The 72,089-nt window shown below is 40.9% G+C and overlaps 2 protein-coding genes across 2 annotated transcripts; one reads left to right on the top strand and one right to left on the bottom strand.

The window, feature by feature from the left end:
* Nucleotides 1-1,174: 1,174 nt before the first annotated feature.
* Nucleotides 1,175-53,343, bottom strand: LOC126418550 (probable 18S rRNA (guanine-N(7))-methyltransferase). Its single transcript, XM_050085365.1, has 6 exons — nt 53,183-53,343; nt 46,837-46,874; nt 46,553-46,731; nt 30,691-30,884; nt 7,944-8,176; nt 1,175-1,408 (listed from the first exon to the last, which is right to left on the bottom strand). Exons 1-6 carry the CDS (start codon nt 53,216-53,218, stop codon nt 1,264-1,266), a joined length of 825 nt encoding a protein of 274 aa, XP_049941322.1. The 5' UTR covers nt 53,219-53,343; the 3' UTR covers nt 1,175-1,263.
* Nucleotides 53,344-53,569: 226 nt separating this feature from the next.
* On the top strand, nt 53,570-54,938 carry LOC126418552 (dnaJ homolog subfamily C member 30, mitochondrial). Its single transcript, XM_050085367.1, has one exon. It carries the CDS (start codon nt 53,703-53,705, stop codon nt 54,366-54,368), a length of 666 nt encoding a protein of 221 aa, XP_049941324.1. The 5' UTR covers nt 53,570-53,702; the 3' UTR covers nt 54,369-54,938.
* The last annotated feature ends 17,151 nt before the right edge of the window (nt 54,939-72,089 follow it).

Below are 72,089 nucleotides of genomic sequence, written 5' to 3' on the forward strand. Positions count from 1 at the left end.
GGAGCACAGGAGGAATGAGGAAGGAAGTCAGTCCGGCATTCCCTTTCAAAGCAACCATCCCAGCATTTCTTGGAGTGATAGAGGAAATTATAAAAAACCTAAGTCTGGGTGGGCAGAAAGGGATTTGAACCATCATCTAGAGAGCTAAGCAGTGCACCTCAGTCAATGAATAAGATCCTGGGGAATTTGTATCAAAGTGGTTTATATACAAATACTGGTTTCACAACAGTGTAACTGTTGTAAAAGCACATCATTATGATCAACTACGTCAAAGTACTACACACTCATTTCCTGAGGATCGGCTATATTGCCACACTCATACTCACACACATGCTGAAATTACTCAGTTTTGACGTCAACAAGAAATACTGATTCGGGTAAACTAAGCTAACTTTGCTAGCAAGTGTAGTGTAATACTGATCTTTCCCATCACACAATTGAAATTTCAATCATTTAATACTGGTACACTGCTACAGCCTTCAACAGGTTTCAATTAATTCCAGGTGAAGCAATTTCCATGAGCACTTTTTGCATACCTTATTTTTTTGTGTCTTTATTCCACCATTATATTTATATCTGACTATTGACGAGACAGTGTAAGAAGATCCCCGACAGCTCACAGCAGCATTGTTGCCAGGTTTCAACTGTGAAGTGCTAGTGGCTGCATGCTGAAAAAAGTAGCCACCTATAGAGCTGTGACAACACTGAGGCATTACCATAGCGATATTTACAGAATAGTATTACGTCATTGGTTGATAGAGGCATGCGACCCTGCAGACCCAACCCTCTGTAACTGTCAGCGATTAACTTACACCGACTTAACTATAGTGTGTAACCATCCAGCATCATTTCAACAACACTTTGAGACTGGAAACTGTACAGCCTCATCTATTACTTTATGAGATAAGTTTGTTTATCTCTGAGTGAGCAGAGTGATCTTTTTCATCTAGACAGTTACCTGGTCCATGATTCATCAATAACTCAACAAACATAACTAATACAATGATCCAGCAAATTAATATTACTTTAAATTCACTTAGAACAACATCAAAACCATCTGTCTGATATGTATGTTTATCTTATGATTATAAATAACTTAATGTACAGCAATTCAACCATATGACAAGTGGTTTACTTCTTGCATTATAAGTATTGAAGATTGAGTGACTATAAATATTTAAGAAAATGCTTTTATGTACGAAAACATACTGGTTTAATATCAATACAAGTTCAGATACTGTACATGGTTTTGGCATTCGTTTTTTAAAACCTTCCAGATCTCTTACGACCAGTGTATTTTGTGTCTATCCTTGTTTCTCTGCCCTGTCTTCTCCTCCGTTCTTTCTTTTCTAAAATCCAGTCTCTACTTTTTTTGAGAGATTTTCCACGGATTTTCTTCATTTGTTCCCTGAACACACACAAAAACACCATACATTTACAATCCTTCTGCCCGACAACAGATTTATAAAATAGTTCAAATCTTAACATTAAGAAGGAAACTACTGTTATTTGAAATTACAGTGAAACCTCTTCATAACGTTCCTCCATATAATGTTTTCCTCTATGTTACATCCGTTTTTTTTGGTCCCGACTAAAAGCCCATATAAACAATGTTAAATTTTCCTCTTTACTGTGTTTCCTCTATCTTACAGTTTCCTCCATGTAACGCTCATATTTTTGGAACCCTGGTCAATTGTTTACCTCTTTATAACATTTAAGTGACTGGATGTAGGCGCATCATTTTCTGCTCTGTGATTTCACAGTTTGCACCGGCTCGGAAAGCCCGCGGTCAGCGTATTTCATATGTCAGCCGCAAAACCCGGTCACGTGACATGTGACGCACATTCTGCTTGCGATCTTTTTGGCACCATTTCAGTCGATGCTTTGTGTTAGCACTTAGTAGCGTGTTGTGTGAGCTGAGCAGCAAACAGTGTGCCTAGTAAGTGTGTGTCTTCGATATAACGTTTTTTTTAAAGCTTTCATCAGTGGACATGAGTGAAAAGCGGAAGAATATTTCTCTGGAAGAGAAGGTTTCTATTATTAAAAAAATTAGAGTCACCTCCTGGCGTGAGTCGCGTGGAGCTAGCGAAGCAATTGGGACTGGCCCTTCAACACTCAACACTATTATGAAAAACAGATTGTCGATAATGGAAGGGTTTGAGAATTGTGGAAATTCAAAACGTATGCGTTTGAAACAATCGACTTACGACGAAATGGAGAAAGTTTTATTAACTTGGTTTCAGCAAGCACGTGCTGCAAACATTCCAATAAACGGAACTATTTTGAAGGAGAAGGCGCTTCAAATATCACTGCAGTTAGAAATGGACAATTTTAAGGCGTCCAATGGATGGATTGATAAATTTCGACAGCGTCATGGTGTTGTGTACAAATCGGAATGTGGAGAAAGTAAAAGTGTGGACGAACCAACTGTAGCTCAGTGGATGCAGACTCTCCCTAATCTGATACAGGGCTACAAACTGCGTGACATTTATAACACTGACGAAACGGGCATGTTTTTCAATTTAATGCCAGATAAGACATTTACTTTTTGTGGGGAAAATTGCCATGGCAGTAAGAAGAGCAAGGAACATCTTACCGTTTTGTTGTGTACAAACGCTGATGGCAGTGAAAAACTGAAACCTTTGGTTATCGGGAAGCCAAAAAATCCGAGGTGCTTCAAAAAAATTTCCACGTTTCCATGCAAATATACACACTATGCCAAGGCATGGATGACGAGTGAAATATTTTTACGTTTTCTCAGAGAATTTGACGCCAAAATGGGGAGTGCTGCAAGAAAAGTACTGCTGTTTGTAGATAGATGTGCGGCACATCCACCAGATGTACCCTTTCTGAGAAATGTTAAAGTAATTTTCCTGCCACCCAACTGCACCAGCTGTCCGCAACCTTTGGACTTGGGCATAATACACGCCCTTAAGGTTAAATATAGGACAGCCCTTGTAAAAAAGGCCTTGAATTTGATGGACCAAAGAAAACTGGGAAGCCAGCAAAGCTCACAACTGAAACTGAATATTTTACAGGCAATAAAATTTAATTATGTACTCGTGGAGGGAAGTAAGTGCTGAAACTATTAAAAACTGTTTCACAAAAGCGGGACTCTGTGAGAATGAGATGGCAGCTCCTGTGGAAGATGTTGCAAGTGATTTGCAACAGTTTCACCAATTCATAGGCAGTGATTCTGTCACTTTTGAGGACTTCGTAGCTGTGGATGACAACGTGGCAACCACAGGAGTACAAAGTATTGAGGAGCTGACAGCAGAGAGAAGCTTGGAGAGTAGTAGTGGTAGTGAAAGTGACAGTGACAAGGAAGATGACCCTGTGCCCTCATATATTAAGGCAGCTGAAGCCTTTGAAACATTCAGGAGATACAAGATGGCCCATAGACTTGAGGACAGAACAGTAGTTCAACTTGCTCATTTGGAGCAAGAAATGATTGTCATAGAGTCTAGGAGAAATAGAAAACAAGCAAGCCTGCTTGAATATTTTAAAAAATCATAGGTATGTTATTTTCAGATTGCTTAGGTTCCTAGAGTTTTGTGCAAATTTAAGTTCCATTTGATAATTTACTTTTACCCCCTATGAACCATGGACCTTGCCATTGGTGGGGAGGCTTGCGTGCCTCAACGGTACAGATAGCCGTACCGGAAGTGCAACCACAACAGAGGGGTATCTGTTGAGAGGCCAGACAAATGCGTGGTTCCTGAAGAGGGGCAGCAGCCTTTTCAGTAGTTGCAGGGGCAACAGTCTGGATGATTGACTGATCTGGCCTTGTAACACTAACCAAAACGGCCTTGCTGTGCTGGTACTGCGAACGGCTGAAAGCAAGGGGAAACTACAGACGTAATTTTTCCCGAGGGCATGCAGCTTTACTGTATGGTTTATGATGACGGCGTCCTCTTGGGTGAAATATTCCGGGGGTAAAATAGTCCCCCATTCGGATCTCCGGGCGGGGCCTACTAAAGAGGATGTCGTTATCAGGAGAAAGAAAACTGGCATTCTACGGATCAGAGCGTGGAATGTCAGATCCCTTAATCGGGCAGGTAGGTTAGAAAATTTAAAAAGGGAAATGGATAGGTTAAAGTTAGATATAGTGGGAATTAGTGAAGTTCGGTGGCAGGAGGAACAAGACTTTTGGTCAGGCAAATACGGAATTCTAAATACAAAGTCAAATATGGGTAATGCAGGAGTAGGTTTAATAATGAATAAAAAAACAGGAATGCAGTTAAGCTACTACAAACAGCATAGTGAACACATTTTTGTGGCTAAGATAGACACGAAGGTAAAATAGTCCCCCATTCGGATCTCCGGGCGGGGCCTACTCAAGAGGATGTCGTTATCAGGAGAAAGAAAACTGGCATTCTAAGGATCGGAGCGTGGAATGTACTTTACTACAGTAGTACAAGTTTATATGCCAACTAGCTCTGCAGATGACGAAGAAATTGAAGAAATGTATGATGAAATAAAAGAAATTATTCAGATAGTGAAGGGAGACGATAATTTAATAGTCATGGGTGACTGGAATTCAGTAGTAGGAAGAAGGAGAGAAGGAAACGTAGTAGGTGAATATGGATTGGGGCTAAGAAATGAAAGAAGACACCGCCTGGTAGAATTTTGCACAGAGCACAACTTAATCATAGCTAACACTTTGTTCAAGAATCATAAAAGAAGGTTGTGCACATGGAAGAAGCCTGGAGATACTGACAGATTTCAGATAGATTATATAATGGCACGACAGAGATATAGGAACCAGGTTTTAAATTGTAAGACATTTCCAGGGGCAGATGTGGACTCTGTCCACAATCTATTGATTATGAACTGTAGATTGAAACTGAGGAAACTGCAAAAAGGTGGGAATTGAAGGAGATGGGACCTGGACAAACTGAAAGAACCAGAGGTTGTACAGAGTTTCAGGGATAGCGTAACAGAACAAATGGCAGGAATGAGGGAAAAAATACAGTAGAAGAAGAATGGGTAGCTTTGAGGGATGAAGTAGTGAAGGCGGCAGAGGATCAAGTAGGTAAAAAGACGAGGGCTAGTAGAAATCCTTGGGTAACAGAAGAAATATTGAATTTAATTGATGAAAGGAGAAAAAATAAAAATGCAGTAAATGAAGCAGGCAAAAAGGAATACAAACGTCTCAAAAATGAGATCGACAGGAAGTGCAAAATGGCTAAGCAGGGATGGCTAGAGGACAAATGTAAAGATGTAGAGGCTTATCTCATGAGGGGTAAGATAGATACTGCCTACAGGAAAATTAAAGAAACCTTTGGAAAAAAGAGAACCACTTGTATGAATATGAAGAGCTCAGATGGAAACCCAGTTCTAAGCAAAGAAAGGAAAGCAGAAAGGTGGAAGGAGTATACAGAGGGTCTATACAAGGGCGATGTACTTGTGGACAATATTATGGAAATGGAAGAGGATGTAGATGAAGATGAAATGGGAGATTTGATACTGCGTGAAGAGTTTGACAGAGCACTGAAAGACCTGAGTCGAAACAAGGCCCCGGGAGTAGACAACATTCCATTAGAACTACTGACAGCCTTGGGAGAGCCAGTCCTGACAAAACTCTACCATCTGGTGAGCAAGATGTATGAGACAGGCGAAATACCCTCAGACTTCAAGAAGAATATAATAATCCCAATCCCAAAGAAAGCAGGTGTTGACAGACGTGAAAAATTACCGAACTATCAGTTTAATAAGTCACGGCTGCAAAATACTAACGCAAATTCTTTACAGACGAATGGAAAAACTAGTAGAAGCCAACCTTGGGGAAGATCAGTTTGGATTCCGTAGAAATATTGGAACACGTGAAGCAATACTGACCTTACAACTTATCTTAGAAGCTAGATTAAGGAAAGGCAAACATACATTTCTAGCATTTGTAGACTTAGAGAAAGCTTTTGACAATGTTAACTGGAATACTCTCTTTCAAATTCTGAAGGTGGCAGGGGTAAAATATAGGGAGTGAAAGGCTATTTGCAATTTGTATAGAAACCAAATAGCAGTTATAAGAGTTGAGGGACATGAAAGGGAAGCAGTGGTTGGGAAGAGAGTGAGACAGGGTTGTAGCCTCTCCCCGATGTTATTCAATCTGTATATTGAGCAAGCAGTAAAGAAAACAAAAGAAAAATTCAGAGTAGGTATTAAAATCCATGGAGAAGAAATAAAAACTTTGAGGTTCGCCGATGACATTGTAATTCTGTCAGAGACAGCAAAGGACTTGGAAGAGCAGTTGAACGGAATGGATAGTGTCTTGAAGGGAGGATATGAGATGAACATCAACAAAAGCAAAACGAGGATAATGGGATGTAGTCAAATTAAGTCGGGTGATGCTGAGGGAATTAGATTTGGAAATGAGACACTTAAAGTAGTAAAGGAGTTTTGCTATTTGGGGAGCAAAATAACTGATGATGGTCGAAGTAGAGAGGATATAAAATGTAGACTGGCAATGGGAAGGAAAGCATTTCTGAAGAAGAGAAATTTGTTAACTTCGAGTATTGATTTAAGTGTTAGGAAGTCATTTCTGAAAGTATTTGTGTGGAGTGTAGCCATGTATGGAAGTGAAACATGGACGATAAATAGTTTGGACAAGAAGAGAATAGAAGCTTTCGAAATGTGGTGCTACAGAAGAATGCTGAAGATTAGATGGGTAGATCACATAACTAATGAGGAGGTGTTGAATAGGATTGGGGAGAAGAGGAGTTTGTGGCACAACTTGATTAGAAGAAGGGATCGGTTGGTGGGACATGTTCTGAGGCATCAAGGTATCACCAATTTAGTATTGGAGGGCAGCGTGGAGGGTAAAAATTGTAGAGGGAGACCAAGAGATGAATACACCAAGCAGACTCAAAAGGATGTAGGTTGCAGTAGGTACTGGGAGATGATGAAGCTTGCACAGGATAGAGTAGGATGGAGAGCTGCATCAAACCAGTCTCAGGACTGAAGACCACAACAACACTGATAATTAAATTATTGAAGTAATTTTTTTGTAACTAATTCTTTTCCAATCTGTGCCATTTACCGTGTTTTTATGTAATATGTTCAGTATATCATAGACAAAATTTGGCTAATATTCTATAATTGGGTCAACTGAAGAATGAGATACCACCTGTCAGCTTTGGAGAATGATGTCAATCTTAAGAATCTGTTGTAACTTTTTACTGTACAAACTGATCCATTTACTTTCACCCATCCACCTACCCAGCCCCATGTTTTAATTAAAAAAACTAATCACTTGATACATTGATCATTTGCAATGAATATCATATGCTGTGCAAATTTAAAATGTCATCTATGGCACCATTTGTCAAAGCTGATTAGTGGTATCCTGATCTTCAGTAATGCCCTATAATTATTATTTGGAAGCCTTCCTCTTTATAGTGTTTTCCTCTATACAGTGTTCAGAATTTGTGGTCCCTTGAAAAACGTTATGTAGAGGTTTCACTGTAAACAATCATCACTCATGATTAATGTGGCTTGCAAAAAATAGATACATACATACAAACAAATCAGTATGTGATTGATGAAGGAGTGTGAAGTCTGATTTCCGCAGTTTTGACTTAAGTCCACATTTTTAATACCTACACAACACTTCACTTGTGGATGAAGGGTAGCAATCCGGCTCCTGCTCATTGCAGACATGTGCCATTTTAACACCATCTAAATTGGCAATTGGTAGGAGCAGGATTGCTGCCCTTCTTCCACAATTGAATCCGTGTATACGTAAAAAAAGATAATTTTAAGTAAAAAATGTGGAAATTGGACTTGCACCCCTTTACCTCAAGTACAATTATGAACTTTCATACCGCAAAGAGCAGAAGTTACAACCCTTTCAAGAACTACTGCAATATGATACCCAACTATAATGTTAAATAATATCTATTCCATCCAACAATGTAGATCAACAAGAAAGGGGAGAGTAAAACCTTTTACTGGTGTATGACACTCCGTTGGCATCCTCATCAGAACCAAGGGCTTTCGGTAACGGTACTGCTGCTCCTGTCATCAAAACTAGGAAGAATTTTTTTGCCTTTGTGCTGTTTGGGTAGTCCACAACAAGTCCTCCAAAGAATCCTGCCTTCATGGCTTGTGTTGTAACTAGCTCAATTTGATCACTGTTCTCAGGGTAAAACTGAAGAACAGCCCTTGCTGTTCGGTTCTGAAAACAAATAGAATAATGATAGTTATGTCAGCCAAAAGGAAATTTTTTACTTAAAATGTACAGACACTTTAATCGAAAGAATTATAACTTTCTTAACTCAGTATGTTTCTCGGTTACAGTATAGTACTCTTTCACTAGAGATCTCGTTACAAACGGACTTTTAGACTAGGTTTGACACAGATAGATTATAAGAATATGACCACTTCTCCTGAAAGAACCATTTGGTTTTGCAAAGTCTTGGTAACTCCAATGCGAAATGAATGTAATGAATTTGTAAATGGTTCATCACAATTATTAGTCTAATAATGTGCACTACTACTTCACTACACTTGTCAAATTCAAAGAATACACAAAGGTACTCACTGTTATTTCTTCTACATGGTTTAAAAAATCAAAGGCCCCAATAAAAAATTGCACGTTGTTGTGTTTTAGTAAGTCATATGTTGTTTTACTTTAAATGGCTCTCAACGATATAGATACTTACACTCTAGCTTTTGCAAACTGATTAAATCGGATGATTACCTGCACACATGCTGTATATTTATTCTCTCATTCTTTCTCTTCACATGCCTCACATGTTTTCCCTCTTTTCTGTGCTCACTCCCCTTCCTTGTGCATACTCTTTTAGCATTATTTACTTTTGTTTTTCTTCTCTTAGCATCAATTACTTTTATTCTTCTCCACACTCATTTACTGTGTTTTCTCAGCAGGCCTACCATATCTAGAAGTTTACCATTACTGTCAACCCTTATTCTTTCCTTGCAAAGCCCTAAACAGAGGGCATAGGTACTATAATGTCAAGAATAAATCAATTTTTAATCTTCTGTATTCTTTTCCCACAGCTGACAATCTTAAAAATCTGTACCTATCTGATTAATATTTTCCAGATGAATCTTGTACAAATTCAATAGTATGGGGTTTGATGCCCGGTCAGCCCTAGGATTCTTATCTGTAATGATCACTTCTCTCAATTCCGCACGTTGAACTGTAGGTCCTCTTATTACTGGCTGAGTAAGCCAATTCAAAGTTCAGAGTAATGCAATGGCATATCACTTTCACAATGCCCTAGAAAATACTAAGTCAGGCAAGGGTCCTGGATTTGATGGAATCCACCCTGGATTCCTAAAAAATGGCAGAAAATACATAATAACATCGATAAGCAACTTTTTCTTCAACATACTTAAAGGATATATCTCTCAGAAACTCGAGAAATTGGAAGTCAACATAGTACTAAAACCAAAAAAACCAAAGAACATATCCATAAGTTACTGCCCAATAGCCCTACTGAATTCATGTAACAAACTCCTAGACAAAAAGATTCTAACGTGTAGAGGCCTACTGATACTAGAAGACATTCCGGTTGAACAGTCTGGATTCAGACCTCATCGCAGTTCTGTTGACCAGGTACTCAGCCTGACAACACACACTGAGGCTAGGTTTCAGAAACGGCTGAAAATTGCAGTGGTGTATATCGACTTGACTTGAGTGCACCATACGACACAGTTTGGAGAGATGGTCTTATTTATAAACTTCTCAATGTGATATCATGCAGCTGAGTAACATTCTTACTAAATGAATAACATCCCTATTAAGCAATATGCCCTGTGGTAGGCCTCAAAATATGACCTCAACAAAATTTGTATATGCTGGTGATGTTGCCTTCGCTGCCCACAATAATTTCATAGAGGACGGCAGCAAGATCTTATCGGAAGACCTTACTGTGACTGGACTAGAATAATGGCCTCAATTTCAAAATATAAATTTTTATATACACTGTTGGTATATTCTGTTTTATCCTTGTGACTCCATTGTGAAGTTTTATAACTTTGTTTTATACATATTATTTTTATTTTTGCACCAAATCCATGCTAAAGAAATAAAAATAAGTGCCTGGTAATGCACTGTGATATTCAACCCAACCACCGAGGTGACCAGATTTTTATCTTTTATCTAAATTTAAATTGTTCTGTGACTGTCCTGTGTATTTGATACCTGAAACCAGTAAAGCAAAACATTCATTCTAAACATGTCAAATTACCAACAGGTGACAGCATTCTATAACAAATTATGATACCATAAGAACTGTATGTTTAGAAGAATTTTAATATGTTGAAAAATAAACAATATATTAAAACTGTTTTAAATATCAATATAGCTGCTGAATTTACTCGGAACAAATATGTCAGTTACTATAGTGAGAAGTATATGTATTTCACATACGCATGTGTACTATGCATCCCAAAAAGTATGCTTTAAAAGCAGCAACTGATAAACTTTTATTGTTAGGAGACATAGTTCACGCAACTAAGTCCTAAGAATATGGGTTACAGAAAAGAGTCACATAATTAAATCCATGCTGTGGACTTTGCTGACACCTACAAATATCAGGTATAAATTCTGCAGAAAAAAAAGCAACTTTGGGTTTGGTCATTGAAGCTCAAACATTATGACCAGTTTTTCTCGTAGAATTGAAAGGAAATAGTTTCACCCTGAGAAAATACTGACACCAATTATAAATAACTTTCCAGAACCACAACTCCTAAATGCAGTGTATTTACAGGGGTTAACAACAGTATGTCACGATTTCTACCAGTTCTGACTGTACAATCTTATCATTGCATTTCTTCATATGTGATTCTTATACTTTACTTATCTAATGTTTTACACAATTTACAGGAATTGACTAATGACAGAGAAAACTCCATTTACACTTTGTTGAACACTAGAACGTTCGGAAAGGGCAGCAGGAGGTTTTTTAGCTAAGGTGGGATTCATGGTGAAGTACAAGCCCATAAAACTTGAGAAAGAAAGAAATTAGAGGACTCACTTTACTAAAGAGTCATTTGTGTAAACTCTGAGTGCATCTTATATTACTGCTTTATTAGGTTGCTAAAACCAACATATAACTTGCTAAAAATTATCTATGGTGATGTGTTTATCACATAGCCTACCATATGAACTTATTGCAGGCCTTCTGCGCAACTTTATGTTACAACTTAAACTATTTATTGTGACTTATCATTGTTTTTACTGTTTTCTGAACTTGGAACTCTGTCCTTAAGCTATGAGAAGTTTCAATAAAATAAAACAGCTCACTGGCAGTGGACAAGTAATTTACTACAGACACATTCTTCTGGAAGGAACAAATATAAACACGTGTGGCCTCTTATAGGTCCAACAACTTTGAAGTTGGTCACCACTAACTAAATATATTTGGTACATACACAAATTTACATAATAAGTCTTGTTTTTTTTTGTGTACACCCCATGTGATATTGTTCAGTGGGGAGCAAGAACACCTCCCCAGTAAACTGTTCTCGCAGTACCACTTTTGATGAGACTATAAACAACATAAAGACACAATTCAGGGTTGTGCATGAATACGCCAAGACAAACAGCGCCCTGGTAATGGGAATAATCCTGTAGTGTTGACGTCAGACTTAAAACTGTACACCGGGCTGATATTCAAACCCAAATAATTGCCTTTTGCAGGCAGTATTCTACCAATTGGGCCACACAAGTAAATCTTGCAAGGTGCCTAAAGCATGATTTAAAAACTTGATGATTTTGAGCATGAGCACTTGGAGTGCTCTGGCTCTTAATGGTGAGCAGAAAAGTTGTGGCATGGTGGAGAGTGAGGGAAATGCGTGTGCATCATGTGGTTGCAACAACATGTGAAATGCAGAATTGTGAAATAGGGGCTGGTCAGTTCTGACATTGGTGCTAGCTAATAGCAGCAATAGTGAGTCAGCATTGTGGAACCAATGATGTTTTTGTACGTCAATCCACAATATGAAGAATTTCATATTTTTACACAAAAAGATGCACTTGCAAAATAATTAGTATATCAGGACACACTGAATACATAAAAGAATACTTGGTAGTTGTAGCAGAATAGTTTCACAAGCTGCCATCATTACACATGACAATCATATGTCCTACACAGGTTATGACAGATGACATTCAAAGCCAGCTTGCAAAATTTTTTACAAAGAGTTTATTGCAATTACGGAAATTAATAATTTGTGTATCAACAAATGTAGAGCCTGTCATGCTGGAAAAAAATCTCTATTCATAGCACAACTCAATGGGAAAAAGAAAAAGTTTCCAGTGTACCAAATTTGTACTGATCTGTGGCTTGAAGTAACTGATCTGCAGTGCAACAGGGATATGAAGACATTCTAAATTTCTTCAAGTATTTCCCTCAGGATTGGGATACCAATGGAGGGGGTACAGTACTTGCAGGTATGCGCCCACCATCTGCTTGTGGAGCATGTTTGCTGTGAAGCCTTGGCCCAAAGATTATACTTGTCAATGGGTTCTCCATTTCTCCTAAATCCACAGAGGCCCTAGATTGTGGTGAGGAATTAATATCCACCAGAGAATGAACAAACTAGATAGTTAGATGGAACAACAACAGATGGTGTATAATTACTCAGACAATCGAAAAAGCGATTAGAATAACTTGCAACTTTTGGCAGTTTGGCCTGGTGGTGGGGATATGATGTCACTGCCCAGTTAACATGAAGAACGAGTCTCTTACACACCCGTGCCACTAATATGTTGCCAGTTAGTGAACCCTGTTGCCATCCTGTCAGTGAACAGAAGCACAGGCTGGCGAGCAACCGTTGCTTCTGCGTTCTTTTGCTCTCACTATGAAGTGCAGTTTGCATGTATGTGTTGGTGCACTCTTTGTTCACCAGTTGTTGTGAACTGGTATTATTGTACTGCCATTGTTTTACTTGCAGTGCCATATGTCTCACAATCTGCCATTAAAGAGATCATCCAAAAACAAATTCACTGGCTTCAAAAGTATCCAGAACAGCCACTGCTATTTTCATAGGTCTTCAGTACTGTGAATTAGAAAGGATAAAGAAAAGAGGAATGATTAAGCATCACCAGGTCATTCTTTCTGGGAAACACCAGCCACAAAAAGAAGTTGCGAGAGACGAATAATCAAGATGGACTCATTCCGGCAGGGTGCAATACAAAGTCATGTATGGAGATTATCAGCATAAAGAGTACCCTATCTTATGGATATAGGGTACTTATAAATGGTGAAACATCAAAATTTTTTATGACTTTATCAAATTCTATAGTCTTTCCTGATTACACTGATATGTACAGTATGGGGTTTCAAATGAAAAATGACCTATATACACCAAATTTTAAAGTTACAGTCATGTATGCTGCCACACCCCCTTTATTTCTGTTACAGAAACCAGTACTATTTTGAAAAGAATTGTGAACTTTCTGTTTACAGCGATTATACATATGATACATTGTATATGTTGGTAACAGTGCAGGTTTCTAGTGTCTGTAAATGATTATCTTTGCTAGTATTTACTTTTGTTTTGCTGAAGCAGTTTGTTCACATGTTACTGAATGTATGTTGCCCAAGTGCCGCATATATTTGTGGAAATACGTATCCTTTAGTGCGCAATAAATACGAACTATGCCACGCATCACGGAATTCAATAAAGGGAAATTCCGTGGTAGCCAGTTCACAAACAAAGCAAGCCACACTGTTGAAAGTAACCTATGTATAAGTTCTTCAGGGAAGGAACTGCCACATAGCACGCCTCCTGGTGATTCAAATTTTTGTGTTAGCAATGGCACTGCTTGTAGTGGATTTGTTGTTGTTCGTGTGGGCATCTTACCTTCTTTGATAAAAGAAGTGGCAAAATGTAAACAATGTGATGGTGTAGGCTGTCTGGAAATAACTAAACAACAAAGTAGCAGGAAGGGTTTAGTGTCTAAATTTGTTGTTCTGTGTAGATCCTGCAATAAATCTACCCCGAAAATTACTTCAAGCATTGTGCATATTTCGTATGATGTAAATTTGAAGCTAGTGCATGCAATGTGTGCAACAGGAAAAGGAAAAAAAGGCTGTGCAAACATTCTGTGGTTTGATGGACCTTCCTCCTCCTCCTCCCAGAGGTTCAGCAGGTACATAAAAATACTTTTAGGTGCCTTGACAGTTGTGTCTAAAGCATCTATGAAACATGCAGTAGAAGAAACTGTAAGTATTAGTGGAACCAGGGACATTGCGGTTGCACTTGATGGGACATGGCAACATCGAGGACATCGTTCCTTGAATGGTGTTGTAAGTGCTACTTCTCTGGAGAATGGAAAAGTTGTCGATGTGGAGCGCTTACCTAAGTACTGCCACACCTACCATGGTAACACTGAAGGACATACTGAACATAATTGTTCTAAGACTTATGATCGTTACAGAGGATGGAGTGTGATGGAGCTCTACAAATATCTCAGAGGTCGGTGCCCATTTATAACGTTAGATATACGAAGTACTTACATGATGGGGACTCTAAAGCTTTCAATAAAATTAATGAGTTCAATGTTTATGGTGATACTTTGGTAACAAAACTGGAGTGTTTTGGACATATGCAAAAAAGGGGATGGGTGCTAGGTTGAGGAAGATACGAGGAGAAATGAAAGGAAAGTTGCTATCTGATGGAAAATCTCTGTCTGGCCACGGCAGATTGACAGAAACTGAAATAGACCTTCTTCAGAGTTGTTATGGGCTGGACATTAGACGAACTGCACCTTTGAACGATGTTACAGCAATGAGAAAAGCTGTATGGGCCACCTACTTTCATAAGTTGTCCACAGATGACCACCCTGTTCAAGGACTTTTTCCCTAAAGGAGCAAAAGAAGTGGTCAAACATACCATCATAAACATTCTCTTCCTGAGCCTGTTATGAATGAAATAAAACCAATTTTTAGAGACCTGAGTGACCGTGGTTTACTTAGTAAATGTCTTCATGGGGGCACTCAGAATACAAATAAAAGTTTCAACAATTCCATATGGGAAAGATTACCCAAGAATGGTTTTGTACAATTAAATACATTAAAAGTTGGTGTACTAGATGCAGTTACATGTTTCAATGATGGAGTGATAGGAAGGTTGGAAGTCCTGAGAAATTTAGGAATAAAATGTGGCTCTAATATGGAAGATCAATTGCTTGCATGTGACAGATGAGTGCACAAAGCTGAAAGATTCACTCTTCAAGTTACCAAAGAAGCAAGAAGTGCTAAAAGGAAAGCCAAGAGGAAACTTGAAGATGATGAAATGCTGCAGGATGAAGACTATGCTTCAGGAATGTTTTGATGCACAGTTTAATTGGACTCATATCTTCATTCACAATTTCCCTGAAGTTGAATTTTTCAGAATTCAGGTACAAATATTTCATAAAGTTTATAAAGCATTGCTCTAATTTTTTTCTGTATCTTGCAATAGTCCATAATTATGTAGAAGACCTAAGTTTTATTGCAGAATCAACTAAATTATAGAAAAATAACATTTTTATTAGGAAACAAATCATAAAAATTAAAATGTAAGATGTGATATTTTTTATCCTTGTAATATACATAATAGGTGGAATTAAACAGGTCTAGTACCTCAGCCATCATGTCATGCATATCTGATAAAAATTTGGTCTTCTTCAAATGTATAACATTGGATTAAATGATACCTCAATTTGAGGAAGCATTTTGGGGAAAAAAATTGGATCAATTTCTTTATAATTTTTTTTCAATAACCCTAAGAAGGTTCAAAAATATTCAAAATACTTCTAATTTGATTAGAAAGTGTGCTGCATTACCCGATATCAACAAAAAATCTGTAAAACATATATATTATAAACACTGACTGAAAGAACTAGGTGTTGATTTTTACACAATACTGAGCTGGAAAAGTATCCTGTATCCTTAAACAAGATTCTTTTTACCCTCAACGGAACGGGGTATTTAATGAGAGTAGGTAAACTTCGAAATTGTCTGCACAAGCTTAGTTTCCAGCAAAAAAACAGTTTTTGTCTCTGAAATCCTTCATCAAGGGAAGTGATGTAGTAGCCTGGAGATGTCAGTGTCAACATGCCACATGAGAAGCTTTTTTTTTTTTTTTTTTTTTTATATATATATGAGATTGTGTGGCTTGACGAAATGTGGTTTAATGCTGCCACATCTGGACAAAAGGCTGAATGGAGCAAACAGCCAACAAAAGCACCAATAAGAAAGAAAATAATGGCAAAATTAACATCTTCCACACTGACTCTGCTCGTGGTTGCATCCCAAATTGTTTATTACGGTTTCATTCCAAGCAGCAATGTGACTATCATGGGGTAATGAACACCTCAGTTTTCAGAGAATGGTTTTCCAATTTGCTCCTATAATTACTTGAATTCAATGGGGGTAGTGGACAATGGTAAAAGGATACACATAACCAGGGTTCTTCCACACACACACTCATTGCACTCCCACTGAACGTATATGGGAAATTAGTTATATGGCAAGAAACAATGAAAAGTGGAATCTCAGTGAGATAAAAATGCTGTCAGTAGCAGCTGTCACAAATATTACCCCAAAGGGTTGGCCTTAAGTTGTTGGCCATACTAAGGTGGTAGTCAAAGGAACATGGATCTGTGGAGGATTGGTTGGAGGAACAAATCTAAGAGATTTCTGTCAGCTCCAGCACTAATTCTGCACTGAAGGGAAATGTCAGTAATGATAATTCACTTCGAGTCGCACTGCTCATACCATAATCTCAAGTACTTATACAGGGTGTTACAAAAAGGTACGGCCAAACTTTCAGGAAACATTCCTCACACACAAAGAAAGAAAATATGTTACGTGGACATGTGTCCGGAAATGCTTACTTTCCATGTTAGAGCTTATTTTATTACTTCTCTTAAAATCACATTAATCATGGAATGGAAACACACAGCAACAGAATGTACCAGCGTGACTTGAAACACTTTGTTGCAGGGAATGTTCAAAATGTCCTCCGTTAGCGAGGATACATGCATCCACCCTCCATCGCATGGAATCCCTGATGTGCTGATGCAGCCCTGGAGAATGGCGTATTGTATCACAGCCGTCCACAATACGAGCACGAAGAGTCTCTACATTTGGTACCGGGGTAGTGTAGACAAGAGCTTTCAAATGCCCCCATACATGAAAGTCAAGAGGGTTGAGGTCAGGAGAGCGTGGAAGCCATGGAATTGGTCCGCCTCTACCAATCCATCGGTCACTGAATCTGTTGTTGAGAAGCGTACCAACACTTCGACAGAAATGTGCAGGAGCTCCATCGTGCATGAACCACATGTTGTGTCGTACTTGTAAAGGCACGTTCTAGCAGAAAAGGTAGAGTATCCCGTATGAAATCACGATAACGTGCTCCATTGAGCATAGGTGGAAGAGAACATGGGGCCCAATCAAGACATCACCAACAATGCCTGCCCAAATGTTCACAGAAAATCTGTGTTGATGATATGATTGCACAATTGCGTGCGGATTCTCGTCAATTGGGCCAACTGGCGGTGAATCGAGGAAGTACAGTACATACTGTGTTGTTGTTGTTGTTGTTGTTGTTGTTGTGGTGGTGGTCTTCAGTCCTGAGACTGGTTTGATGCAGCTCTCCATGCTACTCTATCCTGTGCAAGCTTCTTCATCCCTCAGTACTTACTGCAGCCTACATCCTTCTGAATCTGCTTAGTGTATTCATCTCTTGGTCTCCCTCTACGATTTTTACCCTCCACACTGCCCTCCAATACTAAATTGGTGATCTCTTGATGCCTCAAAACATGTCCAGCCAAACGATCCCTTCTTCTAGTCAAATTGTGCCACAAGCTCCTCTTCTCCCCAATTCTATTCTATAACTCCTCATTAGTTATGCGATCTACCCATCAAATCTTCACCATTCTTCTGTAGCACCACATTTCGAAAGCTTCTAATCTCTTCTTGTCTAAACTATTTATTATCCACGTTTCACTTCCATACATGGCTACACTCCATACAAATACTTTCAGAAATGACTTCCTGACACTTAAATCTATACTCGACGTCGACAAATTTTTCTTCTTCAGAAACGCTTTCCTTGCCATTGCCAGTCTACATTTTATATCCTCTCTTCTCCGACCATCATCAGTTATTTTGCTCCCCAAATAGCAAAACTCCTTTACTACTTTAAGTGTCTCATTTCCTAATCTAATACCCTCAGCATCACCCGACTTAATTCGACTACATTCCATTATCCTCGTTTTGCTTTTGTTGATGTTCATCTTATATCCTCCTTTCAAGACATTGTCCATTCCGTTCAACTGCTCTTCCAAGTCCTTTGCTGTCTCTGACAGTATTACAATGTCATCGGCAAACCTCAAAGTTTTTATTTCTTCTCCATGGATTTTAATACCTACTCCGAACTTTTCTTTTGTTTCCTTTATTGCTTGCTCAATATACACATTGAATAACATCGGGGATAGGCTACAACCCTGTCTCACTCCCTTCCCAACCACTGCTTCCCTTTCATGTCCCTCGACTCTCATAACTGCCATCTGCTTTCTGTACAAATTGTAAATAGCCTTTCGCTCCCTGTATTTTACCCCTGCCACCTTCAGAATTTGAAAGACAGTATTCCAATCAACACTGTCAAAAGCTTTCTCTAAGTCTACAAATGCTAGAAACATAGGTTTGCCTATCCTTAATCTTTCTTCTAAGATAAGTCGTAGGGTCAGTATTGCCTCACGTGTTCCAACATTTCTATGGAATCCAAACTGATCTTCCCTGAGGTCGGCTTCTATCAGTTTTTCCATTCATCTGTAAAGAATTTGCGTTAGTATTTTGCAGCTGTGACTTATTAAACTGATAGTTCGGTAATTTTAAATGATTAATGGAAAATCTCATATAAAGATGTGAAACAAATACTAACAAAGAGATAGAGGGGCTGGCCAGTACTTACCTCAGCTCAGTACAGCCGATAGATACACAAAAAACAGAACTGAAAATTTACGTTCCTAGCTTTCGGAACAAATGTTCCTTCATCAGGGAGGAGAGAGGGGAAAGAAAGGGAAGAAGGGAAAGTGGATTCAGTTACTCATAACCCAGGTCATGTTGCTTCATGACCTGGGTTATGAGTAACTGAATCCACTTTCCCTTCTTCCCTTTCTTTCCCCTCTCTCCTCCCTGATGAACGAACATTTGTTCCGAAAGCTAGTAACGTAAATTTTCGGTTCTGTTTTTTGTGTATCTATCGGCTGTACTGAGCTGAGGTAAGTACTGGCCAGCCCCTCTATCTCTTTGTTAGTATTTAGTTCGGTAATTTTCACATCTGTCAACACCTGTTTTCTTTGGGATTGGAATTATTATATTCTTCTTGAAGTCTGAGGGTATTTCGCCTGTCTCATACATCTTGCTCACCAGATGGTAGAGTTTTGTCAGGACTGGCTCTCCCGAGGCTGTCAGTAGTTCCAATGGAATGTACATACTAATGGAAGTACATACTGACGAAACTAAAATGAGCTCTAACATGGAAATTAAGCATTTCCGGACACATGTCCACATAACATCTTTTCTTTATTTGTGTATGAGGAATGTTTCCTGAAAGTTTGGCCGTACCTTTTTGTAACACCCTGTAAAATAATCACTGACTTACGTGCCCCATTCAGTCTTGCCATTGTGTATTATTAAATAATGCTTCACTGACTGATTGTTATCAACCACATGCTGGAAGTAAGTGTGCCACAGTCACTTCTTACTGACAGCAGACTCCCCTCCAGTTGCTCTATGCAGGACTATCAAAACTTACCAGTAACTTACACTCTACTGTCAGGGTAAAGGAATTCCATTTCAGTTTCTTCAACATGGTGGTTGAGAAAGACTCCAGTAGGTATTCAGAATTGGAGGTTCCTTCAAGTGAGGAAGGAAAGAGAAGAGTTGGATGAAACAGGATTAAATCAGGAATTAATTAGTAAATTTACACAGAGTGTTGGTTCAAAGAATGAAAGGAAAACAAACAACAAAAAGTCAGGAAAGTGTTCATATGATTTCAGTTGTTGCAATCCAAGTGATATGAAAAGCAAGTAACAAGAAATGAGACCCAATAAAATAACCTAAGACAGAAGAGGATGATAAAATTTCTTAGCTGTCTCCCTCAAGGTTAAAACGGAGTAAGATGTGATGTAATTATTTATTTTGAACTTTTCTTCTCATATCAGGTGCAAAAGTACTGATGACTAAATCTGTACTAAAAATAAATCTGTAGAACTGTCCTGCCTGCTGTGATAAACCTTTTGCATTTCCTTTATGTTTTTGTCTTCCTTAAAGGCAAAGAGACAAGATGAAGCGGTAGCCCATCATAGAGCCTATGCCTACCGTCATGTATTTTTTGACTTTCAGTTGTTAATAAACAGAGGATTTTTTCTGGTACCGGTAGGAGGAAGGAGGGATTCGCGCTCAGCTAGTGAAAGAGTGAGAAGCACGTCAATTTTTTAGCGAGTAATTGTAGACCGCCATTTTGGGGTCGCTATGAATAAGTGAGGAGTGTGGATTTCATATGTGCACCGTTTAGAAAAATACAGTATTGTTTTATTAACAGAAAGGTCGTGTGAGTTGTTATTTCAAATAGTACAATAATTACAATAACTGAAGCCCACCTGTGTACTTTGGAAAATTACGAAGATCCGATAAGCTTAATAGGAACACGGTCAAGACTTCAAAGGTGAACGCGGCGACCAAACGTAGTATTATAAAGAATGGTAAGCACAAATCTACAGCGGAGAAAGAAACTACTCCGCCCTGCAAAATAATATGAACTAATACGGACTTATTTCCAGGCATAGCTCAGCTTATTGTGCTTGTCATTCCCGCCGAAAAATTAATCTCATTAATTCAATACATTTTAAAAAGCCACGCATTTTATTATCATCTATTCCATTATTTTATTATACTATACTGCCATTCTTTTTGAACATGCTTCTGCAAAACTGTTAGATGAATCTCCATAAGGTTTTCACAAGCAATTTGTGCATTGCTTGGGTCACCACATAGGCTTTATTTTCATCAAAATCATGTGACAAAAAATGATATTGTGATTTAAACTTTTATCTAAAACTGTCATATATATCTGTCTGAACATTTTAATCTCTTTCATGGGGATTTCAGGGTAACTTGAGCACTGTATCTGCTTTAGCTCCTCAGAATCTGATCACGGAAAAAAAGGTAATGTAATTTATAGTTTTATCCATACTAATATTATAAATGTGAAAGTAAATCTGTCCGATATGTTTTCATGACTAGCTTGCAATTACGCAAATTAGGGAATAATATTTACTTTTTGTAAAAGCTATTTAGTCTCTTGACTTTTCATCTTTGTCATATTTGTGAAAATAGTTTTATTGGTTAATATATGTTTCGTGATACAATTCAAAGTAATGACTCCAAAGCTTATACAATTTTCAATGTGTAACTCATATTTTCACACTATGTGTTGCATAATTTCAGAACTTTTCCTGCTCGGCCTTCACGGATTTCAATGAAATTTTACGTGAACATTCCCACAAGTCCCTGATGAGCACTGGTATGGTTTAACGTTAAAATGTGATTATTTTCGAACTGATTTTGAAAAAAAAAAAAAAAAAAAAAAAAAACTATGTTCCATAAAATTTTCCACACTGGGCTGATTAGAAAGGTCAGGGTTTTAACCACAAAAAAGTGTATTTCGTTTTCCAATGCAGGCTAACAATGCCAGATAATCTAAATCAAACCAGGGTATGAAAAATGTAAAATTGGATTCTTATATCTCAAAGTACGTGCATGCTGAACATGAAACTTAATATTCAATAGCTTGATAGCACAAGGATATGGAATAAAAAATTTCAATCACCTACTGTTTTCCAATAATCTACAAATTTGGCGATAAGAAGACAGCTTCTGTGAAAAGGTGAAAATAGGTGGTACATTCAACAATCCCCCCCTGGACAATGGGTTCAATTTTCAACATGAGCCAACAATGCTACATAAATTAGAACAAAACAACCAAAAACACTACATTGCAAATGAAGATTTAACTTTGGTTTCTTATATCTCGTTAATTGAAGGCGCGGCACATTTGAAACTTTGGACAACAACAACTCAGCAACATAAGGTTTTGCAATGTAAAATACCAGTCACATACTGATTTCCAAATTTCTGCAAAATCAATTCATAATTGTTTCTTGTAAAAATTATAAAAGCAGATCACACTTAGTTTACTTCTAGAAAATCTGTTTTGCATAATTGATTTCAATCCATCACAGTTGGAAAGCACATTTTTTTTTCCCCCAAGCAACCAGAAAATAATGTTCGATATTTCAACATGTGCTAACAATACTTGAAAATTCTGGATGAATTTCAAGGAATTTTTTGTTTTTTTGTTTTTTGTTTTAGGGCGCAAAACTGCTATGATCATTAGCGCCCGGTCCGTGACTTAGGAAACAGTAAAAAACCGAAATTGAAAACCAGCAGCAATGGGAACGAAAGTCATAAAATTGGAGAAACTAAAAGCAGAAGGAAGGCTTAAAAATCCACTACAGAAAGGGGTTGGTTGTCCCCAAAAAAAGCTTCAAATGACTGACGTCATTTCATTGGCACTAATAAACTGGAGAACGCGCTCAGCCGACCGCGTTCTCATCTGCTAAAATCGACGATATATCAGGCGATAGCTGTAGACGGGAGCGTAACGGATTAAAATAGGGGCACTCAATTAAAAGGTGTCTTACCGTCCACAGCTGAGAGCAGTGGGGACAAAGTGAGGGAGGATCGCCGCTTAAAAGATGTCGATGGCTAAAAAGACAGTGCCCTATCCGGAGTGTAGTTAAAATTGCCTCCTCCCGACAACGCGTTCGGGAGGAAGAGGTCCAAGCACAAGGAAGAGCTTTCACGTCCCGCAATTTAGTATGGGGAAGTATCGACCAATGTGCGTACCATAAAAGAACAACTCGACGACATAAAACGCTCCGTACATCGGTGAAGGGAATCGATTGAATAGCTGGCCGAAGAAGAGAGACTGCAGCCTTGGCCTCTATATCGGCCGCATCATTTCCACAGATACCAACGTGTCCTGGTAGCCAGAGGAACGCCACTGAGACGCCCCCCAGGTGGAGCAAGCGCAGACAGTTCTGAATCCTGTGGACCAGAGGGTGGACAGGGTAAAGAGCTTGGAGACTGAGGAGAGAGCTGAGAGAATCTGAGCAAATAACATACTGTATCCGCTGATGGCGGCGGATGTAGTGGACAGCCTGGAGAACAGCGTAAAGCTCCGCAGTATAAACCGAACACTGGTCGGGAAGCCGAAAGTGATTTCGGGTGTCGCCAACAATATAGGCACTCCCTACACTTAATGATGTTTTCGAGCCGTCGGTGTAAATAAATGTGGCGTCCGGCATTTGTGCACATAGAGCAGCAAATGCCCGACGATAAACAAGTGAAGGGGTACTATCCTTGGGAAATCGACAAAGGTCACGGAGCAGGCAGATCCGGGGACGGAGCCAAGGCGGTGCTGTACCCCAAGTTGTCAAGAAGGTTTTAGGAAAGCGGAAGGAAAGAGAATGGAGCAGTTGACAGAAGCGGACTGCCGGTGGTAGTAGGGAGGAGGGGCGGCCTGCATACCTTACATCAAAGGAGGCGTCGAAAAAAAGGTCATGGGCTGGATTAGCAGGCATGGAAGACAGATGGCTAGCATAACGACTCAGAAGGACTGCTCGCCGATTGGACAGCGGAGGTTCAGCAGTCTCAGCATAAAGGCTTTCCACAGGGCTGGTGTAAAAAGCTCCAGACACTAAACGTAATCCACGGTGGTGGATAGAGTCGAGACGCCGAAGAATAGACGGCCGAGCAGAGGAGTAGACTATGCTTCCATAGTCCAATTTCGAGCGCACTAAGGCGCGACAGAGGCGGAGAAGGACCACTCGGTCCGCTCCCCAGGAGGAACCATTAAGGACACGGAGGGTGTTAAGTGACCGCAGACAGCGAGCCGAAAGATAGGAAACGTGGGAGGACCAGCACAGTCTTCTGTCAAACATAAGACCCAAGAATTTAGCGACGTTTGAAAATGGAAGGTTGACAGGACCTAGATGTAAGGAGGGCGGAAGAAACTCCTTACGTCGCCAAAAATTAACACAAACGGTCTTACTGGGAGAAAAACGGAAGCCGGTTTCGATGCTCCAAAAGAGTGGAGGCGATCGAGACATCCTTGAAGACGTCGTTCAAGAAGGCTGGTCCGTTGAGAGCTGTAGTAGATCGCAAAATCGTCCACAAAGAGGGAGCCCAAGAAATCAGGAAGGAGATAATCCATAATTGGATTGATGGCAAAGGCAAACAGTACAACACTCAGCACGGAGCCCTGGGGTACCCCGTTTTCTTGGGAGAGAGTAGTGTTCACCCGCATCCTAAATGTGCGCTCTGCCATAAATTCGCTAAGAAAAAGAGGCAGCCGACCTCGAAAGCCCCAAGAGAACAGTGTGCGGAGGATGCCTGTCCTCCAACAGGTATCGTATGCTCTCTCCAGATCAAAAAATATTGCTACTGTTTGGCGTTTCCGGAGAAAATTGTTCATGATATAAGTGGAGAGAGCAATAAGATGGTCAACTGCAGAACGATGCTTTCGGAATCCGCATTGGGCAGGTGTTAAAAGACTGCGGGATTCCAGCCACCACGCTAAACGGTAATTCACCATACGCTCCAAAACCTTACAGACTTTACTCGTGAGAGAAATGGGGCGATAGCTAGAGGGGAGATGTTTGTCCTTTCCAGGTTTCAGAACAGGAATGACGATAGCTTCCTGCCATCGTCTGGGAAAAGTACTGTCGGTCCAAATTCGATTATAAAGGCAAAGGAGGTAACGCAGACTATGGGTTGATAAATGCAGCAACATTTGGATGTGGATACCATCCGGTCCTGGGGCGGAGGAGCGAGAAGAAGAGAGTGCATGTTGGAGGTCCCGCATGGAGAAAACAGTATTGTAGCTTTCGCGATTTTGAGAGGAGAAAGCAAGAGGTCGCACTTCCGCTGCACGTTTCTTCGGGAGAAACGCTGGCGGGTAATTTGAAGAGCTCAAAATCTCAGCAAAGTGCTGACCCAATGAGTTAGAAATTGCGACGGGGTCCACTAATGTGTCATGCGCGACAGTGAGCCCAGAGACCGGGGAGAAACTAGGCGCGCCTGAGAACCATCGAAGCCGACTCCAAACTTCCGAGGAGGGAGTGAAGGTGTTAAATGAGCTAATAAAGAATTTCCAGTTTGCCTTCTTGCTATCGTGGATGACACGACGGCATCGCGCTCGGAACTGCTTATAGCGGATACAGTTGGCCAAAGTAGGATGGTGGCGGAAAACGCGGAGAGCACGTCGCCGCTCACGTGCATGACTCGTTCCACCAAGGAACTGGGGGGTGCCGGGGCAATTCGGAGGTGCGTGGTATTGAATGTTCCGCAGCTGTAAAAATAACATCGGTAATATGTGTGACCTCATCGTCGACGCTGGGAAAGCGACGGTCATCGAATGTCGCTAGAGACGAAAAAAGTGTCCAGTCAGCTTGGGCAAACTTCCAGCGTCGCGGGCGCATGTATGGCAGTTGAGGCTGCAGTCTAAGGACACATGGAAAGTGGTCACTCGAGTGTGTATCATCAAGGGCGAACCATTTGAAGTGCCGAGCTAGCGGAACAGTACCGACCGCAAGGTCCAAATGAGATAAATTTGTCATGGAGGCAGACAAAAATGTAGGAACCCCAGTGTTGAGGCAAACTAGATCCGCTTGGTGGAAGACGTCTAGCAATAGTGAGCCACGTGGACAGGGATGTGGAGATCCCCAAAGCGGGTGGTGGGCATTGAAGTCCCCAACCATCAAATAGGGGGGTGGAAGCTGACCAAGAAGATAAAGGAGATTAGGTCGTGCCATTGGTGTGGACGATGGAATGTATACAGTGCAAAGACAGAACGTGTATCCGGAAAGGGAAAGACGGACGGTGACAGCTTGGAAGGAAGTGTTTAAATGGATTGGGTGATAATGGAGAGTTTCATGGAGAAGAATCATGAGTCCTCCATGTGCTGGAGTGCCTTCAACAGAGGGGAGATCATATCGGACGGACTGAAAATGAGGGAGAACAAAGCGGTCATGGGGACGCAGCTTTGTTTCCTGAAGACAGAAGATAACCGGCGAGTAGGATCGTAAGAGGATCGACAATTCATCCCGATTGGCTCGAATACCGCGGATATTCCAGTGGATAATGGACATAGGGTGAACAGAAAATGGAGGAATGTGACCAAGGTCGCTGTCAACTCAACGACTGCTCAGAGCTTGCGACCGACAGCATGGAATGGCATTCAGCCGAAGGCAGAAGATCCTGATCCATAGGTTGGTCAGGAGCAGCTCCTGCCACCAGCGATCGGCCGGTTGATCGGCCACCAGCAGTGCGCCTCGGCGACACAGAAGACGGCCGAGGGCGATTTCCGCCAGGTGGTGCTGTAGATGGGACACGCCTTGGTGGAGAAGGAGAGGAACTGGGTTTCTTTGTAGCCTTCTTGGAAGTATGATGTTTAGATGAAGGAGGAACCGATGGTTGGGAAGTTGCGGTACGTAAAAACTCTTCACGAGTATGCTCTTTTTTCAAAGTCTTGGTGTCTGACTTTTGGGCTCGAGATTTAGAAGAACCCAACGAAGGGTGAGCCAGAGAGTGGGCAGGCGAAAGTGGTGAGGTTGAACGGGCGATCTTTGCGCTGGCCGATCTGACGACCGTGGCACTAAAGGTGAAGTCGCAAGTCTGCGTGGCCGCCTCCTTTGTTGGCCGAGGAGAAGCAAGGACAGTGCTGTATTTTCCTGTCTGAGGCACGGTGGGCTGTCGACTGGCGAATAATTTTCGAGCAGCAAAGGTCGACACCTTTTCCTTCACCCTAATTTCCTGGATGAGCTTTTCGTCCATAAAAACGGGGCAATCTCGAGAGGAAGCAGCGTGGTCACCCATACAGTTGATGCAACGAGGGGATGGAGGTGGACAAGCACCCTCATGGGCATCCTTGCCACATGTAACACATTTGGCCGGATTCGAACAGGACTGGTTGGTGTGATTGAACCACTGACACCGATAGCAACGCGTAGGGTTTGGGACGTAAGGGCGAACGGAAATTATCTCATAGCCTGCTTTGATTTTCGATGGGAGTTGAACTTTGTCAAGTGTCAAAAAGACAGTGCGGGTTGGAATGATGTTCGTGTCAACCCTTTTCATAACTCTATGAACAGCCGTTATGCCCTGGTCAGACAGGTAGTGCTGAATTTCTTCGTCAGACAATCCATCGAGGGAGCGTGTATAAACGACTCCACGCGAGGAATTTAAAGTGCGGTGCGCTTCAACCCGGACAGGGAAGGTGTATAATAGTGAGGTACGCAGCAATTTTTGTGCCTGGAGGGCACTGACTGTTTCTAACAACAAGGTGCCATTCCGTAATCTGGAACAAGACTTTACAGGACCTGCAACTGCGTCGACACCTTTCTGAATAATGAAAGGGTTGACCGTGGAGAAGTCGTGACCTTCATCAGACCGATAAACAACAAGGAACTGTGGCAACGATGGAAGAACTGTCTGTGGCTGAGACTCAGTGAACTTACGCTTGTGAGCAGACATAGTGGAAGGTGAGGAAACCATTGCGGAAGAATCCCCCATGATTACCGGTGTCTCAGATGGCGCGCTCCTCCCTTGTGGGGGCCCTCTCTGAGGACACTCCCGCCTTAGGTGATTGTTCACACCTCAGGTCACACCTCCCAACAAACGGACGGAGGGACCAACCGGCACTTTCGGAAGGTATCAGCTCGGGTAATCACCCCTCCCTGGGCCTGGCCGTTACCAGGGGGTACGTACATGTCCTACCTGTCTACCCGGGGCGGGGAATTACGCGTTACCCCATCACCGGCTACGCATGGAAGTGTGTGGGTCGGCCTTCAGACACGCACAGGGAGGAAAAAAGAGAAAGGGAAAGGAAAGAAGAGGGGTCTCAAACGCCGAAGCGGAGAAAAGGGCAAAGAGAAGAGGGAAGGAAAAGAGAAGGACAGAGGGAGGACGAAGACTGGCAACTATAGAAAGCAAGGAATTTGTAACAGTTTCGAGTGTCCATCTCCGGACGTAAGCACAAACCATACTCCCAGAGGGGGAGAAAGGGAAGGAAAGAGCCAAAGTGGGGGGGGGGGGGGGGGGGGGGGGGAGTGGGGGGGGGGGGGGGGGGGGGGGGGGGGGGGGGGGGGGGGGGGGTGGGGGGGGGGGGGGGGGGGGAGGATGCGGAAAGGGAGGGTATGCAGCCCGGAAAGGCAGGAGGGCCACATTAGCTCGGGGTCCCGTGCTCACTACGCACGTATCCACAAAAGAGTTGTGGACCCCCTGGGGGGGAATTTCAAGGAACGTACCATGGTAACGGGCCACATTTCAACAACCAGTTGATCATGTTTTGTTGCATGTATTTTTTATTTATATATTTACAAGTAATATCTCACTACATTGCATTGGTCCACACGGACATGTTTACTTACAGCCTATGCTATAATCTCATCTCACACGCCTCCTACTGCAGAAACGGCTGAAGTAAAAAATTAAGTCTTCCTTCAATATCATCATCTGGCTGACAGTATAAACTTCCAAAAACGAACTACACAAAGTGGCTGAAAAATTTTGAAATACGTAAGCTGCAATTTTGAGAAGTTTAAAATCAAAACTGATACTAGTTTTTGCTTGTCATCTGTGTGAGATACTCCTACAGACTTGAGAACCAGAGATAAGGTACTTAGCAGATGAGTTTGCAAGCAGACAGGTAGCACACCACCATGCGGCTTTGTAACCTAAATTAAGAAATCAAATTACAGGCTTGGAAACACAGATGAAGAAACCTATCCTTGGCTAGTATTGCACAGCTTTCGGACATTATCCTTATAGTGTGACAACTGCCGCTTCACGTTTTTGTCATCTTCGACCAACACAAAATAGTAAGATATTTCTTGTAAATCTAAAAATATAAACCGCACGCAATGAAACATGGTCAACAGGTTGTTGAAATGTAGTCCATTGCCACGATACATTCCCTCAAATTTGTTCTTAATTTTCAGGTATTTTTAGTGCACACTGGAAAATCAAACATGATTTTCTGGATGCTTGAAAAAATGTTCTTTCCAACTGTGAGTAGTCTAAAATCAATTTGCAAAACAGATTTTCTAAAAGCAAACTGAATGTTATCTATTTTTATAATTTTTACAAAAAATAAGTTTGAACCAATTTTGTAGAAATTTGGAAAGCAGTATGTGACTGATGTTTTATACTGCAAAAGCCTTAGGTTGCTAAGTTGTTGTGACCCAAGTTTCATATTTATCGTGAATTTAGTCGATGAGATAAGAAGCCAAAGTTAAAATTTTATTCGCAGTTTGATTTTTCTGAGTATTTTGACCCACATTGGAAATTAAACCCACTGTTTTTGGGGAGGGCAGGCGATGGGGCTTAAAACACATTCTTTCGAAGCTTTAACAGAAAACCATATTTGTAAAAGAAGTGTCAAATATATCCTGTTTTACCTTTTCACAAAAATCATCAACTTATCAACGAATCTGTACACTGTTGGAAAATAGAAGTGAATGAAATTTTGTAGTCCACATCTTTGTGCTATTAAGCGACTGCACATTAAGTTTCATGTTCAGTACGCGTGTACTCTATGAGATAAAAGTATCCAAATTTTACATTTATCTCATGCAGTAATTTTCACCGACAACTTTGAGTCAAAGCATCTGGCATTTTTAGCCTCCGACGGATAATCGAATACACTTTTTCTGTGGTTAATACCATGGTCTTTCTAATGAGCCCAGTGTGGAAAATTTTTTACAAAATCAGGTCAAAAATACAGCAATTTTTACCTTCTTACACAATCTTCAACTGTGCACTTAACGTATTCAGCATTTGAAAATGGTATGTAAATGAAAAATTATATTTGAGAATCTTGTGTTTTTAGGGTACCACAAGCCACGTTTAATGTTCATCACATCTTTAGTCCCCGAGATATAAGAAGTCAAATATTGAGAATTTTTGGGCAATTTTGCCTAAAATTTTATGGCTGCATATCACTCATAAAATTCTTTTCATTAGTATTCTTAAGAGAATGCGTAAAGTTGTACAATATGGCAAAATTTCATTTCTTTCAACAAAATAATGCCTTAGATATAACAGCTCAAAATTGCCAGAAATTCATGTTTGTTCTGTGCAAAGTTGTGCATGGAGTCAAACAAGTGACTACCTCTGCCAGTATTGCATCTACTAATATCCACTGGGGACACGTGTGAGTGTACACATAAAATATCAATGAAATCCACAATGGTCAAACAGGGAGGCATAGGTGAGGTGATGTGAAATGACGCAGCTACTTCAATAGCACGATGCATTAATGCACACTCCTGCCCATGCCCCTCTGTATGCACTGCTCAGCAGCAATGCTGTACATGCCAATGCATCATGTTTTGTGATAGCTTGGGAGGGGGGAGAACGGTGTGCATATCATGAGCTATGCCTACCCAAACAGGCAGACAAGTGAGAGCAGTCGATTTAATTTCATGTACAATAGCTTGCTTGCTCAGCATCACTCTTCATACAACAATACTGATATGTGAGCACAGCCGTGGGTAACAGCTAGTATAAAATAATATGAAGAACCACGACTCACCAGACATGCGTATAATGTACTGAAAAACTTGTACAGTCGTTTAACAGGATTGTGACTTCTTTTATCAGCATTGCATAACCACTGTAGGGCACTAATACTGACAGCCCCATCAAACGAGCCAGCTCGGAATGGTACTCCATGGCCAAGGTCACCAAGAATCAAATCACCTTCCACCTCCCTCTCTAGTGCAATTTCTATAAAAAGCAATATGAAAATCATGGAAATTATCTTTTTGCCACACACACACACACACACACACACACACACACACACACACACACACACACACACACACAAAATAATATTAATCTATAACTACGGAAATAAATACATTTGTTCACGCAAGCAGCCTTTAAAAAGCTGTCTCGATGTCTGTGTTCTGAAACACAAAGCACAGAAATGATATACTGAACATCAACTTCACCATAATATGAAAGGTCAAGCTTGCTTTCTACAACATTTCAGAAGAAAACTTTGAGCAGAAGGAAACTTAACTCTAAATGTGCTGCAAAACAGAAATTTCATCCACATCCATTTATAATTACTAAAACGGAACTTTAACTGTGATTTAAGTGCTGCAAAGCTTTAAGAATTTCAGAATTTTGTTTCAGATGTAATTTTTGAGAGAGACTACAAGTAACTAACAATTTAAGAGACTATAATCCAATCTAATCTTTAAGATTAGCAGTGCTTTTCACATATTAAATGCAAAAATCAGTTCATGAGAATTAAGTGACGAACACACATGCAGACTGAACTGTCACCTAAAACTAATACAAGCAACCAGAGGCACGTCTGTCAACTTGTATCAAGTGTACATAGCAGACAACAGCACATTCACATTTAAGAACAGTACTTGCTCCCATAGTTTGGTAGGTGGGAGAGTTATATTTGTGTCTTTGTTGTTCACAGACTGTGGTAAAATTTATATAACTTCAAGTTCAGAATCCAGAAGGCTCAGGCGGAGATAGTGAATGACTATGACATCCACCAATGACAAACACACACTGATAAGTGAGATCATTATCACCAACAACCTACTATTGTTATAAACCCGTCTAGGCAATAGCAGCGTCACCTGGTGAGGAATAACTGATAGTCAGACACGCACACGGTGCATGTAGTATCAGTGAGCAGGTTGTCTGTGTGTAGAATGAGGAAGGCTTACAATCAATCTGAGTTTGACCAAGGGCAGACTGTGATGGCCTGGAGGATCTGGTCAAGTATTTGAAAATTGAATGATTTGCTGGTTGTTCAAGGAGTGCTGTGCTGAGTGTCTTCAACACATGGCAAAACCAAGTTGAAACCATCTCCAGATGTCATGGGGCTGAACAACCACAGCTCAATATAGATGTGGGATGTTGTAGGCAGGGAAGACTGGTAAAGCAGGACAGGTGGCAAACTATGGCAGAACTAACATCAGATTTTAATGCTGGGCAGAGACAAGTGTGCCTGACCACACAGTGCACTGAACACTTCTAATAGTGGGCCTCCACAGCTGACGACCCATGCGTGTGCCAATGTTAACATCACAACATCGGCAACTTCGACTGAAATGGACATGTGACCATCGGCACTGGATGTTGGTGCAGTGTTAGAGGATTGCACGGTCTGATGAATCCCGATACTTTCTTCAGCATGCTGATTGGAGGGCTTGAATCTATCATCTTCCTGAGGAATAGCTCCTTAACAGCTGTACTGCAGGATGGAAACAAGCTGGCAGCGACTCCATTACGCTCTGGAGGACATTCATGTGAGCATCCGTGGATCCAGTGGAACTTGTGCAAGGCACCATGATGGCCAGTAGTACCTGGTTGCAGACCATGTACACCACTTCAGCATGATCAGGTTTCCCGACAGAAATGCCATTTTTCAACAAGATAAATGTGTCATGTCACAAGGCCAGAAGTGTGATGGAGTGGTTCGAGGAACACAGTGGCGAGTTCCAACTGATGTGCAGTCTCCACAACTCACCAGATCTGAACCCAATTGACCACATCTGGAATGTGACTGAACATGGCATCACAGATCATCAGCCCCTCCCCAGAATTTACAGGAATGAGGTGATCGTGTGTGTGTGTGTGTGTGTGTGTGTGTGTGTGTGTGAGAGAGAGAGAGAGAGAGAGAGAGAGAGAGAGAGGGGAGGGGGGGGGGGGGGGCGTGCAGCACACATGTGCACGTCTGCGGTGCCAATTCCATCGAATGACTAATCAAGGCCTCATTCCTTCCATGCCACTACATTTCGCCGCCGTTATCTGTGCAAAAAGTGAATGTACCTCCTATAAGATATGTGACCATTATGTTAGGGATGATCAGTGTATGACAAATATTAACTGTCACATATTCAAAAGAATAGAACCCCTGACCCCCTTCAACTACTGCCTACCACTAATGCTGCCACTTGAACTGTGATATTATCAAGTACTGTACATAGAAGGCTTGTGAACTGTGGGGCATTTGTCACTGGATGGTGCATTCGCAGCAAGTGCATGAATACATATCTGTGTGTGTGTGTGTGTGTGTGTGTGTGTGTGTGTGTGTGTGTGTGTGTGTGTGTGTGTGTGTGTCTAACAGTTCTTTCCAGTGATGACTCCAATTTAAGTTGCAGTGTGATATAAGACTTGGAATGCCATCAGAAAATTCTGTGTCGGCGTGTGAGAGAGATGATGTACGGATAAATACTGACACACATCACTTGTTTCCACTGGAAATGACAAGTCTATAAGGTCTACAGCCGTAACATCTTTGATGCTTATGTATGTCTTCACTGGAGCAATGAGTGACGGTATCATCCTTCAAAATGCCAATGCATGAACATACAGTGCTCACTGTGTGATCGAACATCCTTAACAGAAAACAATTTAAAGCACGAAAAGACCAGCTTGATCTATCAACGTGAATTTCACAGAGGATGCAATAGAATGTTTGTACAAGAAAACAGAAACATTTGGTATATAAACAATATGAGTGTGATTGAGTGGTTGGTTTGGGGTATAAAGGGACCAAACTAAAGGGTCATCAGTCCCTTTTTCCTGACGCAAGCAAGTCTCGAGGTACAAAAACAGCCAACACCACACCTAAGAAGAACACAAATGGAATGAACAAAAAATGGGGCAAACATACACCACAAGGAAAAGTAGAAGATTTTGAAACCATAGAGCAGATGGTTTGGGCTGGCTGATCACAATAATAAAAAGAGGATGAGACAGCCACTCTGCAACACACTAAAATGTCCACCCCAAAAAGACAAGGCGAGATGAACACATGTAGCGAGAAAGACGAGCACCAAGAAAACAAATGCAAAGACAGTGCAACAGAGTTAAAATGGAGGGAAGGTGGTGACCTCAGAGAGAACGCTAAATGCCCACTATTATATGGTACGATAAAAACCCCCACTTCACGAATAAAATGTAAAACTAAATATGCTACTGAGGCATTGTAGTCCAACACCGAGGGTAGAGTGGTGGGAAAGTTAAAAGTCTGCCGCAGAGCGGCTAAAAGTGGGCAGTCCAGCAAGATGTGGATGGCAATCATATGTGAGCCACAGTGACACCGAGGTGGGTCCACGCAACAGAGGAGATAGCCATGTGTTAGCCACTTATGGCCAATGCAGAGCCGGCAGAGAACCAAAGAGTCCCTGCCTGGAGGTCTTTCACACATTTGTAGTCTCCTTAAGGGTGGGCAATTTGTTGTGCATACCGAGATTATGCCATTCAGTCTCCCGAAGCTGAAAAACCTTGCGGCGCAATAATGATCTCAGGTCAGTTATGCTGATCTCCAGAAGAGGTTTCCGTGTAGCCTGTTTGGCCAGCCTGTCGACAAGGTCATTTCCTGAGGTCCACACAAACACCACGGAACGACTAAACCATTCCAGGGCATAGATGGACTCCTGGATGGTCGCTACCAAAGGATAGTGGGGTAGCACTGGTCAATAGCTTGTAGACTGCTGCTCAAGGAGTCAGTACAGAGGAGAAACGACTCACCAGGGCACGAGCGGATGCGCTCAAGAGCAAGAGAAATGGCCACCAGCTCTGCAGTGAAAACACTGCAGCCATCTGGCAAGGAGTGCTGTTCAATATCTCCCCCATGAACATATGCGAAGCCAACGTGACCATCAGGCATTGAGCCATCAATGTAAACTTCATGGTCCTGGTACAAGTCAAGAATCAAGAGGAAGTGACAGTAGAGAGCTGCGGTGTTAACTGAGTCCTTAGGAACATTAGAAAAGTCCAGGAGAAGCTTCGGCCTAAGTGTAAACCATGGAGATGTACGTGAATGGACCTCAGGTGTAGGTAGTAAAGGCAAGGAATCCACTTCAGACAGAAGAGATCTGACACGAACCATAATCGTAAGCCCTGACCTTGGCCTCCGAAGCAGAAGATGAATCGCCGTGGATGGGAAAAGGAGATGGTAATTTGGAAGCTCAGGAGAACTACGAATGTGTGCACTGTAACTGGTGAGCAGTTGTGCAAGCCTAACCTTCAATGAAGGGACTCCAGCCTCCACCAGGACGCTGGTCATCGGACTCGTCCTAAAATCTCCTGTTGCCAGTCTAATGCCACAGGGGATGAATTGGGTTGAGTAAACGCAATGTTGCGGGCACCGCTGAACCATGAACCAGACCCCCATAGTCAACGCAGGATTGAACAAGGGCCCTGTAGAGTTGCAGCAGCGTACAGCAATCTGCACCCCAGTTGGTGCTGCTCAGGCAGCAGAGGGCATTGAGATGCTGCCAGCACTTCCGCTTCAGCTGACGAAGATGAGGAAGGCATGTCAATCGGGCATTGATAACCAGTCTTAAGAATCGATATGTCTCCACTACCATGAGTGGATTGTCATTAAGGTAAAGTTCTAGTTCCAAATGAATGGTACGAAGCTGATAGAGGTGCATGACACACGATATCACAGCTGAAAACTGGAAAACTTGGGATAGAGCCCATGACTGCACCTTGTGGACGGCTCCCTGTAGGCACTGCTCAGCAACACCAGTACTGGAGGAGCAGTACGAAATGCAGAAGTCGTTTGCATACAGAGAAGGTGAGACCAACAGCCTGACAACTACTGCTATACCGTTAATACAGCAAAGAACTTGGAAGAGCAGTTGAACATAATGGACAATGTCTTGAAGAGATGCTATACGATGAAGATCAACAAAAGCAAAATGAGAGTAACAGAATGTAATCAAATTAAATCCAGCGATGCTGAGGGAATTAGATTAGGAAATTAGAGCCTTGAAGTAGCAGACAAGTTTTGCTATTTGAACAACAAACTAAATGATGACGCTCAAAGTAGAGAGGATATAAAATGTAACTGCCAATGGCAAAAAAGTGCTTCTGAAGAAGATAAATTTGTTAACACTGAGTATAGATTTAATTGTCAGAAAGGCCTTTCTGAAAGTGTTTGTATCGAGTGCAGCCAGGTTTGAAAGTTAAACATGGGTGATAAACAGTTTAGACAAGAAGAGAAGAGAAGCTTTTGAAATGTGGTGTTACAGAAAAATTCTGAAGATGGGTAGGTCATGTAACTAATGAGGAGATACTGAATACAATTGAAGAGAAGAAAAATTTGTGGCACAACCTAACTAGGTGAAGGGGCCTGGTTGGTAGAACACATACCGAGACATCAAGGGATCAACCAATTTAATACTGCTGGGAAACAGGGAGGGTAAAAATCACAGAGGGAGACCAAGAGACGAATACAGCAAGCAGGTTCAGAAGGATGTAGGCTGCAGTAGTAACTTGGAGGTGAAGAGGCTTGCACAGGATAGGGTAGCATGAAGAGCTGCATCAAACCAGCCTTCGAACTGAAGACAAAGACAACAACAACAACAACAACATGCAGCAATTACTGTACAACACTCTATGTGGGCCTGACAGTTAACCAGCATGAACAACTGCTGCAAAACTGTGCCAAACTGCAAACTTGATCTTGCAGTACCCACTGCAACACAAATGACTTCAACAGAAATTGCTTCACTGCATTAACCATTTGGATACTCCATTCTTGCATTAGTATCTCTGAACTAGGCAGGTGTGAATAGTCTCTTCAGCATACCATGCACTCTTGCAATGCCAACCTCCACTAACTGTTTCCCACTGCCCCACCTTTCCTTTTTCCTCCTCTTCTGTCTACATCACTTCTTCCCTATCTAGATCTTGTACCACCTTCTCTCACCATTCTTCCTCTCCTTCCCAAGAAGTCTCTCTCTCTCTCTCATCTTCAATTTCCTCTTCTTTCCTCACTTCCCTTCCCCTCCTCTCCCAACCTTTTATCTTTTATATAATCTACCCTCCGAGCACCCTCCATCTTGTTGTGCAGCCAGCGAGTCATCTATGGAGACACCTGTCTCACACTACTCCCCTAAATCCTCACCTTGTGTGTCAATCCCTAGCCCCTCCATACTCCGATCTGTCCAGGGGACTGCTTTCGACAATCAACAGTCAGTCTCGTCATGGCTACGGGTGAGTGTGTTTGGAAGTCTCTGTGGTTGTGCACATGAATGGGTGTGCTTCTACTAGAGAAAGGACAAATGCTCGAACACTAGTTTAAAATAGTTTTCTGTGCATATATCCATTTGCTACATGTCACTCAGTTATGGGTGAGTGGTTGTTTCTCCTTTATTTTACATATTAATCTTCAGTATTCTAGTATAGCACCACATTTCAAAAACTTCTATTCTCTTCTTGTCTGAAATGCTTAACATCCACACTTCACATCCATGTAAGGGTACACTCCAGGCAAATACCTTCAGAAAAGACTTTCTAAAACTTGAATCTATATTAGAGATTAACAAATTTCTTTTCTTCAGAAACAGTTTTCTTGCCATTACCAATCTACATTTCAGTTGCTCTCAGCTTTGCCCCTCAGAAGTTGTTTTACTGACCAGGTAGCAAAACACATCATCTACTTTCAGCATTTTATTTTGTAATATAATTCCCAACATTGCACAGTTTAATTCAACTACATTCCACCACTCTTGTTTTGTTTCTGTTGTTATTCATCTTACAACTTCTTTTCAAGACACTGACCACTCCATTCAACTGCTCTTTCAAATCCTTTGTTCCCTCTGCTGGAATTACAATGTCACTGGGAAACCTCAAAGTCTTTATTTCTTCTCACCATACTTTAATTCATTCTCCAAATTTTTATTTGGTTCCTTTACAGTTTATTCAACGCACAGACTGAATATCATTGGGGGTAGGCTACAACCCTGTCTTACACCCTTCCCAACTATGGCTTCTCTTTAATGTCTGTCAATTCTTACAACTGCAGCCTGGTTTGTGAACAAGCTGTGAATCCCTTTTGCTCCCTGTATTTTATCCCCACTACCTTCAGAATTTCCAATACTGTATTCAAGTCAACATTGTCAAACACTTTCTTTGACTACACAAAAGCTACACACTGCTTTGTTCCCCTTTACATGTGTGAGTTCAGATTTGACTTCTTATCTTGTAGTTGTCAATGTCTGCACCTGAAATTGGTTTAGGTACGACAGTGATAGTGCAGGATGATCGGACTTCACACTAGGTGTTGCAATCTTGTGTAATGCTGGAACTGAAATGCTTGAGCATGTATAATATTTTCATTGGTAACACAATAAGGTTGTTCTCTCACTACCTCCACATACTGGCACAAAGAAATAAAACTACTCTTTCTATTTGAAACTTAAGGAACATGCACAGAAGTTGAGTTCTCAAGCTATGACACAAAAATGAAACATGGAAGCAACTCGCATATCATCTTCTATTTCTGCACGGATGTCACTCGGTATTGTTATACTGTGTGCACTCATTCACAGATTGCTGTATTACTCTTTCCTGGCAAGATAATGTATGGCATTAACACAAAAGCCCATGCAGATACTTCATCTCTTGCAGATACTATGATCACCACTGTACCTTGAAGACATATTGCGGCCCTATGTACACTCGTTACAAGCAAAAACAGGTAATGCAATCTCCATAAAGTTTCCTAGTCTTTATTAATAGATCACGATATCATTTACAGATTGCAACCATCATTCGTAGACTAGATGGACGTAGGCTTACACATTACTCTACCAGAGTGATATGTAACACCACAATATGTAAATTTTTCTTTCTTTAACTCTTCTCCTAAGTCATATGATCAGTACTGTCTCGCACATTCCTACAGTTTTCTGCAACCCAAAATGATCTCCCCTGAGGTTGGTTTTTACCAGTTTTTCCATTCTTCTGCAAATAATTCATGTCAGCATTTTGAAACCATGACTTACTAAAGTGGTAGTTCAGTAATACTCACTCCTGTCAGCACCTTCTTTCTTTGAAATATGAATTATTACATTCTTCTTCAAGTCTGAGGGCATTTCCCCTGTCTTGTGTATCTTGTACACCAGCTGGAACAGTCTATTCATGGCTAGTTCTCCCGATGATATCAGCTGTTCTGAGAGAAAGTTGTCTACTCCAGGGGCTTTGTTTTGGCTTACATCTTTCCATTCTCAGTCAAATTCTTTTTGCAGCATCATATTCCCCATCTCATCTTCATCTACTTCCTCCTCCCTTTCTATAACATTGCATTCCAGTTTATTTTCCTTGTGGAGCCCATCAATACAGTTCTTCCACCTTTCTACATTTCCTTCTTTGCTCAGCAGTGCCTTTCCACCTGACCTCTTTATATTCATACCATTGCTTTTCTTTTCTCAAAAAGTTTATTTAACCTTCCTATGGGTGGTATTCACTTTTCCCCTAGTTGTACATGCTCCTACAGCCTTGCCATTCTTGCTTAGTTATTCTGCACTTTCTGCCAATCTCATTTCTTAAACATCCGTATTCCCGTTCTTCTGCTTCATTTGCTGCATTTTTATATTTTCGTCTTTTGTCAATTCAGTTCAATATTTCCTGTGTTATTAAAGGCTATCTAGTATGCCTTCTCATCTTACCTATTTGATCCTCTGCTGCCTTCACTATTTCACCTCCCAAACCTCATCTTTCACCTATTACAGTATTCGTGTCCAAACAATGGAGCATCCAGGATGGAATAACAACAATATATTGAAAAGGATGTACTGCTACTTACCATATGGAGGAGACGTCAAGTTGCAGACAGGCATAACAAAAAGACTGCTACACATTTCATTTTTTGGCCAAAAAGACTTCTTCTAATGTAGAAGACGCACACACACACACACACACACACACACACACACACACACACACACACAGTGGTTGCTGAGGTCTGAATGTGTACACCAGCTGCGCCTGATAGAAAGCGATCTGTGCATGGTGGGGTGAAGAGGAGACTGAGGTAGGGAGGTGGGGGAGGTTTAGTACTACTTGCAGGTGTGTGCAGGGATGTGGTGGGGACAGGGTAGGATGCTAGTTGCAGTCTCAAGGAATTGGGAAAGGGGGAGGGGGTAGTGGTAAACAAGATAAGTATAGGTGGGAAAAAGACTAGTGGGTGTGTTGATGGAATAGAAAGCTGTGCAGTGCTGGAGTGGGAGCAGGAAAGGGAATAAGTAATGTGAAGGTCAGGGACCAGCAAACGTTAAAGCCACGTCAATTACAGGAATGTGGAACATAGTGCAGGAAGACTCCCACCTGAGCAATTCAGAGCACCTGATGTTGGTAGGAAGGATACAAATGGTGAAAGGTTATGAAGCAGTCACAGAAGTGAAGCACACTGTGTTGAGCAGCACTTTCAGCAACTGGATGGTCCAGCTGACCCTTGGTTACAGTTTGTCAGTTGCCATTCATGCAGACAGACAGCTTGTTGCTTGTCATGCCCACTAGTCTTTTCCCTCTCCTCTGCTTCTCTCCTTTTATGCTCTCCTCTCCCTCCTACCTCAAACTTCCCGACTGCACCTAGCACAGATACCCTGCCCCCCACCACCTTCCTGCAAGCTCCCACAAGAAGCACTACAACTTCCACCACACCTACCGTGCTACCCCTCTCCCGGCTGAGTCTCTTCCTTAGCCCCATCACCCACAGACTGCTTCCCCATCATGCACAGTATCTTTATGCAGTCCAGCCCAGTGGATAGAAAAAGTGATTATGTGTTTTTGAGTTGTGTTTGTGTGTTTGGTTTCCATTTTACAAGAAGAACTTTTTACCAAAAGATCAAATATATAGAAGTCTTTTTGTTGTGCCTATCTGCAGGTCAACTTCTCAACATGTCAAGTAGCAATCTATTCTTTTCTTAATATTGTCGTCATTGTATTCCTGTCCCCAGTTTAGTTAAACGTGTGTTGCGTAATACCACCTCTGAAACAATAATTTCTCGTTCTTTCAACTTGCCCAGGTCCCATCTCCTTACTTTCTTTTTGTACTTCCCTTCAGTGTTAATCTGTGATTGATTAATGTATGAGTATACATTGCCCCCCTGTACTATTCTTTCAGTTTAAAACCCGATTTTGAAACATCTGCCTTCCCATTATACAATCAATCTGAAATCATCCAGTGTCTCCAGGTCTCTTCCACATATAGAGCCTTCTTAGACGACTCTTAAACCAAGTGTTAGCAATAATTAAATTATGTTCTATGCAAAATTTTACCAGACAGGTTCCTCTTTCATTCCTTTCCTCCAGTCCATATGCTCCTACTATTTTTCCTCCTCTTCTGTTTCCTGCTGTTGCATTTCAGTCCCCCATTACATATTTTTCCTCTACCTTAACAACCCGAATAATTTTTCCACCTCTTCTGTTTCCTGCTGTAGCATTTCAGTCCCCCATTACAAATTTTTCCTCTACATTAACAACCCGAATAATTTATTTTATCTCATCATGCCTTCTTCAAATTTCTTCATCATCTGTGTTGGCATATAAACTTATGCTACTGTGGTGGAAGTTGGCTTTGTGTCCAACTTGCTACTGAAAGTAAATTAGAATCAAATAAGACAAAAAATCTGACAAATACTATTCAAGTTTGCACGGAATATGCTTAAGAATTATTCCCTTTTACAAACCATATTTGTCAGCCTCTCATGCAGCAAGTGGTTGTTTGTCTGTGGAAGATTAAAGGTTAAGCAACATACTGGTATTCATAACTTGTAGGGTGAAATCTGTAACATTATCTGCTGCAGAATACTAGAGCACATTGTAAACTTTAACACTACAACATTCCTGGTTAAAAAGAAGCCTCTCTCAAAGAACCAGCATGGGTAAAGCTAAAACTACTAATAGGAAACATAGCTTGTGCTTTTCACACACACGTATCTTCCACATATTAGATGCAGGTGAATAGGTAAAATATTGTGCAGAAATTGCAGTGGAACTAGTATGTAGATTATGTTTTTCTAGATTTCTGAACAAAATTTGACAGCGTACCACATTTTTGTCCGATTTGATGATACAGAATATCTTCACAGTTATGCTACTGGCCCACAGTGGCTTTATTTTTATTTTATTTTTTGTCTGTTGGCAGATCTCCCTCCCCCCCCCCCCCCCCCCACACACCGGCAGGCAGGTGAAGGGGATGTGTTATGTGAAGTGGGTGAGATGAGAAATGAGGGAGGCGGAGGGGGAAAGATAGCTATCATCTCGGAGGAAGGTAGCATGTGTACAAGATAGGAATATAGTACAGAGAGGCAGATGGTACACAGGATACAGGAATGCAACAGAAAATCACTGGAATTGGCGAGTTTTTGCAGCACATGACCATGAAGAAGATGACGATGACGACGTGGGGTAGTGGATTGGGAGGGGGTAACGGAACACGGGAAAAGGGAGACTTTGAAGAAGAGGAGGTGGGTTGCAGAAGGTTAGAGGAGATTGAGGACAGGAGCATTATGGTGGACAAAGGATGTGTTACGAGGATAACTTTCATCTACATAGTTCAGTAAAGCTGGTGCTACAGGAAAGGATCCAGATGGCACAGGCTGAGAAGTAGAAATTCAAATTCAGCAATGTTATGGTCAGCAGCATGTTCTGCCCCACTGGGTGACAATTCTGCTCTTGATAACACTTTGGGAATGGGCACTCATTTGGGTGGGCAGTTGACTGGTTGTCACCTCCACGTAAAATATTGTGCAGAAATTGCAGTGGAACTAGTATATGACTTGGAAGCTTTCACATGTGGCCCTGCTTCTCCTAAGCCATTTTTGTAATTCCTTAAAAACGTCCTGGGATAATACTTTCCTCTAAGAAACAACTTCATCAGAGGCAAATCAGAATACTGCTAACTAGCTCGTAAATCATTTGCATGTATAGGAAACATTAACAATCCTGTTATACATCCTCAGGACACATACTCCATTTCTGTTGAAAATTCACCATCCACTCTAACATGCTGAAATAAAGCTGTATGGTGTGAATGGCTAGGAGACCCCAAAAGGCAGGTTCAGTCACTGAAGTGGAATGGTTTTCCCTATCCTTTGCACCCTCACACACTTCTCTTCACAAAGTTGAGAGCTGTGTGTGTAAGTATCTATTAATTGTAGATGACTGTAATGGATAGTGTAGTGTCATATTTGTGCTGGAGATGATGAGAGAAGGGAGAATATGAAAGCTGAGGTTGGTACATAATCTGCTTGTCCCTATGAGCACCTAGGGGACTGCCAAGCTTAGTACACCCATCCGACAGATGGATCACTATCAACAGTATCGCATGCCCTGATTTCACAAGACGCTCAGAGGTTTGGAACATAATCCAGGACAGTGGTGCAAAGACTGGCGATCATGGACTTTAAGCTCTCGCCACTTTTGTCCCTTCTGCTGTAAAGCCAAAGGGAAAACTGTTAACAGCATGCGGAATAAGTGGACAGTCACCCATCTAAGTACTACCCATAGCCAACGGTGCTTAACAGTGAAAATTTGATGGTAACCGGCATATCCACCTTAGTATGAACAATGATGGTATAACGCTTAGTTCTACAAGTGAAAATTTCTTTGATCTGGTTGTTCATTAGTGGACATTTTCAGTATGGTCTAATCTTGATAATCAATTCAACATTGAGGTAGTGCTGAATGACTCTTGAAAATCTGGAAAGGTGGAATCTACTAGGACACACACACACACACACACACACACACACACACACACACACACACAAAACTGGCACAAGGAAAACAAAAACAGCAACAGATTTAAAAAAAATCCTATGAAATACAAATTTATGTCCTCAATCATGAAATCTGATATAGTGAATAGGTGGCAGAAATGCAAACAGAATTATGGGTTTGTAGCAGCATTCTAAAATTGAGGAAACAGATAAATGTAGCTGCAACTGAATGTGAGCCACAGAACTTATACTTTTTTGATCAGACAGCATGGGAACAGAGCTGAGATGAGGTACGAGGCATGTTTTTTAAGTAAGTACCGTTTTGAAATTTAAATGTTTTTTAAGATATCCCAATAATTTTATTTTTACACAAAAGCCTGTACCTTAATTTACGCACTGACACCATTAGAGTCTGATGCTTCCCTGTTTACGTTGTGTACTGAGTGTTTAAGATGCTTCCGATAATCGTGAGTCCCACCGACTGTGAAGTACGGGCTGTTATAAGATTTCTTAGTGTTAAAGGCCTAAAAGCGATTGATATTCATCGTGAGATCTGTGCAGTTTACAGAGAAAACATTATGAGTGATGGAATGGTAAGAAACTGGGTGAGAGCATTTAAAGATGGCCGCACAAATGTGCATGATGAACAATGGAATGGGCGTCCTTTGGTCGTTAATGAAAGTTTGGTGCAGGAAGTGGACAATAAGGTGAGAGAAAGCAGACGCTTTACGATTTTCTCCTAGCGGGATGACTTTCCTAATGTTTCTCGTAGTGGTTTGTATGGCATTGTGTTCAAGCACTTGAATTACCGAAAATTGTGCACACATTGGGTACTGAGAATGTTGACGGATGTGCACAAAACCAAACGTTTAGACAGCGCATTGACTTTTCTTGAGCAGTACCACAACGACGGTGGTTATTTCTTAAGCCAAATTGTTACGAGCGATGAAACATGGGTGGCCTACGTCACACCAGAATCCAAGCAACAGTACATGGAAGTTGAACAAGGGCATCGTTTTGCTGCAAGACAATGCCCGTTTGCATTTGGCGAATCAGATCAAAGATCTCATCACATGTTTTCGATGGAAAACTCGAAATTATCCTCCGTACAGCCCCGATCCTGCACCCAGTGACTACCATCTGTTCCTGCACTTGAAGAAACACCTGAGCAGTCAGTGTCTTCAAGACGATGATGAAGTCAAAACAGTGGTGATGCAGTGGTTAACAAGTCAGGTGGCAGCCTTCTATGAGGGAGGGTATTCACAGCCTTCTATGAGGAGGGTATTCAATAACTGGTACAACGTTTTGACAAGTGCCTCAATATTGACGGAAATTATATATAAAAGTAGATTAAAGTACAGGCTTTCATGTAAAAATAAAATTATTGAAATATCTTAGCACGTCTTTTTTAAATTTCAAAATGGTACTTACTTAAAAAACACGGCTCGTACATGCAGTGGAGTCAACATATATTAAAACTACACAGTTAGCAACACTTCGAATTCCTGTTATGAGTGTTTCCAAACGTGAAACTACAATATAGTTTGAAAAACTAGCAGACAATAATCCTCCTACTGTAGGTACCAAGTTTTTGTCAGCAGTTTTAATGATATCAAAACAAGGTTTTCCACTTTATGAACAGATGTACCTATTCAGATTATGAAAACAATTCAAAGGATAATGTATTCTTGAGCTACAATGGCTGACTGTTGTAAAACCCAAATAATAAATTTTGTTGCATAGGAAAGAACTTTTTAGATGTATCTCAAAGAATACACTGTTTCTTTTGCAATGTACAACACAGAACTTGTGTTAAATTGTTGTACCTTCCTTACAATGGACATTATACTGTAGTGTTATGTACAAAGTGTACAAATCTGGAACACAGACAACATTTTAGATAAAGAGGAATACTCCATACTAGGTTGTCAGTTCTGACCAGTAACACAGGAAATGTGACAAATGTTGTAAGCAACATGGCGACTATAACGTGTTATCAGTGGCAATTTTTTCCTAACGGTCTAAGCTACATATCAGCCTGTCACCACAACCAAGTTTTTTGTTTTCATGTTCATTGACTTTGGCATCTCACCACCAAACTCCAACCTACAAGCCTAACTCAGACCTCAGACTAAGGTAAAGGTCAGTCTGTCACCATAATCATGTTCTTATTTTTTGTGCCACTAAGCAATGACCAAATTGTGAAAATATGCACCAAAAGGTTATGTTGCACCAGCCATTAACATTACAGCACTTATCAAAGCAATGATTGGTGTCTAATATCCTTCGTGACTCCAAATTTTCTACATGTACAGAATAATATATCATATATATCACCACTCCTATCATGCACTGGTGCTGTTGCTCACAGTGTGGTTCCAGTTGCTTGAGACTGCAATTGTGTGTGCGAGTTGCATTTGTGTGTGTGTGTGTGTGTGTGTAGTTGACAAAGGACTCCAAATTTTCTACATGTACAGAATAATATATCATATATATCACCACTCCTATCATGCACTGGTGCTGTTGCTCACAGTGTGGTTCCAGTTGCTTGAGACTGCAATTGTGTGTGCGAGTTGCATTTGTGTGTGTGTGTGTAGTTGACAAAGGCCTTAATGGCCGAAAGCTATAATTGTGAGAGACTTTTATTATGCCATCTGTGACTCAGCACCTCCACTATATGGTGAGTAGCAACTTTCCTTCTCTAATATTGCTACATTCCATCCTGGATTTTCCATTGTTTGAACAATATATCTAAAAATCTATGCTGCCCGTCATATGAAAAATAATGAAGTTGCGCACACACACACACACACACACACACACACACACACAAGAATACATTTCCACCCTCAAAGAGCCATTTAATTTGTATTTCACGAGTTGGAATACCTAACATGGCCTGGGCTATATCAACACCAATCCATATGTGCCCTGCATCTTCAAGCACACTACCACTTAATCCCGATCCACAGCCCAGGTCCAGAAGCAAGCATGGATTGTCATCTGGTAGTGCTAAAAGCTCTATTGCACGTTCGGACATCTGCACTTGAATATCAATCATTCTGGAGCTGAAAGTGAAATAAAAATTGTTGGTAACAATTGTTGGTAATTTTACAATCTGATTGTCAAACTATGCATTTCAAAGAGGTTCGGAATAACCTGTATTAACTTACTTTTGGGTGTATTTCTTTGCCTCCTGCTCATTGTAAAACTGAAAAATAAAACAAATGAGTCAAAAGATGTGCTTCACATTATTTTTGAATATTCATGCACTGTATTCTTTCAAACTGCTTGTGTTTCAAACGTTCTAAAAATTCTGCTACTGAATGGAAGCAATGAATTAATAAGAAAAGTGAGAATGATGATATAATTTTTACCTTATGCGGAAGACTGTTTTAAAATTGTATAGCACTATTCGTAGTGAAAGCTTCATAAACTGATACAGGGAAGCCATATGCCTTTTGAAGAAAGGGCCTGCAAGAATGATTGTTGAGCATGTTGCATTGCTCTTACAGCTCTTTTCAGAGTTAAGAAAGTGACTGAACTAGATGGTGCACTGTGTCAGAATATAATTCCGTACAAATGGATGCAGTCAACATGGGCAAAGTAATTCAGTCAACATGGGCAAAGTAGGCAATTCGAATAATGTAAAAACTCGTTTTAACAGGGTTGCATAAACCATAACATATTTTGAAGTGCTCATTTACTTTTTTGGTATCCCTATGCTGTTTGAAGTCATTCTGAAGCCATATGCCTAAAAAACTTTTTTTCCAAAGTAGATTTAATTTTTTGGAGTCTACCGTCACACTCTAACACAGAAGTTTGTTTTCTTTTCTCTCTCTCTCTCTCTCTCTCTCTCTCTCTTTTTTAATTAGGAGTTTATACCCCCACTCTGCAACTATATATATTTAGTTGGGCTGTAGATTTTTTCTTTTTTCAGCTGCTTATATATGTGGGCAGTATATCGTGGCAGTCAGCCATGACCATAAATAAACGACGACAGACTGGCCAAGGCGTCTCGTCTCTCCTTCAAAGGGCTGCCATACTACATCCATGTTCTGTGCTTCTGCGAAAGCAGATCTGACATAATGGTCAGAGGGATAGCTGATTCCTTTTGTTGTGGTGAGAGTAGCATCTGAATCACCTTACGCACCACCATTAGTCTCTTCACTCATTTTTTAAAAGTAATCCATGACATAAAGCAAAAAAGGGTTTACAAAGCACTTGGTAGTGGACAAAGCTGATGTAACTTACCAAATGAAAGCATTGGTACGTTGATAGAGACAATAACAATAACAAACACAAACATACACACACACAAAATCAAGCTTTCGCAACCCATGGTTGCTTCATCAGGAAAGAGGGAAGGAGAGGGAAAGACATAAGGATGTGGGTTTTAAGGGAGAGGGTAAGGAGTCATTCAAATCCCGGGAGTGGAAAGACTTACCTTAGGAGGGAAAAAGGTACAGGTATACACTCGCGCGCACACACACACACATATCGATCCGCACATATACAGATATACAGACACAAGCAGACATATGTTAAGGCAAAGAGTTTGGGCAGAGATGTCAGTTGAGGCGGAAGTACAGGGGCAAAGATGTTGTTGAGTGACAAGTGATGTACGAGGGGTGGCAACTTGAAATTAGCGGAGGTTGAGGCCAGGTGGGTAACGGGAAGAGAGGATATATTGAAGGGCAAGTTCCCATCTCCGCAGTTCTGATAGGTTTGTGTTAGTGGGAAGTATCCACATAACCTGGACGGTGTAACAATGTGCCAAGATGTGCTGGCCGTGCACCAAGGCATGTTTAGCCACAGGGTGATCCTCATTACCAACAAACACTGTCTGCCTGTGTCCATTCATGTGAATGGACAGTTTGTTGCTGGTCATTCCCACATAGAAAGCTTCACAGTGCAGGCAGGTCAGTTGGTAAATCACGTGGTTGCTTTCACACGTGGCTCTGCCTTTGATCGTGTACACCTTCTGGGTTACAGGACTGGAGTAGGTGGTGGTGGGAGGGTGCATGGGACAGGTTTTACACCAGGGGCCATTACAAGGGTAGGAGCCAGAGGGTAGGGAAGGTGGTTTGGGGATTTCATAGGGATGAACCAAGAGGTTACGAAGGTTAGGTGGACGGTGGAAAGACACTCTAGGTGGAGTGGGGAGGATTTCATGAAGGATGGATCTCATTTCAGGGCAGGATTTGAGGAAGTCGTATCCCTGCTGGAGAGCTATATTCAGAGTCTGATCCAGTCCTGGAAAGTATCCTGTCACAAGTTGGGCACTTTTGGGGTTCTTCTGTGGGAGGTTTTGGGTTTGAGGGGATGAGGAAGTGGCTCTGGTTATTTGTTTCTGTACCAGGTCGGGAGGGTAGATGCGGAATGCGAAAGCTGTTTTCAGGTTGTTGGTGTAATGGTTCAGGGATTCAGGATTGGAGCAGATTCATTTGCCACGAAGACCTAAGCCGTAGGGAAAGGACCGTTTGATATGGAATGGGTGGCAGCTGTCATAATGGAGGTACTGTTGCTTGTTGGTGGGTTTGATGCGAATGGATGAGTGAAGCTGGCCATTGGACAGATGGAGGTCAATGTTGAGGAACGTGGCATGGGATTTGTAGTAGGACCAGGTGAATCTGATGGAACCAAAGGAGTTGAGACTGGACAGGAAATTCTGGAGTTGTTCTTCACTGTGAGTCCAGATCATGAACATGTCATCAATAAATCTGTACCAAACTTTGGGTTGGCAGGCCTGGGTAACCAAGAAGGCTTCCTCTAAGCGACCCATAAATAGGTTCGCGTACGACGGGGTCATCCTGGTACCCATGGCTGTTTCCTTTAATTGTTGGTATGTCTGACCTTCAAAAGTGAAGTAGTTGTGAGTTAGGATGAAGCTGACTAAGGTAATGAGGAAAGAGGTTTTAGGTAGGGTGGCAGGTGATCGGCGAGAAAGGAAGTGCTCCATCGCAGCTTGCATTCGGGAGGACGACGGTTCAATCCCGCGTCCGGCCATCCTGATTTAGGTTTTCCGTGATTTCCCTTGATCACTTCAGTCAAATGCCGGGATGGTTCCTTCAAAAGGGCACGGCCGATTTCCTTCCCCATCCTTCCCTTATTCGAGCTTGTGCTCCGTCTCTACTGACCTCATTGTCGACGGGACGTTAAACGCTAGTCTCTTCCTCCTCCATCGCAGCGAGGCCCTGGACGTGCGGGATATTTGTGTATAAGGAAGTGGCAACAATGGTTACAAGGATGGTTTCCAGGCGTAACAGATTGGGTAAGGATTCCAGGCGTTCGCGAAAGTGGTTGGTGTCTTTGATGAAGAATGGGAGACTGCATGTAATGGGGTTGAAGGTGTTGAGCTACGTAGGCAGAGATACATTCTGTGGGGGCTTGGTAACCAGCTACAATGGGGAGGCCGGGATGTTTGGGTTTGTGAATTTTAGGAAGCAGGTAGAAGGTAAGGGTGCGGGGTGTCGATGGGGTCAGGAGATTGATGGAGTCAGGTGAAAGGTTTTGTAGGGGGCCTAAGGTTCTGAGGATTCCTTGAAGCTCCGCCTGGACATCAGGAATGGGATTACCTTGCCAAACTTTGTATGTAGTGTTGTCTGAAAGCTGACACAGTCCCTCAGCCACATACTTCCGACGATCAAGTACCGTGGCCGTGGAACCCTTGTCAGCTGCAAGAATGACAATGGATCGGTCAGCCTTCAGATCACAGGTAGCCTGGGCTTCAGCAGTGGTGATGTTGGGAGTAGGATTAAGGTTTTTCAAGAAAGGTTGAGAGGCAAGGCTGGAAGTGAGAAATTCCTGGAAGGTTTGGAGAGGATGATTTTGAGGAAGAGGAGGTGGGTACTGCTGTGATGGAGGATGGAATTGTTCTGGGCAGGGTTCAATTTGGATAGTGTCTTGAGGAGATGGATCATTGGGAGTAGGATTAGGATTATTTTTCTTCGTGGCAAAGTGACATTTCCAGCAGAGACTATGAGTGTAGGACAGTAAATCTTTGACGAGGGCAGTTTGGTTGAATCTGGGAGTGGGGCTGTAGGTGAGGCCTTTCGATAGGACAGAGGTTTCGGATTGGGAGAGAGGTTTGGAGGAAAGGTTAACTACTGAATTGGGGTATTGTGGTTCCAGATTGTGTTGACTGGAATTTAGAGTGCTTATTCATGACTTAATGTCTAACCCTAAATCATTTATGTACAAGAAGGGAGGACTGACCCCAAAAATGAATCCTTGAGGAAATACTTTTAGAATTTTTGCATCTCAGAAACACGTCTTAATATTTTCCTTCTGTGCACATAAATTTATTTTTTCTTGTTAAGTACAATGTGAACACTTTTACTCATTGCCTCTAATTCCATATACTTGGAGCTTTGTTTTTCCATGAATCCATGCTGAGTATCAGTGAGAATTTTGTTTTTGTCTACAAATTTCAATAACCTATTATAGGACTACATTACTTAGCAAGGTCTTCAGCTGTGTAGAGTGATTCTCTTCTCAATGAATTAGTTTAAAGTTGGTAACATATCTGAATTATTTTTTAATAATCATAAGCAAATTGTCTGTATTGAAAAGTAGAGATCAAAGATAGCTGAAATTAAGTGTAGTGTGCCCCAAGCCTCAGTTTTGGGACCTGTTTTATTTATTACAATTACAAATGATTTGCTATATTATTCCAAATCTATTGTGCATTCCAATGGACTTGGGAAATTCCAGCAGTACAAGGCAACAACCCACATGCCCAGAATTGTTACAGAGTGGCTCCTTGAACACTCTTCTGAGTTTAAATACTTCTGCTGGTCATCAAACTTCCCCGACATAAACATTACTGAGCATATCTGGGATGCCTTCCAACATGCTGTTCAGAAGAGATCTCCACCCCCTCGTACTCTTGCGGATTTATGGATGGCGTTGCAGGATTCATGGTGTCAATTCTCTCCAGCACTATTTCAGACATTAGTAAAGTTCATGCCAGATCATATTGTGGCACTTCTGCATGTTCGCAGTGGCCGTACACGGTATTAGGCAAGTGTACCAGTTTCTTTGGCTATTCAGTGTGTGTGTGTGTGTGTGTGTGTGTGTGTGTGTGTGTGTGTGTGTGTGTGTGCGCACTCCATTCTCTATTCCAACAATACAACTTTTTTCAGTGTCAGTTCAGACTCCAATATGCTTCAAACTACAACTAAAGACACCATATTGCAGGTGTTAATCGGGTGTTTTTGAGCTAATGGATATGTGCTAAATGAGAGTAAGACCCAACCATCTGTATTCTGTTTAAGAGATTTGCCAGTAGAAGACTGATTAGGTAGTTTTCAGTTTTTGGGTATTGTTAATGTTAGTAAACTGTGTTGCAATCAACACAAAAAATATGTTAGTGCAAGGTTGTCTAGATTGTTGTACAAGGGAAGAAATTTTTTAAAAAATTTATCTAACTTTGGCTTATGTAAGTGCAGCCCCCCCCCCCCTCCATGTACTTTATACTACGGGCTTTCTTTGGGGCAATAGCACCCATGTTCAGGACATTTTAGTAGTTCATAAGGAAGTTTTTAGGCTTATTACAACCTCATAAAAACTTGCTCACCAAATACCTTAACTGTACTAGAGCTGTTCCTTTATTTGATTTCTTGTTTGCAAAGACTCATCACAATCTCAGCTTTGATAGGATTTACACTCCCATGGTACAAAGAATAATAGGCATACTGACATACCTCACTGTACACTATCTATGTCATCGAGCACCTATGAACTGGTGGGTACGAAAATGTTCAGTAAATTGCCTCTACAATGGGAAGAGGCTGCTTTAGACTTATTTAAGCACATATTGTGCAGCTGGTTATCCATTAACACTTTTAAATCAGTTAATGAATTTTATGACTGTGAGAATGACAATAGTGGTAATTGTTTGGAGAACGTACCGGAATTTCTTTAATGTTGTTAACATAATGTGACATGCTTCGCTCAAATTTTTGTAACTTTAATATCATACTTTATTGCAAAATTATTGTAACTTAATGCTGTTTTAGCTTTTATGAACTAATCTGTTTTTCTTAATACACACTGCATATTTACATACATTTGTAATTTGACGTTGTCATTTGCTGAAACTGTTGAACAGCAATAAAATTTTATTTGCGTTTTTTGGATTTTACTAAAACATGGCGTTTGGGTTATAGCTTCTACATTTGATCTGTCTTTCTTATGAATAGGGTCACTTACGAAATTTCAAGGTACTCCGCAAATGCGCCAGTCAGAAAATATGAATTGATTGTACGTGCACGAGGCAGTGAAACGTTTGTAATACATTGCTTCACGATGTAATCTGGAATACCATCAATTCCTGATGACATTTTCGTAAAAGTTGACAAGGTATTAATATGTGTGTGGGAGGTGGGCTTACCAAGAGACACGTATCAGTGAATGTAGACGTTCGATGACTTATCGTTTAAGCAAATTAAACGAGCAAGGCGTTGAAATTGAAAATCACTACACTTCTATTGTGGCTGGTGGTATTAAACTTACCACCTCAGGAGGCGCTTGGTGTTCTGGTCTTGACATTCTTGAACTACAATAAAATGCTTCGAACAAATGAGCAAATCACTATTCTACCGCTTTTCCATATTCCTTCGAGTACCTAACAAAAACAAACCCATGCTTTATTTGCTTTACTTAACACAACCAAACGTACTACGTAAAGACATTCCACTTCTACAGTAGGTCTGTCATTATATTACAACTACCTGTTAATTCATATTTTAATGTAAAACTGTCACAAATTAACTTTTCCAATATCATATATAATTTACGAACTGTAAGCAATAAGAATTTATATTTTTCTGAACTTTAGAATACATATCCCTGCCAGAAGTGGGAAATCAGAGTGTATGATTAAGCCTTCAGCAGTCATACAAATAAATATCTTTAAGCTGTGCAGTTGATGTTTTGAAATGTCGGAAGATGTGGGTACAGTGTTTGTGAAAGTTACATGTCGGGGTGCTGTGTAATTTTGAAAATGTCAACAGAATAAGAAGACATCCTCACAATGTACCTGTTGCGGGCGACAAAGTTCGGAGGTCATCTTCATCCGAAAAGGTTTTTTACTTTGAGTCCACAACGTATGAAATCTCACTACGATGCTTTAGGTCTTACACCCAAAGCAACACAAAGTGACATTAAGAATGCATATTATAAATTATCAATGGTATATCACCCTGATAAAAATAAAGGAAGCGAAGAAGCATCCCAAAAATTTCGTGACATAACAACGGCGTATGAAGTTCTCGGTAATTTGAAACTGAGAAAATTGTATGACAAGGGTATACTGCACACTGCAGGGCCGCAGTATGCATCTGCAGGAACGGTAGATGTTGAAGACCATCCAGAAGCGAAATTCTATAAATCGAGGATGCACCGAGCTAAGCCCCCAGCACCTACTGGAAGGACACCTATATATGACTTCGACGAGTGGACGCAAGCACACTACGGCGAAACTTTTGCCCGTAAACAGAAAGATAAAGCTAAATATGAAGCGCGCCTCCAAAGGGAAGCATTCTTTTCTCATGACAAGCAGCACGAGGTGATATTTTATAGTCTCGTACTTGGAGTAGCAGCATTTATGTATGTATTGAAAGCGCAAGATGCAGAAAAATATGATGTTGTGAAGGAAAGAAAGAAGGCTGTGACCCCTGACAACACATCATCAAGTTGAGAAACTACGTGCATAATTAAGAGTAGCTTCAGTGTGCCATGGGGACTCGATTTTTGTGAAGCTGTGCACCAATCTGTACATAGTGTTTTACTTAAAAAGCATTTGTCATGCTGCTGGCTTGCCTTGGCAAATGATGTATAAGTTAAATATACTTGATTGTTATGTGGTCGCTGTATAAGTCAAATATACTGGACTGTTGTATGATTGCTTTGTCCTTCAGTAATACTGCTCTGAGGTTATGATGGTAAAAGAAAAGTCATGAACCATGATGCATTGAAGTAATACAATAGGTAGACAGTATCACATGGCAACAATAACATTTATGTCAGACCCTGTCACATGGCCACTAAGTGAATTTTATGATTTTTCTGGGTGGCAGTTTGCTACAGTTAGAACAAGTAGACCATTTAAGAGTGCCACTGAATATTTCATGGATACAGCTCATATACTAGAAAAATTTAAATCAAAATTTTGTTTTTTCAGAAATTATACCTCACCATGATAAAGCACTTAACACCCCAATTGTATATGTAACTGTAAATAAGAATAAATATTTATTGTTTGAAATAATGTAGTTTGATGTACATTTGTTATTAGATATCCATACCACTCTGCTTGCATGTCGTCTGTCAAAATTCCAAGTCCCATATGTCAGATTTTGTTTCTGATGTGCCACAGCAAATACATCAACAACCTATAGTTAGGGAATCCTTCAGCTATCAGATGCTAATCAATAGTCTCCATTAAAGATGCAAAATAATTCATTAAGCCACTAAATTATGAATACATTAGAAATTTAAAACTATATTAAAGTTACATCTTATTAGTGACTCTCACATATTATGTAAACATTTGATTTTGAGCTTGGACATATTTGCTGGCACTAACGTATTTTGTATAGGCCTATAAACCAAGTTACAAACTAGCTACTTTATAACATGGATAAATACATTAATTTCAAATAAACCATCATATGCTACATAATAACCATTATTTTTCAACAGGAATGAGTATGTCCCCCAGAATTTGAAGCTTCTTGTTGTGTAATTGCAGCTGATTAGTGTAACTAGGAAAGCAGCCTTTATTTACTGTTCTACATACACAACAGCTCTTTTGACAGTCATTTAATAGCACAACACTTTGGAGCCACATAGTGCGCTGACAAACAAAGACTTGGCTACACTTAATCATCATTAAAGGCATTTTTATAGCCAAGAATGTGTTCAAAACTTTTTTTATTGAATCAGTTTCAACAGATAAGACTAACATCTTCAGAACTGTAACATAATGCATTTACATATACTAACTCTAATGTTATTTTTTTAGACATTACAGATGAGGTAATGACAGTTACACATTTACATCCCTTCACAAACTTCTTTGGTTGTGCGTCCATTACTGAAACAGTTTACACAGCATAATAGAGAGTACATTGCGCGCAGGTTTCTCACGAGTAAAAATATACCCAACTAAGATATGTAGCATTCCTTTGAAGTTTGTCAATTGTTAAAATCCACAATATATAATCCAAGTTCACATTTATGCCAATTTTACATTTACATGGCATAAGGTATATCTTTGGATCAATGCTGTACAGTTGCACAACGTATTTCAAGTGAGGAGGTTCCAAGTTTCCACTCGTCATGTAAAAGTAAACATTGGCATAAATGTGTACTTTTACTATATATTGTGGATTTTAACAACTGACAAGCATCAAAGCAGTACTCCACATATAGACATGCCAAATTCCACAAGGTCCATTTCAGCTGTGTATATTTTTACTTGTGACAAGTCTGTAATTTTATTTTGGATAAACCTGTGTGGAATGTATACTGACATTGGCCTCTATATATATATATATATATATATATATATATATTTATTTGTATTTGCTCCTCAATTTGATCCTATGGAATTAGATGTGTAAAATAAATATACTCTCCATTAAGATGTTAAAATGGCACGGGTGTTAAACACGCAGTGGAACATGTACAACCAAAAAAATTTTTGGAGGTATGTAAATGTACAGGGTGATTATAATTAAAGTTAAACTTTTAAACCACTGTAGAAATAACACCATTGGTCAGAATGACATCAAATTGCAACAGAACATTTTTTTGGAGACAGGCAAAAACATGTGGCAGAAGAAAAATAAACAGTTACAAAATGTAGCAATAGATGGCCCTGTAAGCATCATAATTTAATAGTGGCCGACTGCAAATGACAAATGAATCATACAGCAATGCCTAAGATGTACATTTGTCCTTAAAGAAACTGTACTACTCAGTGTACAGGTGTGATACTGTTAGTTACGTAAGCCCATCCGCCACGGCAAGATCGTATCACATCGGAGGCCAAAAACTGCATAAAAAGCATCAATCAAAATCAAATCGGATTATTAATTTCAGCGTGACTGGCTCAAAACATGTTCAATATTCTGTCCACTGTTTTCTGCAGCAAGTTGAAATTGAGAAACAGGATCTTCCACAATTGATCGAAGTGTTTCCGGGGTCATGTTCAGAATGTGTCGCGCAATGTGTTCCTTCAATGCAGCTAAGTTTGCAGTCAGAACACTGAACACAACATCTTTCAGATAGCCCACAGCCAGAAGTCACACAGGTTAAGATCAGGTGATCTGGACGGCCAGGCTGTAGGGAAATGGCAGCTGATAATTTCTAGCATTTCCGAAATGGCGCTTCAGTAACTGCTTAATTGTATTTGCAATTTGTGGAGGTGCGCCATCTTGCATAAAAATGATCCCTTCCACACCCTCACGCTATTGGAGAGCTGGAATGACGAGGTTTGCCCAAAAGACACTCATATCACTTACCAGTGACGGTACAGGTAACAGGGTCGGAAGCACCTGCCTCTTTAAAAAATATATGAGGCCGTGAACTCGCACCACACAGTGACCTTTTCAGGATGAAGTGGTACTGCTTTATTTGTGTGTGGATTTTCCGTTGCCAATATTCAACACTTCTGTGTATTGACATATCCTGTCAGATGGAAGTGGGCTTTGTCTGAAACTTCCTGGCAGATTAAAACTGTGTGCCAGACCGAGACTCGAACTCGGGACCTTTGCCTTTCACGGGCAAGTTCTCTACCAACTGAGGTACCCAAGCACGACTCACACCCGTCCTCACAGCTTTACTTCTGCCAGTACCTCGTCTCCTACCTTCCAAACTTTACAGAATCTCTCCTGCAAACCTTGCAGTTCTACTTTTGCATAATTAAGGACTCCAAATTGGCTTTTGACTAACCTCAACTGATCATCCTCATTCTGCTCCTGTCTTAAGTTTTTAAATAATTTCTTCAAGCCACTCTCCTCCTTGAGCCCATGTGTGGCCAACATGCTTACTTCATTCCTATCCGCTAAGGGAAGTTCTGATTCTCTGCATAACTCAGCACTTTTTGATAACCCATCTGCTACCAGATTGTTTTTCCCCTGTGTGTAATTAATTTCAAGGTCGAACTGCTGAAGGTACATAGCCCACTTGGGTAGTCTTTGATGTCTCAGTTTGCATGTTTTTAAAAATGTAAGTGCCTTGTGATGACTACATATTATCACCTTGTGCCCTAACAAATAATACTCAAATTTCTGCATACCAAACAAAATGGCCAGTGCCTCTAATTTTAAAATTCCATAATTTCGCCCAGCAGGTTTCAGTGATTGACTCGCAAAAGCGATTGTTTTATGAACCTCTTTGTCGCCTTCTGTTTCCATCTGAAACACCTCTACTGCAATCCCATAACCACTTGCGTCAACTGACATGCCAAAAGGTTTTGAAAAATCTGGATGGTGTAAAAGCGGACTATTTATCAAAGTTTTTTAATTCTTCAAAGCAGACTGGCACTCTTGAGTCCAAACCCATGGGGTATTCTTCTTCAACAAATTGAGTAAAGAAGGTGCATTAAACAAGTGATCTTGAACAGAATGCTGGTAGAGCCCAAACAAACTGAACATTGACCTGAGCTGCTTTTTATTTCAGGACACTGCCAATTTTTCAATGACTGATAATTTGGAGGGCTCAGGTAATACTCCAACTCTGCTAATTTTGTGGCCCAGGAATTTTATTTTGTCCCTTACACACTCAGTCTCCTCTAACTTCAATTTCATACCCCCTTTTTCTATAGCTTCTAGCACCCTGTCAAGTAGACTGATATGCTCTCCCCATGCAGGAGTTGCCAACAGTATATCATTTACATAAATAGTTACCTTATCTAACAATTCCTGCCCCAATACATGAGCCATTACTTTTACAAAGGCACGCAAAGAAATATTTAATCCAAATGGGATACTTTATACTAGTAGCACACTCCTTTGTACAAAAAGGCTATGTATTAACGTGATCCCTTTGTCAGGGGCAAATTCCAGTAACCACAAGTTATGTCCATAGATGTAAGATACCTAACTCCTCAGAATTTTTGCATTAACTCATCCATATTCTGGGGACGGTCACTCTCTCTTATTACAATTTCAGTACTAATCTAACCTGGGAACTGCCTATTAGGATACTAATCTAACACTTCCATCATGCTTAGGCACAACAACAAGAGGGTTATATTCACTAACTGCTTGCTCAATGACACACCATGCCAACATATGTTGAGTTTCATTCTTAACTGCTTGTTTTCTTGAAACATGTATCTGATAAGGTTTCTTGAAAAATACCGGCCCTGGCTTTATATTCAAATGGCATTCATACCCTTTAATTTCACCAAGTGTATTCGAGAATACATTGTGATGTGTGGTTACCACTTTCCTTAATTCTGCTCTTTGTTTATCAGAAATTTGATTTGTTGACTGTACCTTTGCTTCTATTTCTTCTAGGATATAGCTCCCTTCTGCATTAGCATCTTGTACATTATTACTGAATTCAGTATCTTCCTGTAAGTACCCTTTATTCCTCATCACCCTAATAGGCAGTTCCCAGGTTTCATTATTACTGCCTATGTAACTTCCTATAAAAGGCTCTTATATTACCTGAGAGTCAGTTACGGTTAAAACTAAGCTGTTCTGGTCAAAATCAATCCTTCCCTGATACTTTGTTAAGAAATTTGTACCTATTAATATCTCAACACTTAAACCAAGCACAATTAAACAAGGATGGTCTATTACCACGTCACCTCTACAATGGGCATCAAAGCTTCATGCTGTACTGGTTTAGAAACTTTTCCAGTAGCACCTATTATTTTCAAACCACTTACTTTCATGACAGTTAATTCACTCTTATTAGGAATAGAATTAAAAAAAAAAAAAATGCTTGGGACAAAGCACTTGCTTCACTGCCACTGTCAAGAAGAAAATGCACTATTACTCCTAAGATGTTAGTTTTCATAATGGGGTGAGTTATTTTACTCTGAACTGGTTTCTCATAAACATCTTCTAGTGAATCCATCTCAATTTGTTTCCAGCTAAAGGACTTTTGTTCAGTTGCAAGTATGTTCACACTTAGATCCTGGGGTTCATTAATCTCTACATTTTTACCTGCCTTTTCCAACCCGTCCACCAATTTCAAATCAGAGCACTTGACGACTACCTGCACTTTCATTTGCTGCTCATCAGCTAAACTATTCTCTACCTGTAAGCAACTACATCCTCGTGCAACATTGCTACCTATAATACTGTCATCGGCTTTTACAGTTTTCCTTGACCTCATTATTATTGCTATCCCTTCATTCATCAATTCCTCCACTTTAAAACTTCGCAAAACTGACTTTACTTCCTCTACCACAACTTTAGCCTACAGGTTGCCATCATTGTCGAAGATGTAAGCCTTTACCTCATCTTTGTCCATATCAGACTCAAACACATTAATTTCTTCCTCCTTGTTAACTATATCATTTTCTTTTTCTTCCTTGACCCATTTTTCTAAAGTGTCCAAAATGCTGTCAACTATTTTATGAGAGTGGTTTAACACATCACTGGTACTGTCTGTTCCTATTTCATCAGCCCTGTTTTCTGTTTGCATGTGTTGGCTGACTGTGGTCTGTTTTTTTTTTTTCTCTCTCTTTTTTTTTTTTTTTTTTTTTTTTTTTTTTTTTTTTTTTTTTTTTTTTTTTTTTTCCTCTCTCTCTTGTTACTGGCTGTGTTAATGTTTCCGTCTTGTGAGCACCAGTTTCCTCATAGACAGGATTTAGTTTCCCACATGCAGCCTGTTATATTAATTTGATACAGGATCAGATAAGGTAGCATTTTGCTCTGCATCTGGTCTCAACAGCACATTATTTACACTTCTGCTTTCGTCGTAATAACTGTTGCGAAAACGTGGTGACTGTCTACCTCCTCTTCATCTACCACGGCCTTTATTATGATAATTAGGCCTTGTATTCTGAATCTCCACACTTCTAACATTCATGTTCCCACTGTCATTATTTCTGTTGTTTATGAGATTGTTAAAAGACCTGTTATTATTTTGCATCTGCTCCTCAGCAGCAGCTACTCTTTCTACTAGCTCTAAATATTCAATGAACCTTTCCACATTATCGCTATGTGCAGAAATGACTCTTTTCTGCCAGTACCAAGGCAGCTTACCTTCTAGTCCCATGATAATCATTTCTGGTTTCATCTTTTCTGTCAGATGTGATAGCCATGTAACCCACTTCCTAGACAACCCTTTTACTGACTCACATCCTGGATCAAACTTTTTACCACTCCAAAACTCTCTTAAAACATCTTTTTGTTTATTGTGTGACCAGTACTCATTAAGAAACACAGATTTAAATTCAGAAAGAGTTTTGTATCTTATCATTACTTCTGCTGACCACCGTAAAGCAACTACTGACAAATGACTTCATATGAAATAAATTTTCTCCTGTTCTGACCATGCATAAGGCAAAACATCTTCAAAATCATTCCAGAACTCTAATGGATGAATTTGTTTGTCTGGATCAAAACATAAAAACTGATGACATCCGATGAAAGTGGCTTCAACTGAAGCCACATGCTGCACAATACTATTACTAGCACTACCAGAGGTTACTACTGTATTAGTAATATTAGTATTTAGTTCTTTAACTTGTGATTTTACTGCTCCCACTCTGTCACAGAATCTTTTATCAACATCTTCATAAAATTTAGCACAGTGAGCTTTCATTTTCTTAATATCTTTGTGACAAGCATTTACTTTAATATCTACTTCCTCAGATTGATTAGAACAAAGTATGGATTCGTTGCCTATTCTTTCTGACAACTTCCCTTCCAGAATTTCATCTGTGTCTTTGAAATCTTTGTCAGTTTCACTTTTTAAAGTACTATGCAGTTCATTTAGCTGTTGACCTACTTTGACTTGTAGATCATGGTGGTTAGCATCAATTTTATAGTTTAAACAACTCAGTTTTAAGGTCATTTCATCCCTTAATGCTTTATTCCTTGACTCCATCTTACTACTTAACTGTTTACTATTGGATTCCACCTTATAGTTCAGTTCTTTGCTACTAGATTCAATCTTACAGTTCAGTTCTTTATTACTCTCTTTTAGTTCTTTATGATGTGACTCAAGTTTAGCAAACAGTAATTGCATCCAATCTGGCGTCTCTACATTGTCACTAGCCATTTCCACTGATTTTAAAGGAGTTTCTAGCATTCTCTGACTTGGATGAATTTGAGACATATTGAGCTCAGTTTCATGATCTGATAATGTTATTAATTCTATTTTCTTCTTTTTGACCACTACTTCAATTACTTCATCATCATAAAATGGTTCTAACTTTGCAGTATCATTGAAACTCAAATCAGATTCTACTTTTGGAAAATCATCCTCTGTTTTTTGATTTATTGGTTTGACAGAACCATCCTCATTAATTTCTGATTCTGACAACTGATTGTCAGAGACTGGTGAGCTGTGCTCTCCTTCTTCTGGCACATTGCCAGAGGGGGTCACAATGCTGGCGGCTTTCAAAGAAAGAGGTCATACTAGCATACGGGCAGTTTGTGGTAGGTGACCCACGTGGACGGCCATGTTTTGCGAGTGGGATTGTATCATACAGTAAGCTGTTTGAGGTGGGAAGCCACGCCTCATTGTGGTTTGTGTAATGACTCAACCAGAAGGGTGGTGAGGCAATGTGCCTGGAGGTATGATGTTCTGCCATTTGTATTATCGAGTTCCCGGCTTCTTGCAGTAAGATTGCTCCTTCCTTATGCATTGTACACCTCCCGCCCTCCCCCCCTTAAAGAGGACATGGTGGTTTAAACTGTGGCCGTTGGTCTGTGAAACTGTGGCCATTGGTATTTGAAGCTGCCTCACGCAGAGTAGACTCTTGGTTGCTAGTATGTGCCAGTTGTTTGCTATTTACTTTGGTGCCCGCAAGGTTGCATCAGCAAGATTGCCTCCTGGTAGAGCGATGCGCACTGTTTGACAGTTTGAATCTGCCTTTGGTCGCACGTGTATGTTCACCGTTGGATGGTAGATTGTCAACTTGATCTGCAAGTTTGCATCTTGCAGATTCATGTCATGGCTTTCTTGCAGTGTTCCCAGAATTTTCCTGTTGTTGTTAACGTGCACCATTGAACAACAATTTGTTTAACGGCAAGCAACAGGAGGAGCCTTTCGACAGAGCAATGTTGAGTATTCAATGAGTGTACAGTTGAAATTACTGTTATTACCAAATATGTCATTGCTCTGTGATTATTAAATACTGTTGGCAAGATTACTACTTTTTTATAGGGTGCTGTTGATATTCCTGTTGATGTTAATGTGCACCATTGAATGACAATTTGTTTAATGGCAAGCAACAAGAGGAGCCTTTCGACAGAATGATGTTGAGTATTCAATGAGCATACAGTTGAAATTACTGTTATAACCAAATATGTCGTTGCTCTGTGATTATTAATAACTTGGCAAAGATTACTACCTTTCAACAGCATGCCGTTGGTATTTCCTGTTGTTTAGTGTGCGCCGTTGAATTAGAATTTGTTAAGTGGCAAGCCACAAGAAGAGCCTTTTGACAGAGCACTGTTGAGTGCTCAATCAGTGAGCAGTTGAAAATACTGTTATTAACAAATGTTTTACAGCCACTAGCAGTTGTACTCTGGATGTGACTTGGTTGATTACATAGTTTTAGTTTTTTAAAATAGATATATACATGTACTGTTAAAGCACCTTTTATGTCTACGTATGTTTGGGTCGCAGCAGGTCTGGTGACCAATTATTATCATTGTCAGCAAGATAACATAGTTATATATATATGTGTGAATATAATAGAAGGAATCATTCCACGTGGGAAAAATATATCTAAAAACACAGATGATGTGACTTACCAAACGAAAGTGCTGGCAGGTCGATAGACACACAAACAAACACAAACATACACATGAAATTCAAGCTTTCACAACAAACTGTTGCCTCATCAGGAAAGAGGGAAGGAGAGGGAAAGACGAAAGGATGTGGGTTTTAAGGGAGAGGGTAAGGAGTCATTCCAATCCCGGGAGGGGAGAGACTTACCTTAGGGGGAAAGAAGGGGTATACACTCGCACACACACACATATCCATCCGAGCATACACAGACACAGACACAGCAAATGTCTGCTTGTCTGGGATCTTCTTGCAAGTACTGCAAGAACGACCTACCGTTGCCTACCTCCAGCGGACTATTATTACATCTAAGCTTTCACCTCGTGCCCACAACAAATTGGAGCACTGGTATTATTGGCACATTTAGGGACCATCTGAACTGTTAGTACAATATATCTACCAAGTTCGTACTGCTGAACGCGCCTTAAGTTTGGAGGTTGCTGAACAGTGGAGTGTGAAAGTTATTCTGCAGGGGATGAGACCTGAGGATCGATCAAGAACGCAATTCACTGGAAAGCCTACTACCTACTCCCAGTTATCTGAGAAAGCCACCTCTATAGAGGCCCTTAGGGTTGCTGATGAGCAGAGAGACCATAGTAGTGCTGCGAGCACAGCACTTGAATTTTCGTCTGAGCTGGCACAATTGCCTAATTGGTCATTAACTGACTGGAGGTGTTTCAGTTACGAATCTGACGCCCATCTCATCAGGAGTTGCCCCGAGCAGCATGGGGCCAAAAAGAGGTTGATGACACCAGGAAACAGGGGGGGAGGGGGGTGGGAGACTATTATTCTAGGTTACCAAAAGGCTGTGCTCATGTAGTAACAACTAATTCCTCGAAACTTCCTTTTGTCTGTGCTCTACTCAATCAGGAGCCCATTTGTGGTTCCTTGATTCGGAAAGCGCTGTGTCCCTGCCTGATCTGGACTGGTATCTTGAATTTCATAGGATCTTTAAGTTGCCACCCCCATCTCCCAGTTTTCAGAGGTATCGAACAGTTAACGGACTGAGGCTGCCCCTGGCCCCAGGCAGGAGAGGTACGAGTCAAGTTGTCTGTGGCGGGTTTTTCCTGGCCGGTACAGCTACTCTTGGTGAGAAAACTTCCCATTACCCTGTTGCTTGGCTGTGATTTTATTCAGAATACCGGACTTATCCTTGATGTCAACAGCAGGACCTTTTCCTTTAAATTTTGGCGTGACCAGAAAATAGGGTTTTGTTCCTGTGAGATTAACCAGCAGTGTCACTTGCTGGTCAACGAGGTTACATCTGAGTTTCAGCTCAGTCACCTCCAGAGGGACCAAGCTCAATAACTGTTCGAAGTGCTCCAATGTTATCCTGACGTTCTTACCGACAGATTGGGAGTAACTGATAGGACAGAGTATAGAATTTGCTTGCTTGATGATGTCCCAGTGCGCCAAGCCCCCTGTTGGTTATCCCCTCCTAAAATGCGGATCCTATGACAGTAGGTCAACCCTATGTTGCATGATGGGGTTATCAGACCACATACCTCCCCTTACCCTTCCCCATTGTTCTTAGTCCTGAAAGCTCAGGGACGAGATTACTGGCCTGTTGTCGACTACTGGCAACTTAACCAGAAGGTGGTTCTGGAGTCTGTTCCCCTTCCTGACCTTCATAACTGCTTCAGCTTGTTTGCTGGCGCTAAGTATTTTATCATCCTTGACTTGAATCAGGTATACCATCAGATTCTGCTGGTGGAAGAACCCAAAAAGGCTCCTGCGTTTTGTACTGACTGGAATCTTTTTGAATTTAACTGAGTCTCGTTCAGATTGTCGACTGCAGCTGCTGTTCTATCTCGCCTGTTGGACAGTGTATTTGGTGATATCAAGTTTGAATTCCTTTATAATTATTTGGATGATGTAGTCATCTACAGTCTGGCCTTTGATGAACATTTAAATCATTTGGAATCCATTCTGGAAAGATTGTGGGGTGCTGGTCTGATGATTATACCATCCAAGATCACCTTGGCCAGAGAACACATTTCCTTCTTCGGGCATTTGGTTTCTCATGATGGAATCTATATCGATCAGCAGCGGACCACCAGGCTTAGAAATTTTCCCCCGCCCACCAGTAAGAAGAGTGTCACAAGTTTCATTGGGATGGCCAATTATTTCAGGAAGTTTGCGCCAAATTTTGCTCAGGTGGCTGTCCCACTTAACAACTTATGCAAGGAAGGGGTGAGCTTTATTTGGGGAGAGAGCCAACAAGCTGCCTTTGATGCCCTGAAAATTGCTCCCCCGTCGGTCTTCGTCATCCCTGACTTCACTCACCGATTCATTGTCCAGACCGATGTGTCAAGCACCGGCATTACTGCTGTCCTCCTGCAGCAAATTGAAGGGGATAGACACCCTGTTGCCTTCGCCTCTATGTGTCTATCTGAGGTAGAATTGAAGTACTCTGTGTACGAATGTGAAGCTCTCGCTGTTTTGTTCGCCCTCGAGAAGTTTAAATTCTATCTCGGGCATAGGGCGTTTGACCTTGAGATGGATAACCAGGCATTAAGCTGGGTATTAGCCAGGCCCAGAAAAACCGGGTGTATTGCTAGGTGGGCAGTACGCATATTGGCCTTTCCTTTTAAGGTTCAAAATATTAAAGGGGCTGAGAACTAGGTCGCCGATGCACTGAGTCGCATGTTTGAGGAGAAAGGGGCAGATCTTAAAAAGGATGCCTGCCAGAACGCTATCCTCGTTGGAACTGTCCTGTCTGAGATCCCTAAACTATTTGTTGCTCAAAGAGCAACAGTTGCAGGATCCCATCTTGGGGCCCATCAATCGAGCTGTGTTGAACGGGGAGGAGGTCCCTGGTTATACCTTACAGAGAGAAATCCTATGTCGGTGGTTCAGCAGGTCCAATCAGGACAGGATTTGCTTGCCCCAGAGCCTTGTCCAGCACACCTTTAAGTATTTCCATACTTCACTTCTAGGCAGACATTTAGGGGTGGCCAAAATGGTCACCAAAATGTGCCAGCATTTCACCTGTCCCACGATGTATAAAGATGTCTATCAATTAGTTAGGCAATGTAAGGCCTGTAAAATCGGGAAACTAGGAAATAACATTCATCAGGGATTATTGCAATCTGACCGAGAGTTCACCACCATGGATAAGGTGTTCATTGATCACGTGGGACTCTTACCCAGGACCAAGAATGGGAACAACTACATTTTGGTCATCGTGGATGCCTTTAGCCGCTTCATGTGGCTCCTCCCCAGAAGGGAGATTATGACATGCAGCACCATTAACCATCTTACTAAAGTTTTCATCCTTTTTGCCCCCCCCCCCCCTCCCACCCATAAGACCTTGGTTAGTGACAATGCACCCGGATTTATTTATTTATTTCAAGAGGATTTCGTAGGTTCTGATTTAATAACGCCATCAAACATATTACCACCATACCTTATTATCCCCAGCCTTCATTTGCTGAGCGTGTTAACCGGAACCCAAAGGCAGCCTTAATTATTTATCATGCCAATGTGCAGAACAAGTGGGATTCGTCATTGCCGTGGCTCAATCTTGCTTTTAACACTGCTCAGCATGACGCTTCCGGCGCGACCCCCGTCTCCCTCATGCTTGCTTATCCAATTAATACTCCCCTGGCCAAACTGTGGAATGCCGAAGACCTCTTACCCACAAATTTGGATCCACATCAAATTAAGCACAATTGGGAGAACGCTAGGCGCAACATTAAGCAAGCACACCTCTGGCAAGCTCAGCGTGGTAGGGACCAGGTCCGAATAAAGGTAGGGGACTGAGTTTTTGTATGTAACATTAATGCCCATGTGACCAGGGGAGCACCTAGTGTTGGTACGTTAGCTCCCCATTTTATAGGCCCATGCCAGGTTCGCAAGTGACTAGGTCTGGTCAACTTTCTGGTTAAAAACCTTGCTAACAATAGATTCATTTGTGTGCATGTTAGTCAAATTAAAGCCTAAGATGCCATGCTGCCATCCATTGATATCCCCCACCCCTCACTTCATCCTTGGAGGACGTTGGGCCATGCTCTCCTTCCTCTGGCGCATCGCCAGAGGGAGTCACGATGCATAGCGTGCGATCGCTGGTGGCTTTTGGAGAGAGAGGATGTACTAGCATATGAGCAGTTTGTGGTAGGTGGCCTGCATGGACGACCGCATTTTGCGAATGGGACTGTATCATATATTGAGCTGTTTTGAGGTGGGAAGCCATGCCTCATCACGGTTTGTGTTGCGACGCATCCAAAAGGATGGTGAGATAATGTGCCTGGAGGCATGATGTTCTGCCATTTGTATTATTGACTTCCCGGCTTCTTGTGCTAAGATTGTTCTTTCCTTATACATTGTACCCCCCCTTAAAGAGGACGTGGTGGTTTAAACTGTGACCGTTCGTTGGTCTGTGAAACTGTGGCCGTTGGTATTCGAAGCTGCCTCACGCACAGTTGTTAGTATGTGCCAGTTGATTGCTATTTATTTTGGTGTCCGCAAGGTTGCACCGGTGAGATTGCCTCTTGGTAGAGCGACACTCACTGTTTGACAGTTTGAATCTTCCTGTGGTTGCGCGTGTGTGCACCTTTAAATGGTAGATTGTCAACTTGATCTGCAAGTTTGCATCTTGCAGATTCATGTCATGGCTTTCTTGTACTGTTCCCAGAATTTTCCTGTTGTTGTTAACGTGCACTGTTGAATGACAATTTGTTTAACGACAAGCAACAAGAAGAGCCTTCAACAGAGCAACGTTGAGTGTTCAATGACCATACAGTTGAAATTACTGTTATAACCAAATACACCGTTGATCTGTGATTATTAATAACTTGGTAAGATTACTGCTTTTTGACAGAGCGCCGTTGGTATTTCCTGTTGTTATTAATGTGCGCCATTGAATCAGAATTTGTTTAACAGCAAGGCACAAGAAGAGCCTTTTGACAGAGCACTGTTGAGTGCTCAATCAGCATACAGTTGAAAATAACTGTTATTAACAAATGTTTCACAGCCACTAGCAGTTGCACTCTGGGCTTGTGACTTGGTGGATTGCATAGTTTTAGTTTTTTTTTTAAATAGATATATATATATATGTTGCTGTTTAAGCCCCTTTTATGTATGTGTATGTTGGATCACAGCAGGTCTGGCGACTGATTATTAGTGTTGTCAGCAAGATAACATAGTTCTAGTTTTATATATATATTGCTGTTTAAACTTACTTATTTTTAATGATGTATATGCTGGGTCACAGCAGGTCTGGCGACTAAGTGTTACTGTTCTCAGTAACACCTGCTACTTGTTGCTTCAGCAATTATGTTATCGTAGTCCTTTATCTATGTCTGTTAATATTTAAAAGGTAAAATAATTCTGGGAAGACAAGAAACATCTATATTTATGATCATTGCAGAGCCGACATCAGTTTCTGATGTTCCACACCCAACCGTGATCCTGTACCCTGTACCTCAGGCACGTATTTGGGTTGATTGAGTTGTCTATTCTGAGGTGCACCGCTCGCTATCTCTGTCAGAGCCTGTATTGCTCGATCCCCCAGAACTTGGCCTAGCCCTCCGACTCCCACTCCTACTTAACAATAAATCCAGACTTGAGTAGGACCATATAAGCTGGTTCCACCTTCAGCTTCACATAGCTCTCCATTTTTAGTAGCCTGTTAGCAGCAACTAACAAATACTTTAAATATTCTTTACTTGACTTAATTTCTTGACCTCGACAAAAGATGCCAGTGTGATGTACCAGCGAACGTGATGCGACACATTGCAACATAATACAGGCAGCAGCAGCTGTGGCGATGAGGATGGTGGCGGGTATTGCTTACTGCAATAGCTCCGGTAGGGAGGGGGGGGGGGGGGCGGGGTTGGGGTGCTGGGAACTGGTGAGCGTATGCAGCTGGCAGGTGTCTTGCAGGTCCACACAGCTCCATGATGATGCACTGTCTTCTTCTAACCTCAGCGCCGGTGGCACCTGCGATCTACCATCGTCTTCTTCCCTCCTTCCATCACAATAAAGGTTACTGTGGCTAACACTCTCAGTTTATGTACCACCACACTCGCGAGTACATCTTACCACTGTTCTCACACTGGTTTCTGCCTATTTTGCTTTGGTATCCTGTTAATGCCTACCGAGTTCGTTGTTTTCTACCAGTTCTTTCACTGTTCAATTCCCTGGATGATATGCATCATGTGTGGGGTGGCAGTTTAATAATAATATAATCAGTCATAAGTAATAGGAAAAAATATTGGAAATCAAGATCAGGACTGTAATTATAAATGAAGATTTTGAGTTCTAATTGATAGACATATTTAGTAAAGTTCACATGCTCAACATTGTAGCATTCAGTATGTTACTGCTGACAATAAATCTCTCTACCCTAAACAGCACTATGAGTAGTTCCGAGGTGACCTCTATGGTAAGTTCCTATTAAAATGTCTTTTGCCCTGACTTCTCCATTACTCGCCACAAAAGTTGGTCATGCAGATTTTGTTAACATTACGGGCAGTACACTAACAGTTACTTCTGTGAAATCTAAGCGATCCAGGATGGTGTACAGTCCTCACGAGTTCACTTTCCATTATTACTGAAAATATGCGTTTAGTAACAGCCTGCCTCTGATGCCATCTGAGGGAGCACTTACTCCGGTGTCTGACTGATGCAGATGGTACTCTGTGGGTGCGAAGTGAAGCCTAGTCTTGCCTCTCAGGCTGCATTTATATATGTGGCGCAGCAGACGGCCAAGGGAATACCTGCTGTTATCCACCCTATGCTCATGGTAGCAGCCTCTGAACAGCCACTTTCTCGGACACACAATATTTTATAACACCATTGTGTATTAGTTTAGAATCTTTGTAATTTTTGTATGTGTGTAGTTAATTTGGTTAAAATTACAGAAAAAGTTTTAGCTCACCTGATTTAAACTTTGCCATCTAGAATTTTCAAAATGGAACTGACAGTAGAACCTGACCTCTGAACTATAACTTTATGAGACCTTGCATTTGTTATTATTTACATCCAGGACTTGAAACTTGTTATAGCTCTATTATTTAATAGGTTTCATTGCATGCTTTAACCAAAACTTTCTAGCTTTAATATATCATATACTTAATCCACTACAAATAAGAATTTTTTAGTTCCAGACTTAGTTTTCTGCAAATTACTTGAAAACTATTAGAGGTAGCTCAATGGGGTTACATAATTAATGTTTTTATATTGAACTGAAGCTTCATGCATATTTTTATATCTCTAAGTCTAATATTTAGTGCCTTCTGTATTTCTTAAAAATGCAGATTCTGACCTAAAGTATTTGTTTAATCACGTTGAGACTTGTACCAGTTAATTTTGACATACATCTGCACATTATGACTAATTTTTGCATTTCTAGCTTTATTATTTAGTGCCACTTTTTTTTTCTTAAAACAATGCATTTATGGAGAAATACTGACCCAACCATTCTGAGATCTGACAGTTTACAAATTAATATACTAAAGCACATGCTAACAGTGTTTGGAAAAGCAACTTTAACTTTTAGTTCCATTCTTAAATTGTGGTGCAATACTCGTGTGCTACACAAAGATGCATTGTGGTGACATGACTGGGGTAAGTCCCAGCACACTTGCTCGCCACTGTATTTCTTCAGTGATACAGCACTTGTTTTGCCACAATGGGAAAGACAATGAAAGATGTAGAAAACTAAAATTGAGTGAAGCAAAGATTAGATACAGTGAAGAAAAGCTGAGACGGCAGAAATTAATGTAAATTGAGGCCAGATGGGCAGTGAGAACCGAGGACATGTTGTAGTGCTAGTTCCCACCTGCGGAGTTCTGAGAAGCTGGTGTCTGGGGGAAGAATCTAAATGGCGCTTGTGTTAAAGTAGGTGCCGAGGTCACAAATGTCATGTTGTAGAGCATGCTCTGCAACTGGATATTGTGAATTACGAGTATACACACCCTGCCTAGGCTCATTCATTCTAATTGATAATTTGGTGATAGTCATGCTGATGTAGAAGGCTTCACAGTGTTTATATAATACCTGGTATATGACATGTGTCATTTTGCAGGTGACTCTCCCTTTGATAGTACATGTTTTTCCAGTTACAAGGCTATTATAGGTGGTGGTAGAAGGGAGCTCAGGGCAAGTCTTGCAGCAGGGATGGTCACAGGGGTAGGAGCCATGGGGTAGGAAGATGGGTGCAGAAGGAGCATAGGGTCTGATAAGAATATTGCAGAGATTGGGAGGGTGACAGAAAGCAATTCTAGGTGTGGTGGGCAAAATTTCAGACAGAATGGATCTCATTTCAGGGCATAATTTTAGGAAGTCATGGCCCTGTCAAAGTAGCTGATTGACACATTCCACACCAGGGTAATACTGAGTCACCAATGGTGTGCTCCGAAGCTGTTTTGGGGAGGGATCAGCAGTACCAGGATCGGATGTAATGGCCCGGGAAATCTGCTTT

The sequence above is a fragment of the Schistocerca serialis genome, chromosome 9 (assembly GCF_023864345.2).
Source record: "Schistocerca serialis cubense isolate TAMUIC-IGC-003099 chromosome 9, iqSchSeri2.2, whole genome shotgun sequence".
Lineage (NCBI taxonomy): Eukaryota > Metazoa > Arthropoda > Insecta > Orthoptera > Acrididae > Schistocerca > Schistocerca serialis.

Bases quoted from the DNA above. Each gene is read 5' to 3' on its own strand.
- LOC126418550 (XM_050085365.1), bottom strand. From the start codon at position 53,218: ATGTCAAGACCAGAACACCAAGCGCCTCCTGAGGTG. The intron at 46,875-53,182 runs GTAAGTTTAATA...TTTATTTTTCAG, and splicing joins ACCAAGCGCCTCCTGAGGTG to TTTTACAATGAGCAGGAGGC. The intron at 8,177-30,690 runs GTGAGTCGTGGT...ATTTGTTTTCAG, and splicing joins GTACATTATACGCATGTCTG to AACCGAACAGCAAGGGCTGT.
- LOC126418552 (XM_050085367.1), top strand. From the start codon at position 53,703: ATGTACCTGTTGCGGGCGACAAAGTTCGGAGGTCATCTTCATCCGAAA.